The 72,089-nt window shown below is 40.3% G+C and overlaps 3 long non-coding RNA genes across 3 annotated transcripts; 2 read left to right on the top strand and 1 right to left on the bottom strand.

Annotated features, from left to right (window-relative positions):
* Window positions 1-12,801: 12,801 nt before the first annotated feature.
* LOC309488567 lies at window positions 12,802-16,051 on the bottom strand. The gene is made up of 2 exons (XR_014202191.1): window positions 15,923-16,051; window positions 12,802-14,359 (listed from the first exon to the last, which is right to left on the bottom strand). It is a non-coding gene; the product is annotated as an uncharacterized lncRNA (long non-coding RNA).
* A 27,475-nt stretch (window positions 16,052-43,526) lies between these two features.
* LOC309487484 lies at window positions 43,527-43,723 on the top strand. Its single transcript, XR_014201865.1, has 2 exons — window positions 43,527-43,627; window positions 43,665-43,723. It is a non-coding gene; the product is annotated as an uncharacterized lncRNA (long non-coding RNA).
* Window positions 43,724-46,463: 2,740 nt separating this feature from the next.
* Window positions 46,464-49,243, top strand: LOC309487453. The gene is made up of 3 exons (XR_014201857.1): window positions 46,464-46,963; window positions 47,635-47,669; window positions 47,973-49,243. It is a non-coding gene; the product is annotated as an uncharacterized lncRNA (long non-coding RNA).
* The last annotated feature ends 22,846 nt before the right edge of the window (window positions 49,244-72,089 follow it).

The raw sequence follows: 72,089 nt of genomic DNA, 5'->3' as shown, positions 1-72,089 counted from the left end.
TGTCCGAAGCCAGGATAGAGCAGTTGTCCTCCTCGAAAACTGCCGCTTCTTCCTTGTCATCTCCGGCGGAAGCGGCGGCCAGCGGCGGCCACTGTCCGGGAGTGAGAGACTCGAGAGAAGCAGACGGCGAAGCTGGCAGGCGCACCGGCGAGCTTTTCTCGGTGGGAGGCTCAGGGATCCGCTGAGCACGGCGCTTTTTACGGCGCGGCGTCGAAGCGGGAGGTGCAGGCTCGTGGAAAGTTGCCATGCGAGTCCTCAGAGTCGCCATAGGCATAAGCTCGCAGTGAGGGCATCCGCCGTCAGCGAGCGCTAGAGCCGCATGTCCTTCACCCAGGCAGGAAACGCAGATGACATGGCGGTCCCCGTCGCACAGGATGGACGAGACATCTTGAAAAAGACGCTCTGCTCTTTTAGAGAAGGAGTGTGAGTCGCGGCGGCGAACACACACAATGCAATGAAAGGATATAACGCCGGATAGCGTAGCAGGAACGGTGGTTGAAGGCGGCGCGGCCAGCGACTCCAGGTACCGAACTCGTCCCGCTGAAAATGCTGTTTCCACGGCGCGGCTTCTTCTCTCTGGATCCAGCGATGCGTGAGCTCCGCTGAAGAGATGAAAAATCGGTAAGCTAGCCTTTCGATGCTATATTTATAGCCCCAGGCCACGCCCGTTTCGGCGGGACGTGACGTATGGGGCGCGAAGCGCCCCCATTGGTGATGACGTCACGATAGGGCCTTATCGATAGGCTGCTGCAGTTGCCGCAGGGCAGCCAATAGGCGCGCGAGCTGTCTCGCCTATGTCTGCATGCTGCCGCAACGCGTTTTACATTATTTCAAAATTAAGGATAATTTTTGGGCTTCAGTATCTTGCGGAAAAGAGATTTCCCCTAGCGTAAGATTTACGCAGTACGAGAGTACCTCTCGTAAGAGAACCAGCCGCTATCAAAATAATCTGGCTGCGGGCACGGGTCAGATATTATTGCTGGCGGGCTAGTTTTGGCCCGCGGGCCGCCTGTTGCCGACCACTGTTGTACAGTATTTGCCACACCACTTTATTTATGAGATCAAAACAATGGCAAGAATAATATTTTTTTCCCATAACAGAGTTGACTATTGGCCATTATTACAAAAATATATAAAAATATAATATATCACAATATAAACTACTGTTACAAGCACACAGCAACTCCAACATGTGCTCTTAACAGGAAAGCACTGATAGTGCTCTTAAGGCTTAAATCTATGCCATAATAAATTGCTACCCTTTTAAATTAGTGTTAGATGTTCATCTAAATCTTAAAATGGGTGAAAATAAATAAATATCCAATCTATCAAATAATGTTCAGTATAAGTGTAGATTATTATGACAGCAACAGTTTCTCCAGATTATCGCAGAAAAGTTAGTTCATGCATTCATGACCTCGAGACTGGATTACTGTAATGCCTTATTAGCTGGTTGTCCTGCATCCTCAATAAACAAGCTACAGTTAGTCCAAAATGCCGCCGCTAGAGTTCTTACGAGATCAAGAAAATATGATCATATAACACCGATTTTATCATCACTGCATTGGTTACCTATAAAGTTCCTTATTAATTACAAGGTATTGCTACTGACTTATAAAGCCCTAAACGGCTTAGCTCCAGTCTATTTAACGGATCTTCTATCGCCCTATAATCCATCGCGCTCTTTAAGATCACTAAATTCAAGGCTTTTGGTCATACCTAGGATATTCAGAACCACCAAAGGAGGGAGAGCGTTTTCACATTTGGCTCCAAAACTCTGGAATAGTCTTCCTGATACTGTTCGTTGCTCAGACTCGCTCTCCCAGTTTAAAACTAGATTAAAGTCGCATCTCTTCAGCCAGGCATTCATATAATCCCACAGTTCAAACTACAATCCGGCCTCTAGCTCATAAATGCCAGAGGAGAACTGGCCCCCGACTGAGCCTTGGTTCTCCCAAGGTTTTTTTTTCTCCATTAGGTCACCTGATGGAGTTTTAGGACACCATTAGGTCACTTGATGGAGTTTTTCGGTTCCTTGCCACTGTTGCCTTTGGCTTGCTCAGTTGGGGATATTTTGGGGATATTTAATTTAATTTTATCAATCAATAAATTCCTCTTGAAATAAACTTTGTTGTATTATTTACATTTAATACTGTGAAGCTGCTTTGATACAATCTGTATTGTGAAAAGCGCTATACAAATAAACTTGACTTGACTTGACTTGACTTAAGTGTGAATTAAATGCCATCTTTTCGGCGCACTTAATGCACATTAAGTGTAATTAATTTCAAATATATCATATATTAAGTTGAAATAAAATGTAATAAGTTGCCATTAAGAGTGATTTTTTGGAACAACTTAATTGGTACTTTATTACAACTTTACATATACTTTCATAATTGCTTCTAGTGTTTTTAAAATATACTTAAAGTGCACTACAAAATGTAATGACACGCAATTAATGTGATTTAAAATATACTTTAATGTCAGTTAACAATACACTTAAGTGTGAATTAAATGCAATGTTTTCGACACACTGAATGCACATTAAGTGCAATTAATTAAAAAAATATATCACATATTAAAGCTGCCGTCGGCAAGTCTGGCAGATTGGGTCGATTAGCCAAAATTTTGAATGTTTACAACTCTCATGCCCCTCCCCACTACCAGCGAGCACCCTCCCATCGAGGTCGTGCTCGTCAGTGCGTCACTGTGCGTGTGTACCTGATTTTCTGTGAACGCGTCCGTCTCTTCAGCATCTATCAACACCATGGACTCGGAGGTAGGCTGCCCTGGCTAATCTATCCATAGATAGCAATAACCGAGGAATTGGAAACTTGTTAGTAGATTTTCTCTCCGCCATCACGCTTCATGCAATCTCCAGGCGAACTTCAGGCGTGGCGTGTGCATGTGATATTAACGTGCGCGAGTGAGGGGGGATCTGTGGCGTGTGCATGACCTGTGATTGACAGTCAGATCTCACACCCCCCTGCGCTGATTGGACCTGATGAAGCGGGAGCGCTGGATTTTTGCAAAACAAATAACACGCTCCAGGTGGAGTTAGAAGCTCGGGTTTTTTTCTAAAACCACCTTATTTATGTTGTTCTGTCGGATTATAGTGTCGATTACACTGAATATGATCAAAAAAATGTTGCCGACGGCAGCTTTAAGTTGAAATAAAATGCAATAAGTTGCTATTAAGAGTGATTTTTTGGAACAACTTATTGGTACTTTAATACAACTTTATATCTACTTTCATAATTCCTTCTAATATCTTCAAAATATAGTTAAAGTGCACTACACAACATGCAATTAATGTGATTTAAAATATACTTTAATGTCAGTTAACAATACACTTAAGTGTGAATTAAATGCAATGTTTTCGACACACTGAATGCACATTAAGTGCAATTAATTTAAAATATATCACATATTAAAGGGATACTTCACCTCTGGGAAGATGAATGTGTATTTAAAATAGGTAATTTAAGTAGAAGAAATGTGAAGAAATTTTTGAATTTGGTGCTTTCTAGACTGAGAAAAGCCAGAAAATGTATTTTTGGCTTATGTGGATGAAAGACAACAACTCCCAGAATGCACTTGCTTCGCTGCCTTAGGAGGCCACGCCTACCGGTAAGAGTGCGCAGTTTAAAACAACAAGGCTAGCCTAAGTGATGAGTTTGCCAGGGATTTAGAGACCCAAAATGTCCGGGATTCAGCTTTTGCGTTCTACAGTCGCCTTTCATTCATTATGTTTACTGTGGCGAGCAGGACGAGCCTGACGGCCGCGGGAGAACGGCGCGAAGCCGGTGGCGTCATTACTGAGACGCGCCGGGTCTTGCGTCTCTCACGGAGGAGCAGGAATTTTCTTAGCAATGGTAAAACGCACATCAACCGATCACTTGTTTAGCGTTCATGTAAACACTACATTCAGATTCACCAGTCGGAATGAATTCAGTTAGATTGAAACAAAAGGTGTGCATGTAAACAATGAATGGCGACCGCAGAACGCAAAAGCTGAATCCCGGACATTTTGAACGATCTCGCCCGCCGGACAAGTCCGGGAAAAGGAGGATGGTAACCCCTACTTACTCAGCTTTCTCCTACTATTCAGCTTTCTCCACAGAACAAGAGCCTGCTAGCTTAGCTTCCAAAGAAAGACGGCTGAACTGTGTGTACATTCTGTGAGTGAGATCCCACCCTCTATGGGCGGGTTGAAAACATGCGGAACAACGCCATCTACTGGCTGTAGTCTTTAGCCTCTGGCCAGAAAATCCTCCGATGACGCAAAATGACGATTTTTGCGTCATCGGAGGATTTTTTCCAGTCAAAAAATACATAAATCTCTTGTCTCAGGGGGATATGAGGGTGGAAAGCATGGTAATTCGAAAATACTACAGGTTTTCTACTAATACAAAGCTTAATGCTAAATCCTGAAGTATCCCTTTAAGTTGAAATAAAATGCAATAAGTTGCCATTAAGAGTGATTTTTTGGAACAACTTAATTGGTACTTTAATACAACTTTATATCTACTTTCATAATTGCTTCTAATATCTTCAAAATATAGTTAAAGTGCACTACACAATATAATGACACGCAATTAATGTGATTTAAAATATACTTTAATGTCAGTTAACAATACACTTAAGTGTGAATTAAATGCAATGTTACAATCAACAAAACTAACTGTAAAACCCTCTAAATTTACTGACAAAATAATCTCTAAAAGAAGTACATACAAACCTTTCTGTTGATGCACAAGAAAACCCCAAGAAACACTATGCATAAACACAAACAGTTTTGGAAAGAGACCTTTGGGTAATGCTTTACAAAAATATATCAGTTACCTAATTCATGAACTAAGAATGAATAATACTTTAAGCATTTATTAGTCTAAGTAAGATAATATTAGTCTTGGTTAGATCATGTTGGCTAAAAAATAAACTAATATTAACAAATGAGACCTAATTAAAAGTTACTGAACCTTGTTATTTAGCTCTTAAAGGGATGTTCAGCAGAAGAAAGAAATTCATACAGGTTTGAAACAACATGAGGGTGAGTATATGATGACAGAATTTTCATTTTAAAGTGGAGTATCCCTTTAAACCTTTACCAGCACCAACATTAAACAGGACCAAATGCTTACTCCAGCATTACAGTGAATCTAAGTTTGTCAAAAAACAAAACAAAAAAAAACACAGAAGAACTCCAAAAGCACAAAAACCAAAATGATTTGTCACCCAAATTTTTAAGTTGTTGGAAAGTGCTGTTTATGTCAATGTCCCAGATGCTCTCCAGAGTATATGTGAATGGAAATGTTTCAAAGATGCAGGAAAGTCAGAAAAAATGCCTTAAAAAAAAAAAAAAAAAAAAAATAAATCTGTTTATAATACAGATCCAGTCCATTATTATATTTGGCTCAATTGAATGAAAGAGATAGATATACAGTTGCGCTTCAAAGTTGATATACACCTTGCAGTATCTGCAAAATGTTAAAGGGATAGTTCACTTTGAAACTAAATTTTGTTATGTTTTAGCTTACCTCAAGGGCATCCAAGATGTAGGTGTCTTTTTTTCCGCAGTAGTTTCAATTTTGATATTTTTAGGTCAAACCGTTCTTGTCTGTCAGTCATATAATGCAGGTCTATGGTCACCCCCTAAAGAGCAAGCACAGAGTCCAAATTAAAACAATTCCCCGCCGTCCAAATTGAACAATTCCCCATCGTAAGTACACATTGATGGCCTAAGACATGAAACGAGCGGTTTGTGTGAGAAAACGAACAGTATTTATGTCGTTGTTATCTCTTGAACACAGCCGCGTCCAGATGATCTGAGGGCGCGGGCGGGTATAGATATATACACTAGATGTCGCCTTGGCTACGGTTTCGTTCCAATGTACTGCAGTAGCCAAGGCGACATCTAGTGTATATATCTATACCCGCCAGCGCTCTCAGATCATTTGGACGCGGTTGTGTTCAAGAGATAACAACGACATAAATACTGTTCGTTTTCTCACACAAACCGCTCGTTTCATGTCTTAGGCCATCAATGTGTACTTACGATGGGGAATTGTTTAATTTGGACGACGGGGAATTGTTTTAATTTGGACTCTGTGCTTGCTCTTTAGGGGGTGACCATAGGCAATCTACTGCTTTTCCTGCAGCTCCGGGGTCGAGTACGCTGTGCGCGTTTGTGCTGCCGCTTCGTATCCTGGATTGTTTGTACTGTTTGTCTGGTTCGGATATTTTTTCTTTTTCATCGGAACTCTGTGTTGATTACTCCGTTTCTCACTATTGTTCCCTGACCTGGACTATTGTCACTGCACTGACCACCTCTGCTGTCTGCAAGACGTTGAGAATACTGTGCGTGTCTGTGCAGCTGTTTCGCGCCTGGTTGGATTACTCGTTTTTACACTGTTTAAACTCTGAACTGAACTGTTGATAAGTCTGCCATCGGGCTGCTGCGAGCTTTCTTCCCTGTTACATCTCTACCACACTCGGCTCCTCAGATGGGTGAGTTACCGCTCTCTCTGTCGGTTGCGCTGTTTGTTTACTGCTTACTATCTGGGTGCGTTGCCTCCTATTTAGTCAGCTGTTTTGGTGAAGTGACGTTCAGGTTTGGCTAACGTGGTTTTGCTTGTGATTGGGCTTTCACTTTCTCAGTATCAACATGCCTTGTGCAAAAACATTTTTTTCTTTTTTCCTCTGCCTTATTTTTTGTCTTACATCTGTGATGGATATTGAATATTCTCCATCACAACTGAGGGCCTTTAACTGCCGCCCGCATCTTGATTCGGTGACGTATGAATACTGTCAGAGACTAGGGATTCTCCGTCGCCCAAGATACATACACCGTTCGCGGCGCACACTCTTGAGTTCCTTTTGTTCAAAGCCTGACACTCCTCCATGCATCTGGACCAACAATAGACTATCTTCCATGCCTAGACAACTGCCTGCCGGTCCCTCCATTCAGCGTTCTCTGATCTATCTCACTGATAGCGATCAGCAACATACACCTAATTTGAATCCCTCGCATCATCACTTTGCACTTTTGAACTGTCGATCAATTTCGGACAAAGCCCCTTATCTTAATGAAATGATCACTGGCAATAACCTTGACATTTTTCTTCTCACTGAAACTTGGCAAGTTCCTGAAGATTTTCTACAGTTAAATCTACTTACGCCAGATGGATATAATTATCTGTCCAGACCGCGACCCTATGGTAAAGGGGGTGGTCTCGCTATCATCCATCGTGATAACTTCCGTATCAAGCAACTTGACTTTCATGACACCAATACATTTGAGTATATGGTTTTGAAGGCTGACTCTCTCATAATTATTTTGCTCTATCGACCTCCTAAGGTCCTGTCTAACTTCTTTTCTGAACTCAGTGAACTGTTGACCCTGGCCTGCTCATTGTCATTTCCCATTCTACTGCTTGGTGACTTTAATATTCATGTTGATGCTGTTTGCTCTAACACCAACCAGTTACTTTCTATCTTTGAATGTTTTAATCTAATTCAGCATGTTAATTTTCCTACTCATACGCGTGGTCATACCCTTGATTTGATTTGTACATCAAGGGCCAATATCTCTTCCATCACTTCTACTGACACTGGTATTTCTGATCATAAATTTCTTGATTTTAGCTTCAGCCTGCCTATGCATAAGAATTGTTCTACAACTGTCATATCTTACCGCAATCTCAAAGCTGTTGATACTGCATTATTTTGTACCTCCGTCTCCTCTTCTAATCTCTCTGATGTCTTTGAAATCTCTTCACCCTCACTGATACTATCTAACTATAACTCCATAATCTCGGATATCTTAGATAAGCATGCTCCTGTCAAGACCAGAAGTGTCCCTTCCACACATTCGTCTCCTTGGTACAATCCTGAGCTCCGTATCTTAAAGGCAACTGGTAGACGGCTTGAGCGTTACTACAGGAAAACTGGCCTGACTGTTCACCATTTGGCATTTATTGAACATATAAAAAAAATACAAAACGGCCCTGAACCTGGCTCGTTCCAGTTTTGTATCTGCTACAATTAATAAATCAAGTAACAGGCCAAAAGCATTATTTAACACAATAAATAAACTTACCAAACCTCCATCTCATGTTGCTCTAGCTTGTGATGAACTTTGCACTTCATTCTTGGCTTACTTGCTAGAAAAGACAGATGCCGTAAACCAGTGCCTCTTTAATGATGCTACTAACATTAGTTATCTGCCGAATCAACCTGGTCAATCCCTGTCTCTCTTTTCTCTGTCTACTCCTTCTTCTGTCTCTGAGTTAATCTTGAAATCCAACCCTTCATCTTGTCATCTTGACCCTGCTCCTACTACTCTTCTGAAACTTTGCCATTCAGTTATTTCTGCACCTATCTCTCACTTCATCAATGCATCTCTTACCTCTGCTTCATTTCCTCTGTCACTCAAAACTGCAGCTGTTACCCCTGTTCTCAAGAAACCCAACCTTGATCCCTCAGTTTTATCTAATTATCGTCCCATTTCAAATCTCCCCTTCATAGCTAAATTACTGGAAAGTACTGTTGCCTCCCAGCTTCAGTCTTTTCTAGTTGAAAATAATCTTTTTGATCCTTTTCAATCTGGTTTTCGCCCTTTGCATAGAACTGAAACTGCACTAGTTAAGGTACTGAACCGATCTGCTTCTCTCTGGTGATTCTGGTTCTCTGTCTATGCTCCTGCTGCTCGACCTCAGCTCTGCCTTCGATACCGTCTCCCATCAACTACTCATTTCGCGCCTTTCGGATGTGGGTATTTCTGGTGCTGCTCTTTCCTGGTTTTCCTCCTATCTCTCTGACAGACTGTTCTACATTTCACTTCAGAATTTTCGCTCACCAACTGTCCCCCTGAAGCAAGGTGTCCCTCAGGGATCCGTTCTTGGGCCATTATTATTTATAATCTATATAATACCTCTTGGTCAGATCCTCCGCCGTCATGGTTTTAATTATCATTTTTACGCTGATGACATTCAATTATATACTACCTGTACATCAACTTTATCTCTCACAACTGACAAAATCTCTGCTTGTGTACATGAAATAAAAGATTGGCTTCATTCAAATTTTCTAAAACTTAACATGGACAAAACTGAGATTATTTTCACTGGACCCTCATCACTCAATAATAAAATTCCTACCAACTTCACCTGTGAGATCGCTGGCTCTCTTATCAAACCATCTAGAACTATTAAAAATCTTGGTGTAATTTTTGACTCCTCTCTATCTTTCCACTCTCACATTAATTCTATCACTAAATTGGCATTCTTTCATCTACGTCGTATCGCTCAGCTCCGTCCCTTTATCAGTATCTCAGATGCTGAAACTGTCATCCATGCATTTGTCACCTCACGTCTTGATTACTGCAATGCACTCTTCATTGGCCTATCAGCTAGCTCCATTTCCAAATTACAATACATTCAAAACTCTGCTGCCAGACTACTCACCCACACCAAGCGTTCTGCACATAGCCTATTTCCCCAATTCTGCATGATCTTCACTGGCTTCCTGTGGCTTACCGTATCAAATTCAAAATTCTCCTTCTCACTTTTAAGTCTCTGCACGGCCTGGCTCCCCCCTATCTCTGTAACCTGCTTCTCCCCTACACCCCTACTCGCTCTTTAAGATCCGCTGATTCCAGCCTGCTCGTCGTCCCTCGGCATCGCCTTGCTTCAATGGGGGGCAGATCATTCAGTGTAGTTGCGCCCAAAATGTGGAGCTCTCTCCCCCGTTTAATCTGTTCTGTTAACACTATCTCTGAATTCAAATCCATGCTCAAAACTCACCTTTTTTCTGAATGTTATAATTCTTAATTTTTTTTTTAATTTTTTAATTTTATTTTTTTTAAAGTTATATTTGTTTGTTCTCTGCGGGTTGCCGCCCCATCTACCCATATCTAATTTACCGTACTTGCACTCTCAACTGCCTACTGTTGTTCTGTCTGCTGTCTTTGTCAACTGCATTTATTGTTGTTTGTTTATTGTAAAGTGTCCTTGAGCTCTGGAAAGGCGCTATATAAATAAAACGTATTACCATAGACCTGCATTATATGACTGGCAGACAAGAACGGTTTGACCTAAAAATATCAAAAATTAAATTAGACTTAATTAGATATTATTACAAAGTGCATTTGTAAAAAATTGTACTTAAGTGTGTTTATAAATATTGTGATGAAAGTGTACTTACTTTAAGTTAAACTTAATTAGATATTATTACAAAGTGCATTTGTAAAAAGTGTACTTAAGTTTGTTAATAAATATTGTCATTAAAGTGTATTCCCTTTAAGTACACTTAAGTGGTCTTTAATTTTAATTGTATTATATTATCTGCAAGTGCACTTTTCAAAAAGTATACTTTGATTATTTTAAGCACACAAAAAGTACGCTTTCAATACAATTAAGCACACTTCTTTTTCACAAGGGATTTAGTTTGTTAAAATGCTGATGCATGTTGGGACATGGGTAATTTTACTAAAATTGACCCGATGTCCAGGATTTAAAATGTATGTGTTAAGGTGTGTCCACGGACTGTGTGTGTGGAAACCAGACACGATATAAACGCTTGTTGTCGTTCCTCTGGTACATGTTGATATTTCATTCTGAAGTTCAAATTCTAAATGTGTTTTTTTTTTTTTTTTTTTTGCTTCAAAAACTGAATAATATTGAATGCTGAATAAAAGCACAAAGAATGCATATCAAAACTCCCTAGATGGTGTTTAATCACAACTTCAAAGTGTAATTGACCTTTTCATCTTCCCCTGTAGAGCTGGAATAATAATGAGGGAAGACAGGTCTGAAGACTAATTGGTTTTCTTTAAAGTCCAAGCTTGTCCTTGCTTAGAGCAGCTCTGTACAGCTGTGGGTCATTTTTGTAGTGTAGGGTTCGACTCTAGCTCTACTGGCAGAATGGGTACCCTTGTTTTATGAAGGTAAAAGAGTAGCAAAACTCGAGAGCATGTAGATGTGAATTTGAGAACTTGTACAATAAATATTCGTACTTGTACGATAAAATTTACACTCACAGCTGAGATGTGAAAACCTGTAAAATACAAATCTTAAGATGAATGTTGAGATTTGCACTCGCAGACAATAGTCACAAACCTGTATTCTGAATTTAAAGCTGCAGACAAGAAGACACAACTGTGTACAGTTAAATGTCATTCACAAAATGCAATGACAGAAACAAACTTGTAGTACATATTTGCACTTATTCTTACATTCACGTAAGAACATCACTTAGGAAACAACATCACTTAGGCATTTGCAACTTCTCAAATCTGTCACTGCAATTTAAAATCTTTGCGTCCTGGGACCTCTTTTGTACGTAATGATGTCACGAATCCCGCGTCCTCAGGGATGTTCTGAAACGCTAACCTGGCTAAATGCATTAGATAGTGATATTTAAAGTCACCTTTAGTTATATAGCGCTTTTTACAATACAGATTGTATCAAAGCAGCTTCACGTTGATAACATGAAAATAATACAACAAAGATTGTTTCTAGAAGAAAATTGTGTCATCATCCACCCTAAGTAATGCAGATCAATAATATTGTTGAATATTAAATGTCCCCAAACTAAGCAAGCCAAAAAACAAGAAAACAGTAGCAAGGAACCAAAACTCCATCAGGTGACAGAATGGAGAAAAAAACCTTGGGAGAACCCAAGGCCATTCTCCTCTGGCCAACGAGCGAACAGTGTATGATTATGATCCAGGCAGCATTACAGGTCAGAAGTCAGATTGGTCGTGTCGATGAGGCCTTCACAGGGCTGATGAGGCTGGCACTTCAGGGATGCGTCATGGATGGGTCCAGGTGTAGGTCCACCATCTTATCTGGATACGGCCGGGGTCCAGCTGACTTCAGTAAACAGGGAGAGACTGGTTGAGACTTCAGGACTGCGTTGTCATCATGTCCAGGCACAGGTCCTTCATCGGATCTGGATACGGCTTGGATCCGGCGGACTGCGGTAAACAGAGAGACTAATATTAGCGTAGACGCCATTCTTCTTATGATGTAACGAGTACATCAGGATCTATGGGAAGTGTTCCCGATTCCGGCTGACCTAATCTATGCAACCTAACATTGAATTAGAAGTCTATAATGTGTTATGTGTATGCTAGGTCAGAGAGATGTGTTTTTAGTCTAGCTTTGAACTGAAAGAGTGTGTCTGCTTCCCGGACAATGTTAGGAAGACTGTTCCAAAGTTTTGGTGCTAAATAGGAAAAGGATCTACCGCCAAGCAGTCGATTTTGATATTGTAAGTATTATCAACTGGCCGGAATTTTGAGATCGCAATAAACGTGAAGAATTATAATGCATTAAGAGCTCGCTCAAGTACCGCGGAGCTAAACCATTTAGTGCTTTGTAAGTAATCAGCAATATTTTAAAATGTATACGATGTTTAATAGGGAGCCAATGCAGTGTTGACAGAATGGGGCTAAAATGGTCATACTTCTTGGTTCTGGTAAGAACTCGAGCTGCTGCATTTGGACCAGCTGTAATTTGTTTATTAACCCTCTGAGGTCTGAGCTGTTTTCTGGCCCTGGAGGTGTTCTGACATGCTCTGACATTTGTGCTTATTTCTGTTACTTGTGACATTATCATGGCTAAAGTCTTATTACACTGTATTTAGCACAAACTCTGCTACAATAATATATCAGCAGCATGTATGTAAAAGTTTGTAGTTTTGAGATAATGACATTTATGCGTGGTTTGTGAAAATACCAAAAAAAATTGTCACTGAAATAAGGCCATGAAACCCATACTGATTATTTCTTCACAAGACTTTTGAAAATTGTATCACGTAGCCTAGAATATTTGCTCCAAAACTATGTGAAAATCACCCTGACTGCTCATTCAGATAAGACAATATATTGATTTAAAATTTCTAAGACGTGTTTTGTGTGAGAAAGCCATATGCGAAGAGGCGTGATCATCTCATGAATATGTAAGCCTTCAACACCTGAGAAAGACAAAGACACTCCCCTAACTGCCCTATTAGGAGCGATCAGGCCCTGTCATTCAGAGCAACCTTGCACAAAGAATGAGGAGATTTAAAAAAGAATGGCTTTTAGATTGTTTGGATTTATTTACAACACAACATAATCCAAAAATACACAACAAATGACAAAAGAGCACATGATCCAATGAAAACAATGATCCAAAGACAGAGACCTTTGTGCCATTCCTAAAAACATTGTACATACCTTTCATTTCCAAGGTGTTTGATTTTCACTTTACCATGTTCATGTACAGAGACTCAGAGCAGGACTCAGTGGCATCTGGTCCCTGAAAGAAAAGAAAAAAAGTGAACATACTGGTATCAAGAGATACTCGGCCTGCACGATTTTGGGAATACATTTTAGATTTTTCTGGTTAAAATTGCTTTTTAAAATTCACAGAATACACACACACACACACACACACACACACAAATGTTTCCAACAATATATAATATAATGAACACCAGGTTTGATGTGTCTTGTAGGCATAGGCTATGCGCAGTGCTGCATAAAATAATAATAACAATAACCTATAGCAGCCTATAAATCTTTCATAAATCTAAGAATTTCAGTAACAACTATGCTAGAGAAAAAATATATTGATTATCATATGTTACTTCAAATGTTTCCATTCGTTATGATGATATGAAATGAGATAATAGTAAAAATATAAAGCCTATTGTTTGGTGTATTTCGCTTTTCAAACGCGATCATGCTCCAAAATATGATACATTCAAACGCGATCATGCTCCAAAATATGATACATTCAAACGCGATCGCGCTCCAAAATATGAAACATTATGGTTACCATATTTTACATATCTACGTTTGAGCAGATATCCACAAACAGTATTTAACAGTAAACACGGGTCTAAATATTATAATATTCACGATATATCTAGCAACAGTTCAACTGCAATGTGAAGTTTATGCAACAATACCATAAACTAATAAGTAAGAATTTCTTACCTTACATCTTTCTTGTCTTCAAATCGCATTCTTCTTCTTCTGAGGTAAATCCGATGTAAGCTCACAGCGCGTCTTCCAAACTCTACGAAAAGCAGAGACTTGTGAAGTGTTTTGGTGTTTTGTGTTTGAGGTAATGAGGGCGTTTGCGTTCCATGTGGAGATTTGCATGTGAATCTCTTTTGCGCGAGTGGGCGTGGTCGAATTAAAAAAGAATTAGCAAGCGTTTTAGATACTGAACATCCTGTTGGTTTTATACAAATTACATAAACAGAGAATATTTGTTTTCAGTTTAAATCCGATCATTTAAAAGTACACACTTAAATGTTTATAAAGGTATATGGCTCATAAATGTGTGAGAAGTATTCGCTGAGTTTTGTTTCAGTTTATAGACGTGCTCAAGAAAAAAAAGTTCACCGCGACAGAGAGGCAGAACGCACACCCTGTTTATTTTCTTTATTTTACAAAAGCACAATGTTTTGATTTGATTGTAAGTGGACACATACAAAAGTAGAAATATCACAGATTCTTTTTTTATATTTCTTTTTTCTGTATGACCATAAATGACGGAGTAATTTAAGTTTATTGTGCTACAATGTGTGTGTGTGTGTGCGGGGCGCGTTTGCCGACCTCAGAGGGTTAAGCGTGCAGGGCAACAACCCATAAGAGCATTACAATAATCTAGCCTTGATCTCATAAACGCATTAACTTATTGTTCTGCATTTGTCAATGAGAGCATATAACGTAATTTGATATGTTTTTAAGATGGAAAAATGTGGTTTTACATATACTAGACATGTGACTTTCAAATGAAAGATTGGTATCAAAGAGCACACCCAGGTTCCTAACCGACGACGAAGACTTGACAGAGCAGCCATCAAGTTTTAGACAGTATTCTAGGTTATTAAGTGAGGAAGTGTTTTGTCCAATAATTAGAATCTCTGTTTTTTTCAGAATTAAGTAGTAGGAAATTACTAGTCATCCAATTTTTTATATCAGCTATGCATTCCGTTAATTTTGTGAATTGGTAAGTTTGGTCAGGGCGTGCAGAAATATTGAGCTGAGTATCTTCAGCATAACAGTGAAAACTAATTCCATGCTTCCTAATGATATCTCCCAAGGGTAGCATGTACAGAGTGAACAGTCACGGTCCTAGTACTGAGCTTTGTGGTACACCATACTGAACTTGTGATCGATGAGACATCTCTTCATTTACTGCTACAAACTGATAACGGTCAGATAAGTATGATTTAAACCATGCTAATGCAATTTCACTAATGCCAACATCATTTTCGAGTCTAATTAAAAGAATGTTGTGGTCAATAGTATCAAATGCAGCACTAAGATTGAGTAACACTAATAGCGAGATACAACCATGATCGGATGATAAGAGCAAATTGGTAACTCTAATGAGAGCAGTCTCTGTACTGTGGTACGGTCTAAATCCTGACTGAAAATCCTAGCAGATATCATTTCTTTCTAAAAAGGAACATAGTTGTGAGGATACTGCCTTTTCTAGTATCTTTAACAGAAAAGGTAGATTCGAGATCGGCCTGTAATTGACTAATTTTGTACGATCAAGTTGCGTTTTTTTAACAAGCGGTTTAATCATAGCCAGCTTAAAAGTTTTTGGTACGTATCCTAATGACAAAGATTAATTAATGATATTAACCCTCTAGGGTCTGAGGTGTGTTCTGACATGCTCTGACATTTGTTCTTATTTCTGTTACTTGCGACATTTTCATGGCTAAAATCTGATTACACTGTATTTAGCACAAACTCTGCTAAAATAATATATCAGCAGCATGTATGTAAAAGTTTATAGTTTTGAGATAATGACATTTATGCGTGGTTTGTGAAAAAAACAAAAAACAAAACAATTGTCACTGAAATAAGGTCATGAAACCCATACTGATTATTTCTTCACACGACTTTTGAAAATTGTATCACGTAGCCTAGAATATTTGCTTCAAAACTATGTGAAAATCATCCTGACAACTCATTCAGATAAAACAATATATCAATTTTAAATTTGTAAGACATGTTTTGTGTAAGAAAGCTTTATGCGAGGAGGCATAGCGGATTAATATGAGAATGAAACACAGGCTTAATCTTTGATACATGGAAGGCAGGATGAATTCTCCTGTACGCAGGAGGAAGGTTGAGGCGGACTGTCACCGGACTAATGATCTTGGTGACAGTGAACGGGCCAATGAATTTGGGAGCAAGCTTATTAGAAACGGAGCGGAGAGGAATGTTCTTGGGAGAAAGCCACACTTTTTGACCAACGACGTATACGGGAGGCCTAGACCGGTGGCGATCGGCTTTAGCCTTGGTGCGCACCCCGGAGTAGAGTCTCACGGGCTCTAGTCCATGTGCGGTGACACCTCTGGACGAAGGCGTGAACAGAGGGAACCGCGACTTCGGATTCCAGACTGGGAAAAATTGGTGGCTGGTACCCTACGCTACACTCAAACGGAGATAGGCCCGTCGATGACACTGGTAATGTATTGTGGGCGTACTCCACCATAGACAGTTGTTGACTCCAAGAGGAAGGATTCTTGGAGACCAAACATCGCAACATCCTTTCCAAATCTTGGTTGGCTCTCTCGGTTTGACCATTGCTCTGGGGATGAAACCCAGAGGACAGACTGACAGTCGCTCCCAACAATCTACAAAATTCTCGCCAAAATGTGGACACAAATTGGGGTCCCCTGTCGGAAACCACGTCTGTCGGGAGGCCATGTAAGCAAAATACGTGATCTACGACGGTCAACGCTGTCTCCTTGGCTGAGGGTAATTTGGGCAAGGGAATAAAGTGAGCCACCTTCGAGAACCGGTCCACCACGGTCAAAACTACCGTGTTACCCTGAGAGGACGGGAGGGCGGTAATAAAATCTAGCGTAATATGGGACCAGGGTCTCGAAGGGACAGGCAGCGGTTGAAGTAACCCATCCGGGGGTCGATTGCAAGTCTTACCAGTGGCACAAACCGAGCAAGCCAAAACAAAACTGTGAATGTCTCGGGCCATAAGTGGCCACCAGAATCGTTGCTTGATCAGAAACTTAATACGATTAACTCCTGGATGACAAGCCACATTGGAACAATGCCCCCACTGAATGACGTCGGACCGTAATCCCTCCGGCACAAATAACCGATTCGGTGAGCAACCGGGCGGAGGCATTACCCCTTCTAAGGCCGTCTTGACCTTCGATTCGACCTCCCATGTGAGTGTGGAGACAAATAGGGTCTCCGGTAAAATGCACTCGGGAGTAGACGGGTGTTCGGAACGGTCAAAAATGCGCGATAAAGAATCGGGTTTGATGTTCTTGGAACCCGGACGGTACGAGAGAGTAAAATCAAAACGACCGGAAAAAAGTGCCCACCGAGCCTGCCTGGAGTTCAATCTTTTGGCGGTTCTAATGTATTCCAGATTCTTGTGATCAGTCCAGACGATAAAAGGTACCCCCGAGCCTTCTAACCAGTGGCGCCATTCCTCCAATGCTAACTTGACTGCCAACAACTCTGTTACCAATGTCATAATTACGTTCAGCAGGAGATAACCGATGAGACAAAAACGCGCAAGGGTGCATCTTGTCGTCTGAGGGAGAACGTTGGGATAGAACTGCACCTACCCCCACCTCTGACGCATCGACCTCCACCACGAACTGACGTGATAAATCAGGGGCAATTAAGATGGGGGCTGAAACAAAGCAACCTTTCAGTTTGGCAAACACAGCCTCAGCTGTGTCTGACCACCTGAAAGTAGTTCTGGGGAGGTCAAGGTGGTCAGAGGTGCGGCTAGTTGGCTGAAGTTGCGAATAAAACCCCGGTAGAAGTTGGCGAACCCCAGAAACCTCTGTAGGGCCTTACGGGAATCTGGACTTGGCCAATCTACCACAGCCTTAACCTTCTCAGGATCCATACGCATTCCCTCAGTCGAAACGATGTACCCCAGAAAAGGAACAGACTGTGCATGAAAAGTGCATTTCTCCGCCTTGACAAAAAGCCCATTCTCTAGCAAACATCTGAAGCACTCGTCGGACGTGCTGCACGTGTTCCTGGAGAGAAGATGAAAAAAATCAATATGTCATCCAGGTAAACATATATGAATTGATCGACCATATCTCGCAGCACGTCATTGACGAGTGCCTGGAAGTCTGCTGGGGAGTTGGACAGCCCAAAGGGCATGACCAAATATTCAAAGTGCCCCCTGGGGGTGTTAAACGTGGTCTTCCATTCATCCCCCTCCCTAATGCGGACCAAATGATAAGCATTACGTAAATCCAATTTCGTGAAGACTGCAACCTCTCGAAGGCTGAAGACATCAACAGCAAAGGATAAGTATTCTTTACCGTGATGCTGTTCAGTCCCCGGTAATCAATACAAGGTCGCAGAGATCCATCCCTCTTCCCCATAAAAAAGAACCCCGCCCCCGCTGGAGAAGAGGAAGGGCGGATGAATCCCGTTGCTAGAGAATCAGAAATATATTTCTCCATAGCCTCCCTTTCTGGAGCAGAAAGCAAATATAACTTGTCCTTAGGCGGAGACTTACCTGGCAGTAAATCTATGGCACAGTCATAGGGACGATGCAGAGGAAGAGAAGCAGCACGAGACTTACTGAACACTTCCTTCAGGTTGAGGTACTCCGCAGGCACGTTAGACAAATCCACTGCTTCCTCCTGAAACACAGACACAGAAACAGACGGACAGGCAGACACAAGACAAGACTCATGACATTTATTGCTCCAGGCTAAAACAGATCTCAGTTGCCAGTCCACTTTAGGATTGTGACGGATGAGCCAGGGGTGTCCAAGAACTATGGGTGCAAGAGGAGAGTCCAGTATATAGAAGGAGATGATCTCGGAGTGGTTGCCTGACGTGATGAGGGTGATATCTTCAGTGGTGAGTGAAATGGTAGGAAGTTCTTGACCGTTGAGGGCGTGTACAGCAATCTTATGTGTGAGTGGTTTGAGGGAAATCTGAAGTTTGTGCGCTAGTGAATGGTCCATGAAATTACCCTCAGCCCCAGAGTCCAGAAGTGCCTGACAGTCGTGAGTGTGTACTGACCATCTCAGTCTTACCGGAAGGAGAGTAGATGTGAATGAGGTCTTCTCGGCGGAGATCCCACCCGATAGTAGCCTCATACTTACTATCGGGCTTGGCCTTTTACCTGGACAGTTGTAAGCATAGTGGCCTGCTCCACCGCAGTAGAGGCAAAGGCCCAGGGATCTCCGCCTTTCCTTCTCCTCCCGGGAAAGCCGAGCTCGCCCTACCTGCATGGGCTCGTGATCGTAGACGGGGCTGACCGCGTCCCCGCCGCTGGCTCGTGGACCCTCCGCTCCTCCAGGATTACGACTGGGCAGGGCCCATCGCTCCACTCGGGACAGTCGTGCATCAACTCTCAGCGCCAACTCGATAAGTCCATTAAGGGACGTCGGAAGATCCAGGGCGTAGATCTCTCACTGGACGCGGTCAGCCAACCCATACAGGAACATGTCCCACTGCGCCTCCTCGTTCCATTGACACTCAGCCGCCAAAGTTCTGAATTCGATAGAAAAGTCAGAAACCGATCTCTCTCCTTGCCTCAGATCCGCAAGTATTCTGGCCGCCTCTCTCCCGGCGACGGCCCGGTCAAAGACCTGCTTCATCTCAGCCGTCCCCCATAGTGCCGCCCTCCCAGTCAACAGCATCAAGACGAACGCGACCTTGGCTCATTCGCTGTTGAAGGTCCTAGGTTGGAGAGAAAAATGCATAGAGCATCGTGTTAGAAAAGCTCTGCAATAACTGGGTTCACCGGAATAGGACTCTGGAACTGGTAGGCAGGGCTCCGACTGGGAGGGGCTCTCTGGTGGTGTGGGGGGAACGGCCAGTGTGGGCGGCGCAGTGGGAACTCGCAGGAGTTGGAACTGCAGGGTGAGCTCGGACACCCGCGCCACTAAAGCCTGTACAGCGCGACCCGTGTCGTTGAGGTCTTTCTCCTGAGAATCCATACGACGAGCGCTGCTGTTGAGGAATTCCTCCAATGATGTAGATGGGTTACTCGCTGCTTCCATCGATGGGTCAGATCGTTCTGTCATGATGAAAGAGAGGAAGCAATTGCAAGTAAAACTCTTTATTGAGGTGTACACAGTCAAATATAAAGCTCCGGCTGATGGCTGGTGGCACAGGGACTTCGATGGTCAGTACAGGACAGAAGAGACGATGACTTGAGTGCGCTGGTGAGTGACGACAAGAAATCCACACGACGAAGTAATCCACAGGAAAACACTGAAAAGGAACAAGGAATCACGAGACTGGAAAACTCCGAACAGGGAACACACATGCAGCACAGAGGACCTCAACGATCTGACAAAGGAGATGAGAATGGAGTGAGTATTTAAAGATGAGAGGATTAACTGCAGCTGGCGCCGTGAGTGATATCAGCTGTGCTCTGATCAACGATGATTGCCGGTCACGCCCACACACACACACCCACACACATGTAACAACATAAACACAAGACAAGCAGGAAACAATGTATTCATAAACCGTGACAATCAGGCCCTATCATTCTGAGCAATCTTGCACAAAGAATGAGGAGATTTAAAAAATAATGGCTTTTTAATTGTTTGGATTTATTTACAACACAACATAATCCAAAGATGCACAACAAATGACAAAAAAGCACATTATTTAACACACTGATCTAAAGATAGAGACTTGAACAGTCACACATCTTTGTGCCATTCCTGAAACGTACAGATGGTGGACAACCAGAATAAGACTTTTACCGCCGCCGTTCCCGCTATAAAAATGACTTTTTTGTCTAAGTTTAGCATTTTTTGTACTGAATTATTTTTCCAATAATGTTACATTATGATTAGAATCAAACCTAAAAAAAGATAAAAGTTGAGTTTTTAGAGTTTATCATTTATTTCAATCTTCTTTTTTCATATAATTGTACAAATGTAATCTACACTTCAGTTACTAACTGTAACAGAACAGATATGTACAGTTATATTATATATTGAGTACAAATACATGACATGAACATCAAAATGCAATGAATTGAACAGCATAACAAATGAGCAAATAAAGCTGTAACTTTCTCTCCCTCTCTCTTTCTGTATGTGTGTGTGTGTGTGTGTGTGTGTGTGTGTGTGTGTGTGTATGTTGAGGGTTCACATTGTCGATGTGTCAGTGTCACCAAATTTATTTTTGTGGTGGTTCCGCATTTTGGACTATTTTATGTGACAAATTATAAGAGAGCAGTTTTTATAGTCTCACAAATTTATTTCTCTGTGTGTGTGTGTGTGTGCGCGCGCGCACGCACGCACGTACGTACGTACGTACGTACGTACGCGTGTGTGTGTGAGAGCATGATAATTTTACATTGTGAATGTCTTTAGCACTGTTTTTATGTCTATCTGTGTTCTGCGTTTTTTTCTGATTTTGATGATGAATTTTCTCTTTTTTTTTTTTTTTTTCAGTACAAATTTTTTAAACTTTGACAAAAAAGTCATTTTTATTGTTAGAATTGTGATTTCATAATATTCAGATATGAATCCAACTGGTAAAACTTGTGAAAATATATCTTTCAGTTAGTCAAATAGCAAATAGCATATAATGGGTCTCTATAGCCATCTAGTGGCTCAAATTATAATTTTTTACTTTTAAAACTACATTTTCAAAAATATGGGCAAAAATGTGACACTAAACCATGTCAAATGATCCATGTTATCCCCATGAATGAAATGTAGAAATTTATAAAGTGAATTTTACATAAAAAACTGTATAAACGGTTTTGTATAAAAACCTATAAAAAAAAAACATTTTTAATTTATTTATATAAATTTTAAATATATCATAAATCCTCCAAAAACTGCACAAATGTGGAGTAAAAACATTAATAAACAGAGTAAAATTACATTTGTTAAAAAAATATATTATTCTGTTACAAAATTACACGTTATCTACTGGGGTCTCTGGAGACCCCGAAGACCACGAGTGTCACTATTTTTCTCACGCTAACATAAAAACAGATATCATTACAATTTTTTTTTTTTTTTTTGTACATCTAGAAAGGGTTGAGAGCCGTACCAAGTTTCATACCATTTAGACAAAGAGAACATTTTTTTTTAATTCAGCAAAAGTCATTTGCGGGTCAAAAAGACCCCAAAGACCATCTGAGGGTTAATAATGCGTTTACTAGCAGCTAACTAAACCGCAGCAGGTCTGTCAACAGAATCCAATGTCCCTCTCTACTCACCCTGAAGCTAGCTGATGTTCATCGTGTCAGGAAACATTGTTGATGCAGGGAGTTCAACTCGCAGAACTAACGTTAGCTGCTAGGTCCATAGTAAGAGGTATCTGTGTGCAGTAACCGGCCGTGCAGTATTTTGATTTTAACATTTTGCGTGCAGCTAACTGAACAAGCGATCCCATTGGATGAATTCGTCCAATCACATTTGCAATTTATCTGCCTCGACTTTCTAAAATGCACAGTACCTCAACCATGTTTTAGTATTTTTCTCTAAATGCACACGACATATATAAGCAGTCTCTATTTAATAAAATGCATAATGTGCTTGTATACAATAAATGAGAGTGCATGACAGGCTGCTACAGCCCTCCAACTTCCCACCACATTTCCCTCTTATAACACCATGAACCACTATTGCTCCATTAATAATTGACTATGTACATTGCAAATACAATCTGGATCATACCTGCATTACTTTTATTTCGTGTAATTTACAACGTAACGGCGTTGCATGCTCGTAGTTTCTTTTGCACTTGATCAGTGAGGCGGATCGATACAGCGCGCGCCGCTCCTCCCAAACGATCCTGTACTCTAGGTGGAGCCTGAAACTGATCGTCCTCCTTGTGGTGGTAGTCAGTACTACTGGCCTGTCCCTCACAGGCTCAAACACGTAACCAAAATGACTCATTTTCGTGTGTATAGGACCTGCAGTTGCAGCTGCCATATACCTTCGCAGGTCCTACCATTCCAGTGACGTCATCAGAATTGCCAGCGTTCTTATACTAACAAACGCAATTTTTGTGTTGCTTTTAAAAAAAGCTATATTGATATTTTTAATTTTTTTTTTTAGTGTAATTTACTTTTAATTGTCATAAACAACACGTTATAATTTTTTTTTTTTTCAGTTCAGTTCAGTTCATCTTTAAGGGCATTGAAACCAGGATCTTAACTAAAACGCGTTCCGCGTAATCTCTCAAAAATTATGCCACACTACTCCATGTATTTTTTTTTTTTTAAGGACTGCTTTTGAAATCACTATAAATTACTATGCAATTGTATCGCTCACGAGAGCTCTTCATTTATCTAATTCCTCAATAGAATAGTAAAAATATTCAGCGTCATTGCTCCTAATATCGTCTCTATTTTTAACTTTTGATTCTATTTTTTCAGTTCTAAAATTGATTCTATCTTTGGTTCTATTCTGTTGTAGCCTAATAGGCCTATTTATATATATGAAAAATATGCCTATTAGGCTTAGGGTTTTATATTTAACCCACTTACATTTTAAAATACGGCAATTGCTGCTGTTTTGCACAATGTCCCTTTGCGCCACCTGGCGGTCATTTCGGGAACGACTTTGAAATGCGGCTGGTTTATTTTCGCCGCGGTGATTTCGCCGCGGCAATAGGCATTCTGGTTGTCCACCATCTGTACATACGTACATCTCCAAGGTGTTTGATTTTTCACTTTACCATGTTCATGTACAGAGACTCATGTGAATGTTGAAGTCAGCAGGACTCATCAGTGGGGCATCTGGTCCCTGTATAAAAAATTAAAAATAAACACGTGAACATGCTGATATCAAGAGAAACCATAGGGCTGCACAATTTTGGGAATACATTTTAGATTTTTATGGTTAAAATTGCTTTTTAAAAATCACAAAATACACACACACACACACACACACACACACACACATATATATATATATATATATATATATATAATGAATACCAGGTTTGCTGTGCCTTGTAGGCATAGGCTGCAGTGCTGCATACAATAATAATAACAATAACCTATAGCAGGCAGCCTATCAATCGTTAAAAAGGAACACTTCAGTAACACTACACTAGAGAAACATATATTGATTATCATATGTCACTTCAAATGTTTCCATTCGTTATGACGTTATGAAATGAGATTGGAGTAAAAACATGAAGTCTAATGTTTGGTGCGTTTTGCTTTTCAAACGCACAGCACGTTATTTACTGAAGCGATCGAGCCGCTCCAAACTATGAAACATTATTGTTACCATATACATATCTACGTTTGAGCAGATATCCACAAACACAGTATTTAACAGTCAACACGGGTCTAAACAATATAATATTCAGCATATATCTAGCAACAGTTCAACCACAATGTGAAGTTTATGCAACAATAACATTAACTAATATAATTCAGAATACATTTCTTACCTTACATCTTTCTTGTCTTCAAATCGTGTTCTTCTTCTTCTGAGGTAAATCCAATGTAAGCTGACTAAGCTCACAGCGTGTCTTCCAAACTCGACAAAAAGCAGAGACTGATGAAGTTTGGTGCTTTGTTTTTGAGGTAATGAGCGCGTTCACGTTCCTTAACGTGGAGATTTGCATGTCAATCTCTTTTGCGCACATGGGCGTGGTCACATTAAAAATAATGAGCAAGGGTTTGAGAAACTGTAAATTTATGTAATTTGTAAAACTGTAAAAACATCTTGTTGGTTTTATACAAATGACTTAACCCTCTGAGGTCGGCAAACGCGCCCGCGCGTTTTGCTGGATTTTCTTCACATTGTAGCACAATAAACTTAAATTACTCCGTCATTTATGGTCATACAGAAAAAAGAAATATAAAAAAAGAATCTGTGATATTTCTACTTTTGTATGTGTCCACTTACAATCAAATCAAAACATTGTGCTTTTGTAAAATAAAGAAAATAAACAGGGTGTGCGTTCTGCCTCTCCGTCACGGTGAACTTTTTTTTCTTGAGCACGTCTATAAACTGAAACAAAACTCAGCGAATACTATTCACACATTTATGAGCCATATACCTTTATAAACATTTAACCCTCTGGAGTCTGAGCGTTTTTTTGGGCCCTGGGGGTGTTCTGACATGCTCTGACATTTGTGCTTTTTTCAGTTGCTTATAAACATATTAATGGCAAAGGTGTAAATTCACTCTATATAGCACAAACAGGACTACAATAATATGTGAGCCACATGTATGTACATGTTTTCATTTTTGAGAGAATAATGTTTATGCGTGGTTATCGAAAAAACTAAAAATTAAAGTTTTTGAAATAAGGCCACAAAACACATACTAAATATGTGGCAATAAGACTTTTGACTAATGGATGTCGTCGCCTATAGTTTTTTCTTCAAAATTATGTGAAAATAGTCTTGCTTTATCGTTCACATAAAACCATACATTGATTTAAATTGATGTAAAACAGGTTTTGCTTGGAAAGCCAATATGCGAGGGGGCGTGAACGAGGAGTGGTTTACACCTTAGAATACACCCACTCTGCATAATTAGCCATTCACTCAGGTGTGACACTGACTGAGCCACAATGCAAGGACAAAAGATATATTTAGAAGAAGACTTATATTGACCATTTAAGATTTTGCTTACATCTATCTTGTAAATATGTTTTGCTATTTTATTAAAACGGTTACAATTACAACAATAATTACAATTTCAACAATATTTCAAGTGTACTCTTTCTTTGTAAAAAAAATGATTATAGGCCTACATTTTATCTATGTATTCATTAGTTTGAATATAACCAACATTGGCACAGCTAACATCTTAGTTGATGACTTTATTTTTGACAAAAATAGTATTTTATATATAGAAATTGCTAAACAAAAGCTTATTTGATGTGGCAGTATATTCTACAGTAAAAACTGTACCCAAATCTAGTCAACAAAATGTTGTCTTTCATATTTCGTCTGACTGTAACGTTGTTTTCATGAAATATTAGGGAATATTGTTAATTTGCAGTTTAATACGTTGCTTATACAAATAGCCTACATTTTATTTCAACATTCAGTCGATGTTTACTTATCTCAGTATAGCAATGCAGTTTGCTAAAACATCATCATTCATTCACACACGCGATTTAAATTTAAACTGTCTCTGCCAGCTGTGGTAAACAGCGCGCATCTCTACCGTTTATTCATTCATAAACAGAAACCCACGTGAAGAAATTCACGTGAGAAGGAAAAAACTTACAGTATTCCTCAGCTCGCTCCTCGATATACCCGCACTTCTGAGGGACATTTTCCATTAGTATTATTCCTCACAGCGCTGCAAGACGGTGTAAACAATGATCTAAATAAACTTGTGTGTTTTCTCGAGCTGATGGGGGCGTTCACAGGATTGCCTCAGCCATTTGCGTTTGAATAGCGCGCGCTCTCCGTGGGCGTGGCCGATTATAACGTAATGAGATGAGATGAGCTCGACTGGAATCGCTCTCTTTTAATACAGATTTCACAAGATGAGAATATTAGCTTTTTATATAAATTACTTAATTTAAAAGAAGAGAATTCAAGCTTCATGCCTGTGTGTCTGTATGTCTGTTTGACTGAGTATTCGCTGAGTTATTGTTAATTTTCGGACGCGTTTCAGAATGGACTTCACTGGCAGAGAGAAGGCAGAACTCGCTTCGTGTTTATTTTTCTTTATTTGGCAAAAAGCACAACACTTTGTTTTTATTGTGAGTATACACAAAAATAATACACATTTAACAGAATCGATTGATGTATGAAACTCCTATGGAAAATCAAAGTCAACAGAGTATTTATGAGTTTCTTTTACACTAATAAAAAAAAAGCGAGCTGGTATCGCCGGCGATACCGTAGACCTCAGGGGGTTAAGTGTGTACTTTTAAATGATCGGATTCAAACTGAAAACAAATATTCTCTGTTTAAGTAATTTGTATAAAACCAACAGGATGTCCAGTATCTCAAACGCTTGCTAATTATTTTTAATTCGACCACGCCCACTCGCGCAAAAGAGATTCACATGCAAATCTCCACATGGAACGCGAACGCCTCGTTACCTCAAACACAAAGCACCAAAACACTTCATCAGTCTCTGCTTTTCGTCGAGTTTGAAAGACGCGCCGTGAGCTTACATTGGATTTACCTCAGAAGAAGAAGAACGCGATTTGAAGACAAGAAAGATGTAAGGTAAGAAATTCTTACATATTAGTTTGTTATTGTTGCATAAACTTCACATTGCAGTTGAACTGTTGCTAGATATATGGTGAATATTATAATATATGTTATACCCGTGTTTACTGTTACCGTGTTTCTGGATATCTGCTCAAACGTAGATATGTATATGGTAATGTTTTATATTTGAGCGCGATCGCGTTTGAATGTGTCATATTTTGAAAAGCAAAACGCACCAAACGGCTTCAAGTTTTTACAATTATCTCATTTCATATCATCATAACGAATGGAAACATTTGAAGTAACATGATAAACAATATATTTTTCTGTAGCTTAGTTGTTACTGAAATCTTTTGGAAGATTTATAGGCTGCTATAGGTTATTGTTATTATTATTTTATCCAGCACTGCGCATAGCCTATGCTTACAAGGCACAACAAACCTGGTGTTCATTATATTATATATTGTTGGAAACATTTGTGTGTGTGTGTGTGTATTCTGTGAATTTTAAAAAGCAATTTTAACCAGAAAAATATAAAATTGATTCCCAAAATCGTGCAGGCCTAGTTTCTCTTGATACCAGTGTGTTCACTTTTTTATTTTCTTTCAGGGACCAGATACCACTGAGTCCTGCTGACTTCAACATTCACATGAGTCTCTGTACATGAACATGGTAAAGTGAAAATCAAACACCTTGGAAATGAAAGGTATGTACAATGTTTTTAGGAATGGCACAAAGGTCTCTGTCTTTGGATCATTGTTTTCAATAAGTGCTTTTTTTGTCATTTGTTGTGTATCTTTGGATTATGTTGTGTGTGTTGTAAATAAATCCAAACAATATAAAAGCCATTCTTTTTTAAATCTCCTCATTCTTTGTGCAAGGCTCAGAATGACAGGGCCTGATCGCTCCTAATAGGGCCGTTAGGGGAGGCTCTTTGTCAGGTGTGAAAAGCTTACATATTAATGAGCTCCCCCGCATAAAGCTTTCTCACACAAAACACGTCGTACATTTTTTTAATCAATATATTGTCTTATCTGAATGAGCAGTCAGGGTGATTTTCACATAGTTTTGGAGCAAATATTCTAGGCTACGTGATACAATTTTCAAAAGTCTTGTGAAGAAATAATCAGGATGGGTTTCATGGCCTTATTTCAGTGAGAATTTATTTTTTTGTATTTTCACAAACCACGCATAAATGTCATTATCTCAAAACTACAAACGTTTACATACATGCTGCTGATATGTTATTGTAGCAGAGTTTGTGCTGAATACAGTGTAATTAGACTTTAGCCATGAAAATGTCACAAGTAACAGAAATAACCACAAATGTCAGAGCATGTCAGAACACCTCCAGGGCCCAGAAAACAGCTCAGACCCCAGAGGGTTAAACAGAGAATATTTGTTTTCATTTTGAATCTGATCATTTAAAAGTACACACTTAAATGTTTCTAAAGATATATGGCTCATAAATGTGTGACAAGTATTCGCTGAGTTTTGTTTCAGTTTATAGACGTGCTCAAGAAAAAAAAGTTCACCGAGACGGAGAGGCAGAAAGCACACCCTGTTTATTTTCTTTATTTTACAAAAGCACAATGTTTTGTTTTGATTGTAAGTGGACACCATGCGGTTTCAGTCTGGTGGAGGGCGACAGCCTTCGCTCCAACCCATCTTGCAGGAAAGAAAGCATGACTCTGATCGGACATCTTTGGGGGTCTTCCCGGTGGGAAGAGCACCATACAACGAACAGGTTCCACTTCAGTGCATAGAGGCGCCTCATAGAGGGGGCTCTAGTGGAAGTTATGGTGTCTACCACTGCCTCGGGTAGGTCACCTAGAACCTCCACGCCCCGTCCAGGGACCAGACATGGAGTTTCCAGAGGTCTGGACGTGGGTGCCATAGAGTGCCACGTCTCTGAGAAAGCAGGTCCTTTCTCAGAGGAATGGGCCAAGGAGGGGCTGTCGTGAGGAGCATGAGTTCTGGGAACCAGGTCCAGTTGGGCCAGTACGGCGCAACTAGCAATACCTGCTCCTCGTCCTCCCAGTAAAACAACTGGCAATGGGTCGAGTCCGGAGAGGCAACAGATCTACCTCTGCGGCTATGAAGAAGTCCCATATCAGCTGGACTGCCTGGAGATGGAGACGCCACTCTCCCGGAAGTGTAGGCTGTCTTGAGAGCTCGTCAGCAGCACGATAGAGCACGCCCGGAGTGTCAATGGCACGAAGCGACCTCAGATGCTTCTGACTCCATAGGAAGAGATGGCGGGCGAGTTGCGACATGCTGCGGGAGCGTAGACCACCTTGTCGGTTGATGTACGCAATGGTCGCAATGCTGTCCGTACGGACCAGTCCATGCTTGCCATGTAGCGGCCTGTTAAGGCGGCCCAGCGCAAGGCGTACTGCAAACATCTCGAGGTAATTGATGTGCCAATGCAGTTGGGGCCCTCCACAGATCCGAGACTGCATGCCCGTTGTACGTGGCTGCCCAGCCGGTGGCAGAGACATCCGTGAATACCATAGCATGCCTGGGCACTTGTTCTAAGGGAACTCCTGCCCGTAGAATGAAGGGTCCGACCATGGGCTGAGGGTTTGACGGCAGTGCGGGGATGACGGGTACCCGGTACGGGCCGCTCTGCCATGCCCATCTCAGTCTCATATGAAGCAAGCCAAGCTGCGTTACTGCGGCTACTGCTGCCATTTGCCCCAGGAGCCTCTGAAAGAATTTTAGTGGAACTGCTGTCCTGCTCTTGAACAAATTCAGATAGTTCAACACCTACCAGACGCTCCTCTGTGAGTCGCACTGTCTGGTTGACCGAGTCTAACTCCATACCGAGAAAAGAGATCCTCTGCACCAAGGAGAGTTTCCCAGTTGACCCGAAGGCCCAACAGGCTAAGGTGACTGAGCACCATGTCCCTGTGTTCGCACATCTGATCTGGAGACTGAGCCAGAATCAGCCAGTCATCGAGATAGTTGAGAGCATTCTCAGAGTGGATAATTGGCTGCCTCTGCGACCTTCGTAAAGAGGCAAGGTGACAGGGACAGCCTGAAGGACCTGAAAAGTCGTGGATGAACTAAAACTAAACTAAAAGAAGACGAAGAAGGGGATGGATCATGGATCATGGAGACGCTGGAGAACACAAGGGAACACAGGAGGAGAACTGGAATCCACTTGAGACTTTGGCGTCAGGAAATCAGGTAAGTAGTGCGGGTTATGTGTTCTTTTCCACATTGGAGACTAGACGATGAAGGAGAGGAATGTGTTTGTATATATAGGGGAAATAATGAATGCAGTGATGAGGAAGAGGTGTGGCTGGTTAGAATTCTGGAGACTGTGGCTGCGTTTGAAACCGCATACTCAATGAGTAGGTACTTAATTTCAATAAGTACTTACTTAACGAGCGCTAAAAGAGTAGGTACTATAGCCAGATCTTGTTAAGTATGAATGCGATCCGACATCTGCCATGTTGACATTATCATGTGACCTATGATGCGTTATCACAAGCACAACAACTTAAAAGATACGAACAACATGTTTAATTCATCTATCTGTAAATAACTTGATATTGATGAAACTTGCTTATTTTGTGGTATTGTTGAAGAAACAGCTGCCCATTTATTTTGTGAATACATTTAGGGTTGATTTAAGTTGTTATATTTTAAACCCTACTAATGTGACCCCCAATTTTGTCCTTATAATGATATAATTTTTTATTAAGAAACCCCAAAATCGTCATCTCTTAAATATGTTGTTAATTTCTTTATTTTATATCCAAAAATGTTCTCCTTTAAGTTTTCCTTTTTTATTTTTTTTAAATTTTTTTTAATGTATTATGAAGAACTATTTAAAGATATTTAGCCTTGTATGTGTTCTTTTTTCCTGTGTATAAAATATCATATTATGATGTACACAAACCCATGATCTTTATGTTTTCTGTTTTTGTCATTATGATTGTTCATTGTTAAAGATACAACTATGGTATCTTTCCCTAATCTTGTATGTAACTATAAGTTATGCAATAAAAAATGCTATGAGCGACAGGTGCACTAACACCTTATAAACAACAGTAACTCGACAGCCCTACCTAGAATGGTTTTCCACAGCGTTTGTAATGTCTGCACAAAGGAGACGGGCAGCTGCTCGTTGATTTTATACTCGAAAAATGTATCACTCCTTAAAAATTGATATTACCTCAGAATGATTTGCATTGCTAGCCCACCCCAAAACTTAAACAAAATAATAATAATGAATGCTGACCAATACTTAATTATATTACTTTTTTATATACTGAAAATGATATAATTTAATAAAACAAGCTAAATGTAATTTGTTTTATTATATGATATAGCTATGCATGAATACACACTAGATAAATGCAGTGAAACATCTCAATTTTCAGTCAAGCATTGAATTTATGCATACATTTATTAAATAATTATATTTTATATACTGACAACAATAAGAAACATGAATAAATTAGTAAAAGAACATATAAAAGTAACCATCATAATAAACAAATGCATATTCAAGTCAACAATACATGAAACAAAGCTTTATTCAAACTACAAGCATGTATTTACAGGTGCTGAACCCCAAATCCTACTGCCATCTCAACACAGCGGTTCCCATTCTGTGGCTTTATTCTGATGAATCAGCTGACCACCAGAGGTGAGCCGTGCCTTTGTGCCGGAGGTTGTTGCGTGCTGCGTTGTGCTTCAAAATCTGAGGCATTAAGAGTAGGTGGAGTGATGGAGGGTCTCATCCATGGCACCATTTCCAGGATTCAGCTCTGGGCTCTCCATCCTCAGTGCTCACACCAGTCTGCAGATATTTCAGATCCTACAAAAATGCACAAACATTATACAAAAGCAGTCATTTTAACAGCACAATGTACGAAACGAGCAGTTTGTGTGAGAAAACGAACAGTATTTATATTGTTTTTACCTCTTGTACACAGCCACGTCCAAGTGATCTGAGAGCGCGGGCGGGTATAGATATATACAATAGAAGTCGCCTTGGCTACGGTTTCGTTCCAATGAACTGCCGTAGCCAAGGCGACTTCTATTGTATATATCTATACCCGCCCGCGCTCTCAGATCACTTGGACGTGGCTGTGTACAAGAGGTAAAAACGATATAAATACTGTTCGTTTTCTCACACAAACCGCTCGTTTCGTGTCTTATGCCATCAATGTGTACTTACGATGGGGAATTGTTTAATTTGGACGACGGGGAATTGTTTTAATTTGGACTCTGTGCATGCTCTTTGAGGTGGTGACCATCGACCTGCATTATATGACTGAAAGACAAGAACGGTTTGACCTAAAAATATCAAAATTGAAACTACTGCGGAAAAAAAGACACCTACATCTTGGATGCCCTTGAGGTAAGCTAAAACATACTAAAATTTTATTTCAAAGTGAACTATCCCTTTAATGGAGCTCCCCTGTTAGCTATACATAATAAAACATATTTTTACATCAAAATCACAACTATACTATACTGTCTAATTCCTTTACACCTTCAACAGTTAAAAAGTTTAGGTTACTCTATAGTAGTTTAGCACATGCGATTTTAACACAAGGAACCATGTTTACTCACATTTGAAAGCACCCGCGTCGCTGATCTCCACGATGTTCGATTATGACGTATCTTCTCCCGTGTCCTCCTGGGATAGAAAAGTATCCATCGGACGAGCACTCGAAAATCTTGCCGGAAGTAGTAGGCCATCCGGGAACTTCTCGCCTACTTTTTAATGAATACTGATGTTTCGAACATACTACTCCTTTTACGTACTGTTTTCTCCTACTATATAGTAGGAAAGTAAGCATATTCAAACACACTATTAGTATGCGTACGTCCGAATCTCGCGATAATTAGTATGCAACCAAGGTAATTCTCGCCTACTATTTTATGAGTACTAAGGATTCGTACATAATCATTCGCTCGCCTACTGCTTTTCCCCTACTATATAGTAGGGCAGTATGCGGTTTCGAACGCAGCCTGTGATCTTTGAGTGGACATGGTGGGGGAGCCTGGTGAAACCTTGACACAATTGACATATAATGATTTCTAAAAGGTCATGTGACAATGAAGACTGGAGTAATGACTGCTAAAAATTAATCTTTGCCATCAAAGCAATTAATTACATTTTTAAATATATTGAATTTGAAATAGAAAACAGTTATTTTTAAATGTAATAATATTTCACAAAAAAATTTTTTTTACTGTATTTTTATCAAATAAAGGCAGCCCTTGTGAGCATAATAATCTTACCAACCCCAAACTTTTGAACATGTATTTGTGTAATTTTAATTGTAGTCATTACTTTAACAGAATGATACTCCTATATGTAAAATAGTAAATAAAATAAAAACATTGAAATTACATGCAAAATGTGCCATTTATGCATTTTAATGCAAATAAAATTGCCTCTCACCATACTATTTACAATTCCAGCATAATGAATTTTATAGATCCACCAGTGTATATATAACCTGACCCATGAGTCAAATATAAATCCCAAACAAAATGATTGTTTTTAAGTGCCAGAAAGAAAAATGACACATTACACTCTAAGCACTATTTCTCGTACATAAAATACTGAACCCATTCCAGTAAAATCAAAGTGTATGATGAACTCATCATTGGTGACTCTTCTGTGATTGGTTCAGAGGGACACTGATAAGACTCAAGCCAATGTACTTCTGGACTGAGTTTTGCCCAAATCCTGAGTCATTTCTGCACCAGGTCCTCTTGTATTCCTTAATCATCGATCCTTAAATCTGTTTAAACCTTCTCTAAAAAGACACAGCACTTCACACACACAAATAGGTCTTTACAGAAATAGAGCAGTACAGAACACTTTTGTCCTCTACTCCATGAAAATGTAGCAGCCAAACTAGTTTCTATATCAGTGAGAGTGTCCTTCATTGAGGTTTCCTTTCACCTCAACTCTTGAATGTCTCTTTATATTCATTTCATCTCTACATTACCCTGAGGCAGCCACGGGCAGGAGGGAGTATTTATCTCCAGATCTTTGCATCCGTCTATGAAACATGATAGATGTAAATGACTACCACTGATGACCACCCGCCCCCCTATGTTTGTGGGATGGGGCTGCTGGGGATTTCAGTTCCGCTCACCTGAACACCTGCGCAGACCGCATGTGTGCCACAGATCGGAGTGTGTCATCCCTTTGCACTCTTTTAGAATTCACAATTCTTTTTTGCCCTCCTGAAGTGACAGAAGATCCAGTAAGTTTCTGAGGAGATGACTGAAAGTCATAAAAAAGGCAAATAGTTTTTCTTTCTGGCCAGGGCCTCCCTTTTCTCCCACTGGCTCTCATCTTCTCTCATCCTTCTGTTTTCAGTCTTCTCTCCATTGTGGCGTACTTCTCACCACTTCAACCAGTCAATCTGTGGGTATTTAGTTCAACTGTATCTTACATTGGACATCAAGCGACCCAACAGTATTGGAATTGTTTATAGTAGAAGAATAAATTAAATAAGATGTTAAACTGTTTACCCAAAAATGAAAATTATGTTTACCCAGCCTAATGTTTTTTTCTTAACCCGGGGGTGTGTCGGGGGCATGGCTACTGTAGCAGTCTGAGCCAGAGGGTAATTAGCTGGTGTGGGACCATGGGTGATGCGTTCCATGGGAAAATACATTCTGCTTCGGGTACAGTAGTGCAAGCCACATTTTTCTGCATTTAGACATTCAAAGAATAAACAGGTCATGAACGTGAATGGGGCATTGTTATGCAATGCGCTACAATGGACGATTCAATACAACATCATCATGTACACATTCAGGAAGGTAAATGTACCAGTTTATAATGTTTACTTTGTATAATGTCCAGTACAGACTCTTCAAAGTCGGGATGCGTCATGTGAAAAAATGTGCCTAGTGCAGATACGTTGGACAGGGTTATTATAAGAGAGATGCTCACGACAGTGTGTTAATCTACTACTCAATTGCTTACTCATGACCAGGGCCACACGGAATCTGCTGACTTTTTTTGTGATTTCTGTGCGGAATTTTTGGGAAAATCTGCGGAATTATGCGGAATGGTTTTAAATGTGTTAAAGGTGCAATGTGTCATATTTCTGAGGATCTATTGACAGAAATGCAATATAAGATCTATATGTTTTCAGTGGTGTATAAAGACCTTACTTAATGAAACGTTATGTTTGTATTACCTTAGAATGAGTAATTTATATCTACATAACCGCGGGAACCCCCTTCTATGAAGGTCGACATATTGTGACATCATGTTTCTACCGTAGTCGAAAGCGAACAAACAGCGCTAAATAAACCTCATTGCTTGACTTGCTACTCTCTGCTGCTGACTCAGACAACAACATATTTTGTCTTACGTCGGCCACCGTAGCTTCTCCTTCGAGTTTGAAAACGGAGGAATAGGCCGTCAGTGACTGGCTGTTTGCAATTCGCAAATCACACACACTGCACCTTTAAACAGATCTTAGAGTATTGGAACTGAAAATATTACAAAATAAAATATTAAATATTCACTTCTTAATTTTTATTTAAGGTTTACAATACAAATACAAATAGAAAAAGAACTATTCTTAATTAAAGATTTTAATTAAGGAGTGCCTCGGTTATCAGAGAATTCTTTCTCTACACTGCTTCTTAGATGTTCTACCTTGGACCGAAGAGCACCCAAATCAAACTCAAAAGGAATTGAGCACGCCATTCATCTTGAATCTAAACAGAAAAAGAACATTTGATCCATGTTATTGTCCATCCACTAAACAGCAGAGAAAATTGTATTGTGCACAGATAATTAAACAAGCAATTGCATATAATTTAAGAATAGGGCAAAATAAATATCAATATTAAAATAAATAAAGTATATAAAGTAATGAACTACTTTTAAGAGCTATAAATTAATTTTAAATAAATAAATAAATACTGGTGTGACAATCAGTTACAGAACAGTTCATTAAATACATAAATACATAAAAATGTAATTAAATGAATATATTAATAAATACATTCATATTAAAAAAACCCCACTAATTTACTATTTTACTACTAATTTAGCATCAGAAAAAGTCATTTGACATCAGAAAAGCTACTGAATGTGTGTGGAGTTTGGAGCTTATTTTGAGTCTCTGCTGTTGAATTTGGCAATCAGCATCATCTTAACATTGTCCTCGGTTAGGCTTCGTCTGTGCTGTGTCAGAAGAGAAGAATAGTGGGAAAAAAGTCTCTCCACATCCACTGAAGTAGTGGGGAGATGTAGGTACAGTGCAGCTAGTGGGGCAAGTGTTGGCATTCGATCTACCCTTGCAGCCCACCACTCCACTGCACTAACCTCGCCTGTATCACTCTTGTCCATACAGATGTAGCGATGCCACTCCTCTGCAGACACCTTGCTCAAAGCAGGGACAACTTGGACATAGCTCTTCATATCAGGTTTTAAGCCAGATACCTTGGCTGGAACAAAGATTGGGAGGGCTTTAAATAGTTCAGTGGAAGGATGTCTCTCCATCACAGCCTGAAGCTTGGTAGAACATTGTGCCATTGCTTCTTTAAACATCTCAGAACAAGTGTACCGCTCATCGTCATTTAAATCCTTAACCCTCTGGGGACCAAAAACGCGCCCGCGCGTTTTGCTCGTTTTTTTTTTTTAGCAATGAAAATAAACACTAAATGCTCTGTTAATTTTGATCTTTCATTTTCGTGTAATACATCAATCGATCCTGTTCAGTTTCTATTTTTTTTCTGTATATTCACAATAAAAATAAAGTGTTTTGCTTTTTGACAAATAAAGAAACTTTAACATGATGCGATTTCTGCCTTCTCTCTGTCAGTGAACTCCCGTTTGAAACGCGTTCGAAAATGATCTATAACTCTGCGAAAATTCAGTCAAACAGGCAAACAGACCCACGGGCATAAAGCTTGAGATCGCAGCTTTTAAATGAAGTAATTTATATAAAAAACAAATATTATCAGCTTCTGTAATCTGTATAAAAAGAGAGCGACTCCAGTCGAGCTCATTACGAGCCATTCAAAAGTAATTTGACCACGCCCCGGAGAGCGCGTGCTATTCAAACGCAAATTCTGAGAACCATTTCAGTCTGTGAAACGCCCCCACATCAGCTGTAAACAAAGAGGCATAATATAGCCTACCTTATGGAGAAAATTTTCCGTGCTGATATGAGGAGCAGATCCCGCTGAGGAGTGAGGTAGGCTAAGTTATCCTTTCTCAAGTGTTAATGTGGAATAACGTTGTAGGCTTATGTAAACAAAAAGATGAATCGCGTTTCTATAATATGAATCGCGTTTCTGTGAGATGAATGAAGGGTACATATTTGTAAAGACTGTTTAGCCTAAATATGAATCGCGTTTCTGTGAGATGAATGAAGGGTACATATTTGTAAAGACTGTTTAGCCTAAAATGAATCGCGTTTCTGTGAGATGAATGAAGGGTACATATTTGTAAAGACTGTTTAGCCTAAAATGAATCGCGTTTCTGTGAGATGAATGAAGGGTACATATTTGTAAAGAGTGTTTAGCCTAAATATGAATCGCGCGTCTGTGTGTGAAAGAATAAACTGCTTTTACAGTTACAGTTACTGCGTTACAGTCAGGCGAAGTATGAAAGACAACATTTTGTTGACTAGATTTGGGTACAGTTTTTACTGTAGAATATACTGTCACATCAAATAAGCTTTTCTGCTCATATATATAAAATACTATTTTGTCAAAAATAAAGTCATAGACTAAGATGTTCCAATGTTGGCTATATTCAAACTAATGAATACATATGATAAAATGTAGGCCTATAATCTTTTTTTTTTTTTTTTTTACAAAGAAAGAGTACTTTTTTGCAGAAATATTGCTGAAATTGTAATTATTGTTGTAATTGTAACCTTTTTAATAAAATAGCAAAACATATTTACAAGATAGATGTAAGCAAAATCTTAAATGGTCAATATAAGTCTTCTTCAAAATATATATTTTGTCCTTGCATTGTGGCTCAGTCAGTGTCACACCTGAATGAATGGCTAATTATGCAGAGTCATTATGCAGAGTGGGTGGGACTAAGGTGTAAACTACTCCTCCCCCTCGCATATTGGCTTTCCAAGCAAAACCTGTTTTACACCATTTAAATCAATGTATTTTTTTTTGTGAACGATAAAGCAAGACTATTTTCACATAATTTTGAAGCTAGAACTGAAAGGGACAACATCCATTAGTCAAAAGTCTTGTGGGCACATATTTTGTATGAGTTGTGTGGTCTTATTTCAGCAACTTTCATTTTTATTTTTTTAAATAACCACGCATAAACATTATTCTCTTAAAAATACAAACATCTACATACATGTTGCTCGCATATTATGGTAGGCCTGTTTGTGCTATATAGAGTGAATTTACACCTTTGCCATTAACATGTTTATAAATAACTGAAAAAAGCACAAATGTCAGAGCATGTCAGAACATCTCAAGGGCCCCAAAAACAGCTTGGTCCCCAGAGGGTTAATCTGTTCTCTGGTGCGGGGACGCCAGTCCTCAGCCTTTGCGGTGCGCCCATACTCAAACAGCATGCTGAGGTCCTCTAGCTGACTGAAGATGGTGGCAGCCATGGGTCTGGAGGTTTCTTCAAGCTTGACCAGGGTGGCAAGTATATCGGAGCTATGCTCAACAATGAAGGTGGCCTGGATTTTCATGAGTTTTCCGTTCTCCTCTAACAGAACTCTAAGATCCCGCACAGCTTTAGAGGACAGTGGCAGCGTTTGGATGAAGCCATGCAAAATATCAATGTTTTCTGCCAGATATTGCACAGCTTTTATCCAGGAACCCCATCTTGTCTGGACAGCAAACACTGGCATGAGAGGAGACAGACCCTGCTGCATCGTGAAGGCCCTCAATTCAAGACGACGCTGGGGTGACTGGCAGAAAACACGCTTTACCAAACCACACATCCGGTTCAGTTCTTCAAATGTCTCTGGAAACACTGCTAAAACTAACTGCAGAAGATGTGCAAGACAGGTGACATGTACGGCATTGGGAAAGAGGCCATAGAGAATCGTGTTATATGCTTTTTTTTCCAGAGGGATGTCAGCTTCAATGAAGGTCTTTATGAAATCATAAATGAACTCCTTTCTTTCAGCTGTAGATGGAGTCTTAGACATACAGGTGGCCAATGTCTGTGTTCTGAATGATGCTGGGGGTTAAACAAGTATTTTAGTATTTTAGGGGGCTATTTTAATTCCAAAGCCAAGGGAACTTTATCACGATGCATAGTATCCGGAGAACATTTATTTATTTACGATACATTATTCATTCACAAAGAGAATTGATGCCCTTGAAGGTTAGAGTTTTCCTTTATTGATTAAGGCATTAAGATTTCCAAAAGATGATTTTGTATTCCTCTTTTAAGTCAACTTTAGCATGGGTGTGTTCACTTATGCTAAGCACTGTATGTGTATGTGTATGTGTGTGATTGTGTGAGTGTATGTGTGTGATTGTGTGAGTGTGTGTGTGTGTGTGTGTGTGTGTGTGTGTGTGTGTGTGTGTGTGTGTGTGTGTGTGTGTACCGTTCAAAAGTTTGGGGTCGGTATGATTTGAAATGCTTTTAAAAGAAGTCTCTTCTGCTGTGTTGCACACATACTGGTTAAATAAAATAATGTGAAATGGTTTGATTTTACTTAAAACATTTATAATAAATAAATATAGTACTATTAGCCGATTTTACAACAGTAGTATATTTCTGTGATCACTAATATTCATCAAGTTAAACCGAACTTTTATTTTGACGGGTTTCTGAGTGTATCTGATGATGAAATGCTGAACGTCGTGTAATCAAATCTGCGGCACTCATTTACAGAGACTCGCAAAACTATCAGACTTTAATAGCAGTCTTTAATATTCACAGACATTAGATATAGCGATTTGCTATTATAATCGGCAGTGAGACATAGTAGTTATTTCCACTTTGCGCCGGTATTGCGGTAGCAAACATCATACACCACCCAGCACTGTTCTCATCATGATTACTTTTTATTGATTTTCAACACAAAGAAAATAAAACTTTAAATAAACTTGCCAAGAGCACTCCTCTTTCTATTCGTGTGGCGAGCGGATTTGAGATGTTCCAGTGCCGTCTGTCGCCTCAGGTAATCAACGGAGTGTTGATAGGCTTTACAAAACATAACTCCGCCATCTTGCGGATGGCATCTTGTCAATGACGGGTACTACAATCCGCAGAGGTGTCAAGTAACGAAGTACAAATACTTCGTTACATTACTTAAGTAGAAATTTTGGGTATCTATACTTTACTGGAGTAATTATTTTTCAGACGACTTTTTACTTCTACTCCTTACATTTTCACGCAATTATCTGTACTTTCTACTCCTTACATTTTAAAAATAGCCTCGTTACTCCTAGTTCATTTCGGCTTGTTTTCATTCCGTCTTGTCGTCGTTAAAAAAAAAAAAAATTGGCCAATTACACAAACGGTTAATAGATCTGAGTCCCGCCTCCTGAACACACATCGCTAAACTGATTGGCTTTGTGTTTTCTTTCTATCTTGTGAGAGGCTGTAGTCACATTTGGTTGTGCGAAGCGCCAAAACTTCTCCGAGACGAGTCCTTAGGAAACCTAGATGCGGTAAGCGAGGGAGAAATTAACAGTTCTGTGCTCAATACGGGGCAAATCGCGTCAAATATTGATTTGGGGACAGACGTTTTTACAATATAATGACAATCGTAACATAACACTAACATAATCGTTAGTGTGTGTGTGTGTGTGTGTGTGTGTGTGAGCGAGTGAGCGAGAGAGAGAGTGTGAGTGTTGTGTGTGTGTGTGTGTGTGTGTGAGAGAGAGAGAGAGAGAGAGAGAGAGAGAGAGAGAGAGAGAGAGAGAGAGAAACTCTACATTATAGGGTCAAAATATCCCCTCAAAGATGTCAATATTCGAAATCCTTGTCCTTTTTTTTTTCTTTCTTTTTTTTCAGAAAACAGCTTATAAATCAGACTTTTGTTTTTTGAAAATGTAAAAATGCAGACAGTTTTCTGTAATAGGTAAGGTTAGTCTATAGGGGGGTAGAATACACAGTTTGTTTGTACAGTATAAAAATCATTCTATGGAAAGTCCCCATAAAACATGAAAAAATAACATTGCTTGGTCTGTTGAAGGCTGGTCTTGTTGAAATGAGAGGCCTGTTGATCAAATCATCCCAGTCTCATCAGCTGGACTGAAAGAAGTTTCAGTGCTCTTAGGACACTGAAAACATGGCTCAGAGGTCACAAGTGACACGACAGTATTGCTGTGTGTCGTGTCCAACAGGACAAACTGGACAGTATTGATGTGAAACATATGCCAACAGTTCATTTCTGTTAAATGATTAGTTGACTTAGTTAAAAATGAAAATTCTGTCATCATTTACTCACTCTCGAGTTGTTTCAAACCAGTTTCTTTCTTCTGCTGAACACATAAGAAGATATTTTGAAGAATGTCGATAACCAGACAGTTGATGGTAGCCATTGACTTCCATAGTACTTTTTTTTTTCCTACTATGGAAGTCATTGGGGTCCATCCACTGTCTGGTTATCGACATTCTTCAAAATATATTCTTTTGTGTTCATCAGAAGAAAGAAATTCATACAGGATTGAAACAGTTTGAGGGTGAGTAAATGATTTTCATTTTGGGTGAACTATATCCCTTTAATGAAAGATGCAGACATGTGTTTGGCTTCTTCAAAAAGCAAGGAACAAGACAGTATTGCACTATTGCATTGCACTATGAGCGGAGTAAAGTTAAGTCTCTGTTAAACTGCCACCATGTCTTTATTAGTTATTTGTAACATTACAGAATTAATTAATTTACGTATTGTTAAGGTCAATATAGACTAAAAACCTTAATACATTATCCTATTAGTTTCCTGATTCCTCCACTTATTTAGCTTATTTATTTAGAAAATATATTTTCTATGGGCATATACGGCTGAAACAGGTAGCCTAGTGCATCATCCCAAATTTTTCAACATCAACATTTTAATATAATTATAGTCAAATATGGCCTTTAGAGAAATGTGTTTTTTTGAGGAGGGGGGTAGTGCACTATATAGGCCCCTGTGGCGCGGCCTAAGCTTTTGTCCTTAATGGCATTTTTTTCCTTACATTACTTTTACTTTTATACTTTAAGTAGTTTTGAAACCAGAACTTTTATACTTTTACTTGAGTAAAAAGCTTGAGTTGATACTTCAACTTCTACAGAAGTCTTTTTAAACCCTAGTATCTATACTTCTACTTGAGTAATGAATGTGAATACTTTTGACACCTCTGACAATCCGGGGAAAACTGCGGAAATCTGCAGAGTTTTCTGCGGGAGTCTGCGGGCGCGGATTCCGTGCGGGCCTGCTCATGACATATAGCAACACAGCTAAAAGTAAATCTAATATGCTGGACCTTTTATTTAAAGTAGCCTACTTTTACCTGTTGAAACATGCCTTCACAAGCTCATGTGAGCTGTATTGTGTGTTATTTTTTTAAATCAGAACAGACCTGCAACCCATTTTTGGGTCGCGACCAACCAGTACAGAGGAACTACATTAGAGACAAATGTCAAAACACTTTACATAAAAAAGTGAGTCCTACTTGAGAGCCTGTAATGCTTTATTATTAACTAAACTTCCTGCTCATGGGGGATTCTGTTGCAATGGGGTAAAGAGAAATGATGAGGATGAAGGTCACATGTGTCGGTTTGCATGTGTTGGCAAAAGACTTACCCCATTAACTTTGACCTCTTGGCCCTGTTTTTTAAAATAAGTACTGCAGTCTCGCTCTGTGAGATGACAATCTTCACTACGCAGAACAATTTCAGAAAAAAACACAGAGTGAGTGCAATTACATCCACAAATTGGATTCTAAAGGGGGGAAATATGGGGCTGGCTAATGGACCATTTCTAGCAGCTGGAGAATATGCAAAGAGAGAAAACATAAGAGAGGGAGAAAACCATCAGAGTTCCGCTGAACAAGAGAAAGAATTCAGACATGAGGCACAACAAAAGCTCATGCATGTTTCATCGTTTCACATTAGCAATTAGTGAGATTACAGCGCTGCGGCTCAGGCCGCAGGCCCATTAGACTCAGTTTGTGGTGGACCAGGCCATAAAGTCGCACAGAAAGAATTCAGATATCTTTTAAAAGAGTGAGCAAATGCAGCTGTGATCATGAAGATTAGGCTTCCGTCTGCTTCTGGGTGTTAATGAGCCACTAAATGACTGAAGCATTTTCATATATAGAAATCAAGCACAACATATGCATTTTATGAACCACTTTATGAGCCTTTTGCAGTTCATGAGCCTGTCAACCAGTGTTGTTTTTGGCAGCCCTTTTAGTTTTAGTCTTAGTCTTAGTCTTTTGGACGAAAATGCTTTTTAGTTTTAGTCACATTTTAGTCACTTATAAACTTGATAGTTTTAGTCAAGTTTTAGTCGATGAAAACACAAAAAGGTTTTAGTCAAGTTTTAGTCGACGAAAACGCAAAAAGGTTTTAGTCAAGTTTTAGTCAATTTTAGTAAAAAAAAAAAATAGTCTTTAACAAATTAATTTTGGTTAAAAAGTATTGGAAATGGGCTTAGGTTTGACACGTTGTAGCAAGTGTTGCAATTCGTAAAACAACAGTTAACCTTAAAACCTTTGCATAATAAACTAGACTTTCTCATTGATGGAGATGCAGTGCTGCCAAGCTGTACTTCATTGTCGCATTGGGCAGAAACCTTTTATCCCCATATTTCAAGTTATATTTTTTCCATGAATTGATGCTCTTCTAAAATTTCAGCACATTGGCTATTTTCACCAGTAATCACAGTAATAAAGGAATGGTTTACAGTTTAAACAGCAAAAAACTTTGAGCTACTACAACATTACACACAGATAGAGTGGTAACAGTGGAATCAAAAGCCAGGAATAAAAACATTCTTACTTTGGCAATTGTGGCTTTATTATATAATTAGTTAAATAATAATTTATGTTATAATCTAAGTTATATAATAATTATATATTACTTTGTACCAATTAGCCCACTAAACTAATGCTCGGACACACTCGGTCTCTCTCGCGCGCAGACACACTCGGTCTCTCTCGCGCACACTCGGTCTCTCTCGCGCACTGTCGCTCGCTCGCGCAGTTCGTTTCGCTTTTGTCCAGTCCGGCGCCTCATATCGAAGATGTGTGGCGAGTGACTAGCCGCAGCCGCAGGTGTGTTGTTGTTGTGTGGAATCTGGTGCGCGGCATGGCGGCAGCCGGGTGGTGGGCGTACCCAAAACAAGGATAGGAAGCGGCAGCATTGCTGATATTTTTTTAGCTCAGAACAGACAGATTTCACGCAAATTAGGCAGAAATGACATGCATTGTGAACGTCAGACTTATAATCATTTTCGTTCCGTCTCGTCTCGTCAACGAAAACTCGCCATTTTTTAGCTAGTCATCGTCGCGTTATCGTCATAAAAAAAAGGTGCGTCAACGAAATCATTTCGTTATCGTCATCGTTGACGAAAACAACATTGCTGTCAACCATTTTTTAGGACTATAGGGGTAATTTCTTTCCTTCTTTCTTTGGTCACAATTGTACTGTCTTTTTGTAAAAAAAAAGAAGAAAAGATTTTGTTTAAATATAAAATATAAAACCATTTTAAAATATTAATATAATACACTATATGGACAAAAGTATTTTGGACACACCTCTTAATTATTGAATTCAGGTGTTTCAATCAAAGCCATTGCCACAGGTATATAAAATCAAACACCAAGCCATGCAGTCTTAATTTTTCACAAACATTTGTGAAAAAAAAGTGTCATTCTGAAGATCTCAGTGAATTCAAGCATGATACTGTGATAGGTTCCAGGAGCGACCATGCTACCATGAAGCAGAAGACCACGTAAAGTCACAGAATGGGGTAACCAAAGTCAGCTGATTCCGTAGCTGAAGAATTTCAAACTTCTGCTGGCATTACTATCAGTACATAGCACGCTTCCACTGGACTCTGGAGCAGTGGAAACATGTTCTGTGGAGTGACGAATTATGCTTCTCTGTTTGGTAGTCTGATGGGTGAGTCAGGGTTTGGTGGATGCTAGGAGAATGTTTCCTGCCTAACTGCATTGTGCCAACTGTAAAGTTTTGTTGAGGATGGATAATGGTAGCTGTTTTTTAGGGGTTCGACTAGACCCCTTACTTCCAGTGAAGGAAAATCTTAACCCTCTGGGGTATGATGTGTTTTTGGGGCCCTTGGGATGTTTTGACATGCCCTGACATTTGTGCTTTTTTCAGTTATTTATAAACATGTTAATGGCAAAGGTGTAAATTCACTCTATATAGCACAAACAGGGCTACCATCCCACATGGAAAGAATCTATATGAGGATATATGCGCATATATGAAACCTATATGCAGTTTATATGCACATATATGCTGCATATATACAGCATATATGCACATATATGATAATATATATGCTGCATATATGCGTATATATGTGCATATAGGCATAATTGAGGTGCATATATGTGCATATACAGGCCATATAGGTCTCCTGTATTGCTTCTTTATATATACATATAAGCCCTATATGTACATACAAGATATGTCTCCTATAGCTCATGGCAGGATGGTCATTTTGTAGCTCATATCTCACTTTGGAAACTGTCATACATGATGCCTAGCTCAGATAGGCACATCTATCAATTCGAAGCTCACGGAGCTGAGATCAAAAAGATAAAAATAAAAAAATTTAAAAAAATTCTGTTCAGTTTTTTGTCTTATTTTTGTTCTTGTACTATTTGATTGTTCTTAAGTAAATAAATAATGTAAATTTCTACATTTTGGGGTTTTATTTATGTTGCCTACACTGTAAAAAAAAGTGTACTTTTACAGGTAATGGTCTGTATTTTTTTAACAGAATTTTACCGTTTTGTCATTATAGTGAATGCCTGTTATTTTACAGATATTTGCTGTAATTTAAAGGTCCACTATTAAATTTACAGGTAATTGCTTGTATTTTGGTTTTACATCAATTTACGTTTTTTAAGGAACTTGTCTGTATTTTTACAAAGTAATATTTTACAGATTTTTTTCTGTGAAATTAGAAAACAAAGAAAAGAAGGTATAACTGCAGAAATCTGCATCTATTCAATATGTTGTCCTTACAGATTATTAAGCATGTGGGGGTTAAAGTGAGTTTTTTTTAAGGTTAAATAATAGTATTTGTACATACAGCCTACCCTACATAGGCTACAGTAGACCTGTATTGAATTGTTTTTAGGCTATAGTCTTTTAATCTTGTCTTGCAAATAGATGCTCATTTTGATCATTATTTCATTGTCTTATTCTCCCATAATTTCATGTATATTTTATTAATATTTTTCTAAATCTCCGTTGCTGCACATTCAGGGCTTTGTGTGTGTGTGTGTGTGTGTGTGTGTGCGCGCGCGCGCACGCGATGACGCAGATTCAAATTCGCCGCCATTACGTTTCCGCTGTTTAGTCCCGCCCACAACGGTCAGCTGATCAGTCGACTTTGGATCTGTATCAAGTGCAAGTGGGAGATTTGAATTCAGTCTACTCTCCTGAAGTGGATTGTGAGATTAACAGGGGTTCAATATGACACCTCATAATTCAAAGCAATCGTGTTCGTCGAGAGCAGCCGTGAGCAGGAGCCCTAGCTGTTGTCAGTTTGGATTCTTCGGAAATAGCACCCTTTTCAGTGAGCCTGGTTCGTCACAGCGGACATCATGCCAACCGATCACCGGCTGAGGTAAGAGTCTGCATGTGAACGATATTTTATATTACATTTGTGTTAAGTTTACGTTACAGTTTTCAAGCTAACATTAGCATTTTAAATGATGAGCTGGAGGCAAAACACTGAATATGTAGCATGCATCTTTACATTTTCCATCTGTTTTAAGAAAGATCAGTTGAACCCACACCTCAAAAAATACCTAAAACAAGCTTTCGTAGACTTGTTATACATAAAGTCCGTTTAATTGTGTATAAAATCTTTGTTAATACGCGATAGTATCTGTCAGTAAATCAATCTCTTAAATGGCGGGACATTTTTAAACACTGTCTGGAAGCTGAAAACTCTTCTCTTAAAAAATAGTAACCACGTTTTTGGCGGATTTTTATTACCATTTTTAATAACCACAGTTATACTTTTTGGTTAAACCATAGTTAATTTTCATAAGGGTTAATGTGGTTATCAAGACCGTTAAGAAAACGAATTCAGCAAATACTGTACTTGTTGTTGATACAGGAAAACACATGAGGCTAGTATATGAACACCACATGATAAATTCCATATTCTGGCTGCATGCTTGCCAACACGTCAGTTGAGGTTTTGCATTGTCCCAGTGGAACATATTCTGACATATGCAAATGTAATACTGAGTTGTAAAAAAAAATATATATATATATTTGTGATTTCAGGTCAAGTGGAAAGCAGAATGATCATGGCAAACAAGGTATGGGAAGAAGTAATTTAAAATATTGTAATGGCCGAGTCTTCTGATTCCATATGATTGCACTAAAAGTGGCAGAAAATTTAATTTGTTTTATACTATATTTTCCCATGTGAATATTCATTTGATCCTTGTGAGGCCACTAGAGCTGCACAAGGTTTGGTTTTGCTTCAGTAAGACCACGATTGTGTTAGATTCCACCCATCTATTATTATTATTTTTTTGTATTGTAACTAGGCTCTGTCATTTAGAAACATGGGTTTTCCTATCACTTATAATGACATATATCTCTACCTTTCATTCCAGCCAGAGGATCTGACGGTTGCTGCTCGCATCTCAGCCTACCTGATGGAAAATTCTTGCTGGATGAATGACCTTCACCTTCAATTCAACCTTGCCAAGACAAAACTGCTTATGGTTTCACTTTCAGCCAAACCATGCGATCCTGCTGATTTGCCTTATACAACACCAGAAAGATCCGGCCCTTCCTGTCGGAGTCACACAACTCCTTGTCTAAGCTCTTGTTCTATCCAGACTGGACTATTGTAATGCTCTCCTGGCAGGCCTTCCAGCATCAGTCAAACCTCTGCAACTGATCCAGATGCTGCAGCAAGACCTAAACTCACTGCTTCAGATCTATGTGTCTCCAGAAGCTTGTGTTCTGCAAGTGAACGGCGCCTTGTGGTGCCATCATCCCAAAGAGACACAAAACCACTTTCACTGACCTTTACCTGGACTGTTCCCTGCTGGTGGGATGACCTGCCCAACTTAACACATTTTCAAGAAACTTCTAAAGATCCATCTTTTCATAAACACTTGACCCAATAATACTAAATCTTTGTTTTAATAATAAATAAATAAACTTGTATACTGTGCTACACTAACTGGGACTTGTCACTGCACTTGTTGCTTCTATTGTTCTCTTAATTTTTAAGTCACTTTGGATAAAATGTAATTGTAAATGTGTAAAATTAGTTATATTAGAGTATAAAGGCATACAGCAATTGCCTTTTAATGTAGATATTTTTACATGTTCTAAATTATATACTAAGATTGTATTTCCTATCATTCACATATCTTGATGTTCAGTGTTTGTTTAATGAGTAATACTGTAAATGTGCAGGTATTTTGTACTTATACGTTTAATTAATTTAACAGAAATTGACTGTACATTTGCTATTATTAAGTACTTAATTAGAGATTGGTCAAAGTTGTGAAATTGGAAATGCCTTAACTGTAAATATACAAACTTTGAATTTGAATTTATGTATTTAATGCATTTTTATACATAACTTCATAGTTATTATACACAGGAAAAACTATATATTAAAAGATAATTACTGTAGATAGACAGCATTATTATAAAATAACTTTATAAAACCCTAAATTTACAGTTTAACTTGAAAGTTAAATGTTTTTTTTTAAATGTAATTTGACATCATTTATCCGTTTTTCCATGGTTTAATAAGCCATTATCAACAGTAATGTACTGTAATTTAATACATTTTGACACTAAAGTCAATTCTGTATTTTCACTGTTTTTGCCTGTAATTTTGTGAAATGGTTATTTGCTGTAATTTAACGGAATCCGTCTGGAAACTTTGCTGCCAGAGATTTACAGTTTGTATATGGGATTTTTTTTTTTTTACAGTGTAGGCCTAGTAGCTATGGATTTTAATAATTTTACTAATATATAGTAGGTAAACATATAGGTGCATATATAGGTGAACATATAGGTGCATATATGTGAACATATAGGTGCATATATATGTGAACATATAGGTGAGCATATATAGGTGAACATGTAGGTGCATATATGTGCATATATGTACATATAATATAGGAAAACGGCCAATTTTATATATGTCACATATATTAAAAACATATATCAAAACATATATTAAAACATATATGTTTATATAGGTTCTTTCCATGTGGGATAATATGTGAGCAACATGTATGTAGATGTTTGTATTTTTAAGAGAATAATGTTTATGCGTGGTTATTGAAAAAAACTAAAAATGAAAGTTGCTGAAATAAGACCACAAAACTCATACTAAATATTTGTCCACAAGACTTTTGACTAATGGATGTTGTCGCTTCGAGTTCTGGCTTCAAAATTATGTGAAAATAGTATTGCTTTATCGTTCACATAAAACAATACATTGATTTAAATTGTGTAAGACAGGTTTTGCTTGGAAAGCCAATATGCGAGGGGGGCGTGAAGGAGGAGTGGTTTACACCTGAGAATACAATGTCCCACCCATTATGCGTAATGACTTGCATAATGAGCCATTCATTCAGGTGTGACACTGACTGAGCCACAAGAATGAATGCAAGGACAAAAGATATATTTAGAAGAAGACTTATATTGACCATTTAAGATTTTGCTTACATCTATCTTGTAAATATGTTTTGCTATTTTATTAAAAAGGTTACAATTAAAACAATAATTACAATTTCAACAATATTTCAAGTGTACACTTTCTTTGTAAAAAAATTATTATAGGCCTACATTTTATCATATGTATTCATTAGTTTGAATATAGCCAACATTGGAACAGCTAACATCTTAGTTGATTACTTTATTTTTGACAACGTTCATTCATTCACACACAGACACGCGATTCATATTTAAACAGTCCTTTTGCAGTTTACCAACACTATTGCATATCACGATTAGAACAATGCACTTAAGAATAAAAAACTTACCACAGTCCTCTGAATAGCTGGATCCGTTGTTCCTCAATGTGAAACTAAATTATTCCTAAGTATTATTCCTCTCAGCGAAACAAGACGACATAAAGTGCATGAGTCGCGGTGTGTGTTATCCAGCTGATGTGGGCGTTCACAGATTTGCGTGTATTGCCTCAGTCATTTGCGTTTGAATAGCGCGCGCTCTCCGTGGGCGGGGTCGCATTAAAGTTAATGAGCTGAGATGAGAACGGCTGACATCTCTCTCTTTTCATACAGATTACATTAACTGAGAATATTTGTTTTTTATGTAATTTACTTCATTTAAAAGAAGAGAATTCAAGCTTTATGCCTGTGTGCCTGTATGCTTGTTTGACTGAGTATTCGCTGAGTTATAGTTCATTTTCGGACGCGTTTCAGAATGGACTACACTGACAGAGAGAAGGCAGAACTCGCATCATGTTTATTTTTCTGTATTTGGCAAAAAGCACAACACGTTTTTATTGTGAGTATACACAAAAAAAATACACACTTAACAGGATCGATTGATGTACAACACAAGCATGTAATATCAAAATCAACAGAGTATTTTGAATATCTTTCGCACTGATAAGGAAAAAAACGAGCAGATCACGCCGGCGTGATTGCCGACCCCAGGGGGTTAATGCTTCACCATCCCAAGACATTTTGGACAATGCAATGCTTCCAGCTTTGTGGGAACAGTTTGTGGAAGGCTCTTTTCTATTTCAGCATGACTGTGCCCAATTTATGGCCGGGCCCCTCTCTGTCCGTAACAGTGGACAAAGGTTGCTACAATTTGATTGGATCTTGATGGACTAACACAAATAAACTGTCCAATGGCATCAGATAAAGATGCTAGGACAACAGCCAGAAACTTCTTAGAGGGCAAGAAGACGACCTCTGGTACCAAGCCCGGAAAGGACAGGACATCTCTTTGGTCCGCATGCATTGGTCCACCTTCACCCATCTAGAGACTCATTCCTAAGATTTTGGCCTGACTGAAATCTTAGTCAGTCCAGCTTCTTTTAATCAGAGTCCAGCTTCCACTGGACTCTGGAGCAGTGGAAAGATGTTCTGTGGAGTGACAAATTATGCTTCTTTGTTTGGCAGTCTGATGGGTGAGTCAGGGTTTGGTGGATGCTAGGATAATGTTTCCTTCCTAACTGCATTGTACCAACTGTAAAGTTTTGTTGAGGATGGATAAGGGTAGCTGTTTTTAGGGGTTGGACTAGGCCCCTTACTTCCAGTGAAAGAAAATCTTAATGCGTCACCATCCCAAGACATTTTGGACAATGCTATGCTTCCAGCTTTGTGGGAACAGTTTGTGGAAGGCTCTTTTCTATTTCAGCATGACTGTGCCCAATTTATGGCCAAGCCCCTCTCTGTCTGTAACAGTGGACAAAGGTTGCTACAATTTAATTGGATCTTGATGGACTAACACAAACAAACTGTCCAATGGCATCAGATAAAGATGCTAGGACAACAGCCAGCAACTTCTTAGAGGGCAAGAAGACCTCTGGTACCAAGCCCGGAAAGGACAGGACATATATTTGGTCCGCATACATTGGTCCACCTTTACCCATCTAGAGACTCATTCCTAAGATTTTGGCCTGTGACTGCCATACAAATTCCACAGGACCTCTGGATGCCGCAGCAGTGGGTGAAACAAAGAGAGACCACAAGGATTCATCCAAATCCATTCACAACTATGTTTGGAAACCTTAAAAGTGATGTAAACTACAGACATCTATTTCATACTTATTCAGATAAATAATTATTCTTAGTGACGGCTATATCTAGTATAACATCTTACACAAATTCAGCTGTTACTATACAAAAGAATGAATGCACGACAGTTACATTTTTTCCCATCTTGTTTGGACTATTCGTTTAGATTATTGCTAGAGGTACTCTGGTAATACACCACACCACACTGTGTGTACCCCATCTGATGCCAGCAGCCAATCGCAACACTGGAATGGAGAAGTACCAAACTGCAATCTCCTCCTTATCAGAAAGAGATACAAGTATATTTTCAACAGACACTCCTTGTCCAGAGTCTCCCATCTGGTGAGACATAATATATACCGTTTTGATTCTGTCCTGTAAGGGGATAGTCAGAAACAGATCAACAAAGTTCTTAGTCGGTCCTGTAAGGGCAGAGACAGAAACAGATCAACAATGTTCCGAGTCTCCCAATGGGTGAGACTTAACAGATAATCCGTTTTGAGACTCCAGTTTGTCCAGAGAGACATAACCGATTTCATGATCTGCGTCTACAGCTTGTGAGGCAGCAACAGATATGACCACGTTCTGAGCATCCAGTGTGTGAGGAAATAGATATTAACAAACACTACATTCAGAGTCTTTGTCAGGGAGACAATAACAGATGCAGCATGTTCCAAGTCTCCATGCCAGAGAGACAAAAGCAGATTGACCAAGTTTTGAGTGTCTGGCCCACAGAGGCAGAGGACAGACAGACATTTGCAACAAGGTTACGCTCAGGAGTGTAAACCTTCACTTCAAGGTTCCTTTGTCTGCACGTTTCAGATTGTTAAGGACCTTCTGCACCTATTTCAGTGCCTCATCTGCATGTTCCAGATTTTAGGACCCTTTGGTGTTCCAGGAAATCAGCATCCCACAGAGCTTTGTGCTTAACCCCCTGAGGTCTACGGTATCGCCGGCGATACCAGCTCGCTTTTTTTTTATCAATGTAAAAGAAACTCATAAATACTCTGTTGACTTTGATTTTCCATAGGAGTTTCATACATCAATCGATTCTGTTAAATGTGTATTATTTTTGTGTATACTCACAATAAAAACAAAGTGTTGTGCTTTTTGCCAAATAAAGAAAAATAAACACGAAGCGAGTTCTGCCTTCTCTCTGCCAGTGAAGTCCATTCTGAAACGCGTCCGAAAATGAACAATAACTCAGCGAATACTCAGTCAAACAGGCATACAGACACACAGGCATGAAGCTTGAATTCTCTTCTTTTAAATGAAGTAATTTATATACAAAACAAATATTCTCACCTTGTGAAATCTGTATTAAAAGAGAGCGATTCCAGTCGAGCTCATCTCATCTCATTACGTTTTAATCGGCCCCGCCCACGGAGAGCGCGCGCTATTCAAACGCAAATGACTGAGACGATCCCATACAAACTGTGAACGCCCACATATCAGCTCGAGAAAACACATCAAGTTTATTCAGATAAGTGTACTTGTCTACACTGTCTCGCAGCGCTGTGAGGAATAATAATAATGGAAAACTTACCTCAGAAGTGCTGGTATTTCGAGGAGCAACGGATGGAATAATGTAGTAAGTTTTTTTTTTTCATTCTCAAGTAAATCGCATTTCTGTGTGAATGAATGAACGGCAGAGATGCGCTGTTTACCACAACTCGCAAAAAGACGGTTTAAATTTGAATTGCGTTTCTGTGTGTGAATGAATGATCTGCTTTTAGCAAACTATTTTGCTATACTGAGTAAAATCGATTGAAATATGTTGAAATAAAATGTATTTGTATAAGCAATGTATTAAACTGCAAATTAACATTTATATTCCTTATAATAAAAACGAAAGACCTATTTTACAGACAAATGAAAGACAACATTTCGTTGATTAGTTTTGGATAGATTACACATTTTTACAGTAAAATATCTGCCACCTCAAATAAGCTTTTGTTTGCCAATTTTTGCTAATATGTTAAATATAGTATGTTTTGTCAATGTAGGCTATATTCGAAGTAATGAATCCTTAACTTTGAAATATGTATGATAAAATGTATACTTTAGTTTTTACAAAGAAAGATTACACTTCAATTGTTGTTGTAATTGTAACCTTTTTAATAAAAAATATATATTTACAAGGTAGATGTAAACAAATTTTAAAAGGTAAATATAAGCATTTTCTTTAAATAATTTTTATTGTGTTTTATTATTGACAAATTTGGGGAGAGGATACATATTCCAAAACTGAAAATACAGTATGAGAATTAACTGCACAATTAATAGACATGTTTTCCTTGGATATTATACAATTTGCAAGCAAAATTTGTGAAAAAAAAAATTTGACATGCTTCCAACTGTGAACCAATTTGGTAGAATATATATATATATATATATATATATATATATATATATATATATATATATATATATATATATATATATACTGTATATATATATATATATATATATATATATATATATATATATACTGTATATATATTGCTCTTGCATTCTTTCTTGTGGCTATAGGTGACACACCTGAATGAATGGCTCATTAAGTATACGGGCCCATTGTCTCCTCAGGTGTGAATCACTACATATGCATGATGCTGTTGAATGGTTGACGCCCCTTGCGCATATTGCCTTTACAAACAAAAAGTGTTTAACAAGATTTAAATCAATGTATTGTGTTATGTGAATGATAAGGGCAGGATGATTTTCACATCATTTTGAAGAAAAAACTCTAGGCAAAGACATCAATTAGTCAAAAGTCTTATTGACACGTATTTAGTATGTGTTTTGTGGCCTTATTTCAGAAACTTTAGTTTTTAGTTTTTTCAATAACCATGCATAAACATTATTCTCTCAAAAATACAAACATGTACATGCATGTTGCTCACATATTATGGTAGCCCTGTTTGTGCTAAATAGAGTGTAATTACACCTTTGCCATTAATATGTTTATAAGCAACTGAAAAAAGCACAAATGTCAGGGCATGTCAGAACATCTCAAGGACACCAAAAACCCCTCAGAACTCAGAGGGTTAAAGCCCGGGACACACCAAACAAACGCCAAAGAACTAGCGCTGATGAAAGCAGACTGTGTTGTAGCCTCTCGTCACCTGCGTCGGGAGAAAAAAGCTGCACTTGAACACACCGAGAGAACTACAGCTGACTGTCAGCTAGAATGCGCGTTCTGCGCCTATGTGTAAATGAGACTACTCTCTATTTCTGAAGATATATTCATCTATCTAGAGGTGCGCGATATATCGTTTAGACGATAATATCCAAATTGTTGTCTGGACGATATGCAAAATTGGGATATCGAATATTTCATAATTTGTACAATCCGACCCCCCAAACATGAAAAAAGCTGAAGTAAGTTAAAGAGAAAACAAATAACGCACACTATAACCTTCTAAACAATTATATGTAGCGATTTTAATAATGGGGTTTGTTTGACTGTATTTCTTTTTTTTTTTACAAAATCACGATCGTTCCTCAATTGCACGAGAGTAAGCTGCTACTAATTTGCAATACAACTAACGTTACGGAGTTCTTACCTGTGTGTTATGACGTTTCTTAGGTTGAAGCAACAATCCAAAAACGTAAAGAGTAAAGCCGATGAACGATTAATAGCTGCTAGAAAAGGCAAAATATGTTGTTTGCGGAAAACTGAAGTCTGAAGTTAAAAAGGTTTTCTTAAATGTCTGTGGCGTCCTCAAGTGGCACGCTTCGTGATTGCATCATTAGAAAATTGCGTTGCATTGCAAATTGCATACATTTTTGTATTCTACAGGGCTTCTTTTCAGTTCAAGAAAAAACTTTTTTTTTAGTACAAACTAAAACATTTTTATTAATACGGGGAACTGCCCATAATGCCTCAGTGCCCCTGACGTCTTACGTCATTACAGTGTGCCGTGCGTATGTTACTCATCGTCATCTGTCACTTGTTAGCTTCGAGCGCAACAACACAAAAATGAGCGAAGAAAGCGAAAATTCAAACTCATCCTCAAAACCAGTACAAGAAGAGCTAATAGCGAGACGTGGGTCAGCTTCTTTATCCTGGAGATGGTTTGGGTTTGACAAAAAAGACGAGCAGCAAACGTCGCCCATCTGTAATTTGTCGCAAGCAGATCGCCGTTAAGCAGAGCGCCACAACCAACCTCTTCCATCATCTCCGTACCACGCACAAAACACAGTTTGAAGAGTATGAACGGCTTCGTGCTGAACAAAACAGCACTGCTGCTACAAGCACGGTACAGAAAAAAACACAGACACAACAGACCTTGGCAGAAACATTCACAAAGAAAACACCATATGACAAAACAAGCGAAAAGTGGAAAACAATGACAAACTCTGTAACAAGTTTTATTGCAAGGTCTATGTTGCCAATTCAATCAGTCGAGAAGGATGGGTTTCAAGAAATGTTACATACTTTAGATCCCAGATATAATCTGCCTTCAAGGAGATATTTCAGTGAAACCGCTCTACCAAAACTGTACGAGTCTTGTCGACAAACGCTGTCCCATAAATTGCAGAAGGTCACCTATTATGCCACAACCTCCGATTTGTGGTCCAGCAGAACCTCAGAGCCGTACCTATCTCTGACAATACATTTTGTCGATGAAGAATGGCATCTACAGAGCTTTTGCCTTCAGACATCTTACTTCCCAGAGGACCACACCGGTGAACTTATTGCACAAGGTCTAAAAGATGCCCTGTCCTCATGGTCTTTGGACGATAAACGTATGGTTTGCATGACCACTGACAGCGGGGCTAATGTGGTCAGTGCTCTGAGGATCAACAACTGGCAGCGACTTCCATGTTTTGGCCACAGACTTCACATTGCCATTGGTAAGTATTTAAATTTGAAATGATATTTGAGTTTAATTTTATTGTTGTTGAGATGTATAATTATATTATATTTATATATTTTATTTATAATCTAATGCTAATCGATATAAATGTTATCATTGTGCAGACAGTACAGTATACTATAAAATAATATATTCCGTCAAATGTTTTTATCCGAAGCCAAATCAGATCACAGTAGGTTATTTAAAACACTCGAATAGAAATATAAAGCAAGTTATAAAGCAAGTTTGGAGCAAAAACATGGTTTTAATCTCATAAATTGTCATGTATTGATGTGTGCTAACTAAGCTAACATGCTACCTAGCCCTCAGATGCACCTGCCACCTAAGTTAGCTGTTATTTTTATTTAAAAAAATCTCTCATGAAGATATTTCATAAAAATAAATTTCTAATAACTTTTCAAAACTTTGAAGATATTTATAACTATTTTTTTCATTATGGCAATAATTTAATCTACATTTACAACAAACAACAAAGTGTCAGCTTTCAAATGAGATCATACTTGTGCTTTTAGTACCAAGGGTTAATGTAACTGTATATGTTTTAATTTGGGTATGTCATTTCTGTAGATTTTTTAAAAGTGGGCTTGAAGCTTAACAGGTTAAAAATATAAAAGAGCAATGAAGACTTTATTGAATAATATTTTTTAATTATTTAAAAAAGTTAAGTGGTTTGTTTTTTTCCCCACAGAGCGAAGCATGCGAGATCCCCGCATTGGCAGAGCCTTAGGAGTCTGCAAAAAAGTTGTGGCAGCTTTTTCCAACAGCTGAAAAAAAAAAAAAGCTCTGGCAAAAGTACAACAACAGATGAATCTTCCCCAACATGCACTCATAACTGAGTGCCCCACAAGGTGGGGCTCAAGGCAGCGGATGGTCGAAAGGATTTTGGAGCAGCACAAGGCCATACAACAAGTACTGTCTGAAGACAAAAAACACAGGCACCTGATTCCTACATGGCAAGATGTTGAAGTTTTGGAATCAATCAACAAAGCACTTGGTCCTTTGTTGGAGTTCACAGATGCTCTGTCCGGTGAGCAACAGGTCACAGTTTCTTACGTTACACCTGTACTGTCCTTGTTCAACAACGATGTCCTGGCAGTTCAGTCGGATGATACAGACTTGACCAAAGACATCAAACGATCCATTCTGACATACCTGAACAGCAAATTTGCAGGAGACAATGTGGTGGAGCTGCTAGGGATGGCGTCTACTCTTGACCCTCGATTCAAACATCGCTACAATAAGGATGAGCAAATCCTGGCCATTGAGAGTGCGCTTAAAGCTGAGCTTATGGCCCTGGGAAATGAGGAGGACCAGCAGGCTGCAACAGAGGCAGCAGCATCTCATTCCACTACAGCAGTACCTGAGGAAGAAGGCACCACCAGTGACAGTGAGACACTGCCTGCAAAAAAGAAAAATAAATCTTTTGGAAGTTATTTAAAAAAAACACAGCAAGCCAACAGGGTAGAGGAGTCTCTCCAAACTGCAGTTGAAAAGGAAATGCAGAGCTACCTCATGATACCGGAAATAGACAGTGACACAGATCCATTAAGCTGGTGGAAAGCTCAAGAGGTAAATTTCCCTAGAATTGGGAAATTAGCAAGGAAATATCTGTGCATCCCTGCTTCAAGCAGCCCTTCAGAGAGGGCATTTAGCACAGGTGGGAATGTAGTTACATGTCAGAGAGCTTCTCTGAAGCCAGAGGCTGTGGACAGGCTGGTGTTTTTGTCCCACAATATGAAGAAAAAATAAGTCAAAGAAACAGTTGGCCTCTTTAGTTTCTCAAGTAAATTTACTTTACTGTTACTGACCGTAAATGTTACAGTACTGCATGTTTACACTTACAGTTTACACTGGTGTTTACCAAAGAAGTGTTTTGTAATTTCAAAAGCATGTTTGCTTTATTGCACATTTGACCTGCAGAGCAGTGTATTTATTTTGTTCCTTTTGTCTTTGTTTTATCCTCATCTTTTATATTAATATATGTGCAAAAATGTTATATTGTGTTGTGTTCTAATGTTTACATTTTGCAAAACAACTTTTTTTTTTAAAGAGGTAGTCACATTGTTGTTAGTCTATTACTAATAGTGTAGGCCTACTGTTTGCAAAGACCAAAGTTAATTTATTACGTACATATATTGTACTGAAGAAAAAGCACTGTTCTTGTATTAAAATAAATATTTAGTACAGTAACTTGGTTCATGTTTAAATCAATAATGTCTCATATCTTTATGTACTAGTAATTCTATACAATAATAGGTCAAATGCAGCAAGTCAAAAGGCCAACTGGACCTTCTTTGCCAGTTTGCACACATTTCTTTGAAGGATTGCAAAAATATCGTCTGAATATCGATATCGAGATATTGAAAAAAAATATTGAGATATTCATTTTTGTCAATATCTCCCACCCCTAATAGCCTATAGGTCATTCAAAAAGGGAAACCGACACTGCAGGCTACAGATCATAAACAAAGCAGTGCGTGCTTGCCGTATTTGAATATCAGTCCTGCTAAACACTTTCTTTATTCCACTCCGCTCATGTTAATATTGAAATATTCACCAAGGAACACTCAGGTAAGATGATGTAACATTAGAACAGCCTTCTATCTGTACCGTTTTGACTTCTTTGCTTGCTGTTTTGCTATTATTCTCATGCCCTGACTCGTTCACTAAGCTGAACAGCCAATCAGAGTTCTCTCTCTCACCGATGGCCCGACGCCAATTAAACATGTCGAATCGGCCGAAAAAAAGCAGATGAGGACCAATTTCAGCCGACTGTGTGGGACCGTGTGGAACACACTGAGAAAACTTAGTCGGCCGACGCACAAAAACTGCCAGACGGCCGACCGTCAGCTTGGTGTGTCCCGGGCTTAAGGCTGTTGAAACAGATTCCGGCTCCTTTCCCCACTGCATTGTCACCCAGCACAACTAGTGGAAGATGTCAACCCCTTCCGACTGCTGCACTCGACCACGTGGAACGTAAATATCACTTAACCAAACCTTTTTTCTGAAACATTGGCATTGTTGTATATTATAAGTATATGACTTTCTAATTTACATTTAAAGTAAATATAGCTGATGATAGTTAATTACAAATAATCTTTCATTTATTTGTTTGATGCATAATAAGGTTCCCTTTCGTGGTCACTCCGAGTTACGTCGGATGACGACGATTGGGGTTTCGCTTAGAAGCCTATCACCTTCGAGTATATAAAACGAGCCAATGGCAATGAAATGCCATGGGTCTGCGGAATTTGCATAGCGTAACTCCGCCCGCCGCAGGGGGTATATAAGGAAGTACGCTGGCACAATGCAGATATGTTTTCGCTTCGGAGCCGAGAACTTCTCCACTCCTGCAAGCCAAATATTCTGAGTTAGTCTTCTCTTACCTTCGAGACGAGCGAACTCTCCGGTGTTGGTGTGACGGCGATTTCAGCGAGTGCTCACTACCCTGCTGATCTTGTCAGTGATCTGACAGATAGTGTGTTTCTCCCTGTTCGCTTCAGCATCCGCGGAGTTTTTCCTCTCACAAAAAGAGCATTGCACGTGGCACGTCTTTTTAAAGATGCCTCGCCCGTGCACTTCTGGTTGCGGTGGCGAGATATTTTTCTCTGATGGGCACGATCGCTGCTTAGCGTGTTTGGGTGTTGATCACGCTAAAGCAGCGTTCGTGGATGACTCATGTTCCCACTGCGGGAACATGACCATCTCTATGCTGCGGTCGAGACTCAATGAGCTCACTAGAGCGAGAGTCCCCCTACCCACACCCCGATCTACTGGTCCCGAGAGGGCTAGTACTTCGGCTGGTGGCCGGGGTGACCTGAGGGTGACTGTGTGGGACATACCGCCGACACGTCCACGGTCCACACACCCCTCTCCAGCATCAGCACCCGCGAGTGTTCAAACTGAGACCGCTGGTCCCTCTTCGGAGCCCCAGCGCGTCTCGTTTGGAGCTCCAGAGGAAGATTCTATGTCTATCGCTGCATCACAAGGTGGGCGCGAGTCCTCGGGAAGTGAGGATTCGGCTGTGTTGCCGCCCTCGGGCGTGCCAGCATTGCCCGAGTCTGATCCCGAGCTGACCGCCATGCTTTCCCGGGCAGCCGCGGCCATTGGTATTGAGTGGTCCCCGCCACCTGATCCAGTGCGCTCGCGGCTGGATGATTGGTTTTTGGGAGCGGCCGCTGACACCCGTCGCCGCCCAACCCCAATACCATTCTTCCCGGAAGTGCATGAGGAAGTCACGCGGTCCTGGAAGGCTCCCATGTCTTCCCGTGATCGTTCGTCGGCTTTCTCCGCCTTTCCTCCCCTCGATAGAGCTGATGCTTGTGGGTACACTGGGATTCCCACGGTTGAACGTTCTGTCGCGATGCAGCTGTGTCCGACAAGCGCTTCATCACGTGGTGATCCTAAGCACCCGTCCAAAGCCTGTAGATTCTCGTCTACCATGGTGGCGAAATCTTACAGAGCGGCGGGACAGGCAGCTGCCTCTTTGCATGCCATGGCCATCTTACAGGTCTACCAGGCCAAGATGCTTCGTGACATGCACGAGGGTAGGACAGATCCAGGGCTCTCTGATGAGCTGCGCGCCGCCACCGACCTCGCTCTCCGGGCGACGAAGGTGACCGCGCGCTCCCTGGGTTTGGTGATGTCCACAGCTGTGGTCCAGGAGAGACATCTCTGGCTGAACCTGGCTGATATGCGTGAGCCCGAGCGGACTCGTCTGCTTGACGCTCCCATATCCCAGGCCGGCCTTTTCGGCGGTGCAGTCGAGGACTTTGCCCAACAGTTCTCGACTGCTCAGAAGCAGACTGAGGCGATTAAGCACATTCTGCCCCGACGCTCTGCTGCTCAGCCGTCGGTACAGAATCCTCAGCCTGCTCGCCGCCGAGGGCGCCCTCCCGCGGCTCCCGCCCCTCCCGCACGGCCCCAGCAGCAGCCTTCATCTGGGCCGCGTCGTGGAGGAAGCCGTAGGAAGGCGCCACAGCCCTCTCCAGCCCCGCAGCCCGCTAAACGCCAGGCTAAGCGGCGCTCCTGAGACGGGCAGCTCAGGATTGGCTTTCTTTTCTCTACAGGAGGTGGTAGCAGGGCCACTCCTTCCCCCGGTGGAGGGCCGGGGGAGAATCTTTTGTTCTCCACTCCCCGCTGCTCGTCTCACGACGGGCAGCACCCTAATGTGGTTAAAGAAAGAATCGAAATCCCCAATCCTGAGCCTACAGAGCCAGAGGGCCGCAGTGCGCGCCACCCTCGGGTCCCGCCACTGCCGCCCTCCTCTGTCCCAGAGGTCTGGGATGACAGCACGCGCCGCCCACGGGCCACGCTCCTCTCATCCCCCTCTGTCGCCAGACCCCTGCCAGAGCACGCCCCCGTGGGACGCGCGCCCTCCCCTGGCCTCCTCTGGCAGGACGCGGTTAATGACCGTGCCCCCGCACAGGGCCGCAATGCCACCCTCGCCGGGGCCGGTCATTCCGCCTCGCTGCCCCACCGACGGTACGTCTGTGGTTCGTATGACCCCGCTGGTGCACTTTCTGGAGGCCTGGCTAGAGCTTCCCAGACTGTCCCGCTGGGTCGCGAGAACCATCAGGCTCGGCTACGCGATTCAGTTCGCGCGATCTCCTCCCCGCTTCAGCGGAGTCCGCTTCACTATGGTCGGTGGCAATGCCCCTGTCATGAGAGCGGAGGTCGTCACCCTGCTGGCGAAGGGTGCGATCGAGATTGTCCCTCCAGCCGAAATGAGGTCCGGCTTCTACAGCCCTTACTTCATTGTACCCAAGAAGTCCGGTGGGTTACGGCCAATCCTCGACCTGCGCGTCTTGAACCGCTCCCTTCACAGGCTGCCGTTCAAGATGCTAACGGCCAAACACATCCTCCAGTGTGTGCGGCCGCAGGATTGGTTTGCAGCGATCGACCTGAAGGACGCCTACTTCCATGTCTCCATTTTACCTCGACACAGACCGTTTCTACGGTTTGCTTTCGAGGGGCAGGCATACCAGTACGCGGTTCTCCCTTTCGGGCTAGCCCTGTCTCCTCGCGTCTTTACGAAGGTCGTCGAGGCAGCCCTTGTTCCCCTTCGGGAACACGGGGTTCGCATCCTGAACTATCTCGACGACTGGCTAATCCTAGCTCACTCTCGAGACCAGGTTTGCGAACACAGGGACCTTGTGCTCCGGCACCTAGTCCGTCTGGGCCTTCGGGTCAACTGGGAGAAGAGCAAACTCTGCCCCGTGCAGAGGATCTCTTTTCTCGGTATGGAGATCGACTCGGTCGCCATGTGCGCGAAGCTTACGAGCGAGCGCGCGCAGTCACTGCTGACTTGTCTTCGTCAGTTCGAGGACAAGAGTGCGGTTCCACTGAAACTTTTTCAGAGGCTCCTGGGGCATATGGCATCCGCAGCCGCAGTAACGCCGCTGGGATTGCTTCATATGAGACCGCTTCAGCTTTGGCTTCGCGATCGAGTCCCGAGGTGGGCATGGCAACACGGCACGCTCCGAGTCCCAGTGACTCCAGCCTGCCGTCAGACCTTCACCCCGTGGGCGAACCTCAATTTTCTACGGGCCGGAGTGCCCTTAGAACGAGTTTCCCGGCATGTTGTTGTGTCAACAGATGCCTCCAACACGGGCTGGGGCGCCATGTGCAATGGTCATGCTGCCGCGGGCTCCTGGACAGGACCCCAGCGCCTTTGGCATGTCAATTGCCTCGAGTTGCTGGCTGTACGTCTCGCCCTGCACCGCTTCCAGGCGCTGCTCAGGGGCCAGCACGTACTAGTCCGATCAGACAATACCGCAACAGTAGCGTACATCAACCACCAGGGTGGTCTACGCTCCCGCCGTATGTCGCAACTCGCTCGCCACCTCCTCATATGGAGTCAGAAGCATCTGAGGTCGCTTCGAGCCATTTATATCCCGGGACACCTGAACCAGGCGGCCGACGAGCTGTCTCGAGTTCGGCCTCTCGCTGGAGAATGGCGACTCCATCCCCAGACGGCCCAGCTGATTTGGGATCAGTTCGGCGACGCACAGGTAGACCTGTTTGCCTCCCACGACTCGTCCCATTGCGACCTGTTTTACTCCCTGACCGAGGGCACGCTCGGCACGGATGCACTGGCGCACAGCTGGCCGCGGGGCCTACGCAAGTATGCGTTTCCCCCAGTGAGCCTTCTTGCGCAGACCTTGCGCAAGATCAGGGAGGACGAGGAGCAGGTCATTTTGGTTGCCCCGTATTGGCCCAACCGGACCTGGTTCTCCGAACTAGTACTCCTCGCGACAGCACCTCCCTGGCCAATTCCTCTGAGGAAGGACCTCCTTTCTCAGGGACGGGGCACCTTATGGCACTCTCGTCCCGATCTTTGGAACCTCCATGTGTGGCTCCTGGACGGGACGAGGCAGGTTTGAGTACCCTACCACCTGCGGTGGTGGCTACCATCACTTCCGCTAGAGCATCGTCCACGAGACATGCCTATGCGTTGAAGTGGAACCTCTTCGTCAACTGGTGTTCTTCTAAACATCAAGAACCCACGAAATGCCCGATCAGTGTCGTGCTTTCCTTCCTGCAAGAAGGGTTGGAGCGAAGGCTGTCTCCCTCCACCCTGAAAGTGTATGTTGCCGCCATTGCCGCACATCACGACGCAGTCGAAGGTAAGTCTGTAGGAAAGCACGACCTGATCATCAGGTTCCTGAGAGGAGCAAGGAGACTGAATCCTCCTCGCCCTCCTCTCGTTCCCTCTTGGGACCTCTCAGTGGTTTTAACTGCCCTGCAGAGTGCTCCCTTTGAGCCTCTGCAATCAGTGGAGCTTAAGTTCCTGTCTATGAAGACAGCGCTCCTGGTTGCATTGGCCTCCATCAAGAGGGTAGGGGACCTGCAGGCATTTTCGGTTGACGAAGCGTGCCTGGAATTCGGGCCGGCTAACTCTCACGTGATCCTGAGACCCCGGCTTGGATACGTGCCCAAGGTTCCTACCACACCCTTTCGAGACCAGGTAGTGAACCTGCAAGCGCTGCCCTTGGAGGAGGCAGACCCAGCCTTGGCACTGCTCTGTCCAGTACGCGCCCTCCGTGCTTACATAGACAGAACGCGGTGTTTCAGGACCTCAGACCAGCTCTTTGTCTGTCATGGTGGGAAGCTGAAGGGAAAGGCTCTCTCAAAGCAAAGGTTATCCCACTGGATAGTGGATACCATTGCTTTGGCATACCAGCAGCAAGGTCGTCCGTGCCCCCTTGGTGTGAAAGCCCACTCCACACGTAGTGTGGCTTCCTCTTGGGCTCTAGCGCATGGCGCCTCGCTAACAGACATTTGTAGAGCTGCAGGCTGGGCGACACCCAACACATTCGCGAGATTCTATAATCTCCGAGTAGAGCCAGTTTCTTCTCATGTACTCGCTTCAACCAGCCGGTGCTAGATTCTGCTCAGGTGTCTTCGCTTGCTCGCCATTTCTCTCCACGGACGGGATACGTGCGATATTTCTCTCAGGTGAGTCTGATAAGCTCTGAGTTTCCTCCAGCACTGGTTACGTCAACGCCTGAGTTATGCCAATCTGCCATAACGCAGCTTTTGCGCTTGACTAGGTGCCTCCATGTGCATGGTTCCCCCTCTGGGCGACCCCCACATGTGTATTCCACTGTAAGTCTCCTTGTGAGCGTGTGTCTTTCCCTTGGCAAGCCACCTTGCCACCCCTGGGGTTTAAAATTCCACCTGCGGCTGGACACCCCAGTGATTTTCCATATGCAGCCCTCTGGGTCATATGTGTATTCTAAGTCCCCCCCATCAATGGCTGGGCATAATTGCATATTTCTCTCTGGAGATATGCTTCCCAGTGTACCTTGGTATCCCTGTGTTAAGTAGGATTCCTTCGTTCGTGCTAGTCTCACAACAGGGAGCTCAGACTTACGCAGGGCACTGGAAGACAGCCGAGGTGGCGTGATTAGACTGGAACCCCAATCGTCGTCATCCGACGTAACTCGGAGTGACCACGAAAGGGAACGTCTCGGTTACGGATGTAACCCTCGTTCCCTGAGTGGGAACGGAGACGTTACGTCTTCCTGCCACTTCCGCTGTACCGCTGAAAAACGCCTGGGGCTAGTCTCGGCTCCTCAGCGAAGACATATCTGCATTGTGCCAGCGTACTTCCTTATATACCCCCTGCGGCGGGCGGAGTTACGCTATGCAAATTCCGCAGACCCATGGCATTTCATTGCCATTGGCTCGTTTTATATACTCGAAGGTGATAGGCTTCTAAGCGAAACCCCAATCGTCGTCATCCGACGTAACGTCTCCGTTCCCACTCAGGGAACGAGGGTTACATCCGTAACCGAGACGTTCTTCACCTTATTAGTTTCAGAGAAACGTCTTGGGTTAAATGACTGAAAAAAAGAGGTGGGTAGAGTATCCAAAAACTGTACTCAAGTAAAAGTACAAGTAATTATAGAAATATTTACTCAAAGTAAAAGTTAAAGTAATAATCTTAATAGTTACTTGAGTAAGAGTAAAAAGTATCCAATGAAAAAACTACTCAAGTAGCTAGTTACTAGTTACTTCGGATCATATATAGGCCTATGTATGTGTATGTATATATTTTATAATAAAAAATAAACAATTATATAATATATATATATATATATATATATATATATGATATAATTGTTTATTTTTTATTTAAATGACTATTATTATCATAATAGGCTATCTTTGCAACAAAAACAGAAGAGACAAGCAATATTTCTGCCATCTGTAGCTGAAAATCATTGCCTGTCCTTTGGTTTGTATAATAGTAACTTATACAATGTAGCGTCTGGACCAATCAGACACACACAAATTATTCATTTATTTAATGAATAATCCAGCAAACTCACTCTCCCAACAAAGGCCTGTGAAACTACCCCCAAAAACTAACATCCCAAATGAAGCTAACACACACTGAGGCTGATAAGAGTTTTACGACCCAAAGGAATTTCCAGAGAGCTGCGACTCTCACTTAAACTCTTGCAGAGGAGGAGAAATAAACCCTGTAATTCTATATATTCTATATATAACCACTTGAGAAATGTTTAAACATGTATCTAATTTTCCCATCTCATGATTTTCCTTTTACGTGGTGTGGCGTTTGTATTCTTGTAAACTCTATTGGGTTAATGTTTCAGACTTTGCATATTATGGTTAACCAAAATCATATGGGTGGCATGTTTGGTCCAATCTTTGCTTCCGATTTGTTCATTTACATGACATTTTGCTAACTTTGTGACACATTAGTGTTATAAGAATCTTAAAGATTTGTTTCTTAAACACCCAATGAAAGTACATATGCAAATGCCCTGCTAGAACACAATGGGTCGTAAAATTTCCCTCCAAATGGAAATCTTCTCATTGGCTCACACACATCCAGAGGTTGTGCCATCTTCACGCTTTAAAGTCACTGATCAGCTCTTAGCTCTCGCTTAGTCCCTTTCTGAAATGCTGACGTGAAGATGATGCTGAACTATAAGCTTCTAAGGATCCACCAAGCTTGTGCCAGGCTGCGGCCTTGTCTTTCCATTCACCAAAGATACTCTGAAAACCACCGGTTCGCTCTCATCAAGACCACATCAGCAAAGATCAACTGGAGCCTCAACAGATTGCATCAGGACAGTTTAATTCAAATGGGCGAGACATGCAAGTATCAAACTTAGTCTCATTATTTGATACATTAAGTATCCTTACCCCTTTAAAGAGGGGCGTGTTAGAACTAAACTGATGGTTTGCTCAAGGCTGTTGATCTGCTGAATTTCAAACAATGCTATAATTTCTTGCTTTCCTGTATTCTGCTTCAGCTCTCTTTCCCTTGGTAAACTGTATGCATGTATGTGTATGTTAGAGTAGTTTAAGTGTTTAGACTAGTTAATAAAATCTTGTTCATGTCACACGTAAAGTTGTCCGTGTCCCAAGCTCATAACTGGAGTTACTAATCATTTAGATTTTTGCTACTGCTCTTAGTAGTACAGTAAATTAAGAAAGACATTTCCCATGCCCCGGAAATGGACATTTCTTAGAGTTAATAAACAATTAATCCTGAGTGTTCATGGGACAAACAGGTTAATTGATTGTAATACTAATTTACGACAGTAAGTTAATTATATTAGCTGATCCAAATATTCATAATCAATTATAACCCGTTGTTATTGATTATTGATATTTCATAGAGCTAATTTGTTACAATAACTACATTTGGATTATTAGACAATGTCGAAATAAAGTGAATCTGCAGAGTTTTGCATTTAACCCTCTGGGGTCTAAGGTGTTTTTGGGGTCCTTGAGATGTTCTGACATGCCCTGACATTTGTGCTTTTTTCAGTTGCTTATAAACATATTAATGGCAAAGGTGTAATTACACTCTATTTAGCACAAAAAAGGCATAATATGTGAGCAACATGTATGTACATGTTTGTATTTTTGAGAGAATAATGTTTATGCATGGTTATTGAAAAAACTAAAAACTAAAGTTTCTGAAATAAGGCCACAAAACACATACTAAATATGTGTCAATAAGACTTTTGACTAATGGCTGTCGTAGCCTAGAGTTTTTTCTTCAAAATGATGTGAAAATCATCCTACCTGATCATTCACATAAAACAATACATTGATTTAAATTTTGCAAAACACTTTATGTTTGGAAAGGCCATATGCGAGTGGGCGTCAACGATCATGCATATTTAGTGGTTCACACCTGAGAAGACAATGGGGCCCGCATACTTAATGAGCCATTCATTCAGGTGTGTCACTGCCACAAGAAAGAATGCAAGAGCTATATATATATATATATATATATATATATATATATATATATATATATATATATATATATATTATTTATTTTTTTTGGTTCTACCAAATTGGTTCACGGTTGGAAGCATCTCATTTTATTTTTCCATGTCTAGTAATTGTGCAGTTAATTCTCATACTGTATTTTCAGTTTTGGAATATGTAGCTCTCCCCAAATTTGTCACTAATAAAACACAATAAAAATGATTTAAAGAAAAGTTTACATCTACCTTGTAAATATATTTTTTATTAAAAAGGTTACAATTACAACAACAATTCAAGTGTAATCTTTCTTTGTAAAAACTAAAGTATACATTTTATATCATACATATTTCAAAGTTAAGGATTCATTACTTTGAATATAGCCTAGGCTACATTGGGAAAAACACTAATAACATATTATTTGATTACTTTATTTTTGACAAAACATACTATATTTAACATATGAGCAAAAATTGGCAAACAAAAGCTTATTTGAGGTGGCAAATATTTTACAGTAAAAATGTATAATCTATCCAAAACTAGTCAACGAAATGTTGTCTTTCATATGTCTGTAAAATAGGTCTTTCGTTTATATAAGAAATATAAATGTTAATTTGCAGTTTAATACGTTGCTTATACAAATACATTTTATTTCAACATATTTCAGTCGATTTTTACTCATCTCAGTATAGTTTGCTAAAAGCAGATCATTCATTCACACACAGAAACCGATTCAAATTTAAACAGTCTTTTTGCGAGCGCGCATCTCTGCCATTCATTCATTCACACACAGAAACGCAATTCACTTGAGAATGAAAAAAACTTACTAGAGTATTCTCATGATCCGTTGCTCCTCGAAATACCAGCACTTCTGAGGTACATTTTCCATTATTCCTCACAGCGCCGCAAGACAGTGTAAACAAGTACAATGATCTGAATAAACTTGATGTGTTTTCTCGAGCTGATATGTGAGCGTTCATAGTTTGTATGGGATCGCCTCAGTCATTTGCGTTTGAATAGCGCGCGCTCTCCGTGGGCGGAGTCACATTAAAAATAATTAGCTGAGAAGAGAACGACTGACATCTCTCTCTTTTCATACAGATTACATAAACTGAGAATATTTGTTTTTTATAAAGATTACTTCATTTAAAAGAAGAGAATTCAAGCTTCATGCCTGTGTGTCTGTATGCCTGTTTGACTGAGTATTCGCTGAGTTACAGTTCATTTTCGGACGCGTTTCAGAATTGACTTCACTGACAGAGAGGAGGCAGAACTCGCATCATGTTTATTTTTCTTTATTTGGCGAAAAGCATAACACTTTGTTTTTATTATGAGTATACACAAAAAAAATACACACTTAACCCTCTAGGCGCCACGGTCGAGTTTATTCGACAAGATGCGGCACTGAATAAAACGGCCGATTTTGTCAAATAGGGTGTCAAATTTCGTTCGACCTCCCCTCCACTAGATGGCAGACATGTTATACTTCATCCCCGACTCAAAAAAACTTCATGCTTCTATACAAAATCTACGAGCTAGAACGCATTGAATCAGTGCGAACAAAAGCGGAGCTAGTGCAAGAGTGAGCCATTTTATCAGAGCAATATTGTCAACGTCAGCGAGTATTTGCATTAGATTATTATTATTATTATTATTATTATTATATAATGACATCAATAAAGCTTACCCACAATGAAGTGTTGGGTGTTTTATTCGCGGACCCTGATTCTGAAGGTGAATATCTGCCTTCAGAAGATGACAGTGATTCTGAAAGTGAAAGTGTAGCCCTACACCAAGCACAAACGGTGAATCCTTTGCCCAATGTAACTTTAGATGGTTCTTTTCCCGATGTCAGTGGTGGGAACAATGTTTCCCGGGGTCGGAGTGTTCATCGCGAAGTTAGAAGGCGTGTTAGTGTTGTGGGGAATGAGGGGGGAGATTTTTACCGCGCTAGCCATGTAACTTCCCACGATCGCGGCGGCGACAGTATTGTTGTGGAGACTTTGTCTAATGCCACTGGGTATGTTAGACGAGGTCGAAGTATTCATAGGACAGTTAGTGGGCAACGTGGAGGCAGGGTGCAGAGTCGCAATGACAATGACAGTAGTCCGAGCTGTGCACACTCGGCGCGCGCGCGAGGCAGATCTGGCCGCGCCCGCGCTGCTCGTAGCAGGAGCAGAGGCTGTGTGACACGGGGCAGAGGGGCTATTATGCATAGTCTATCGCAAGCTGATGGGAATGCCGGCTTTGAGTACTTGGCCAATGAGGATGAGTACCAAAGTTGGATCACACACTTTGATCAGCCAGTGGGATATCTGGGGGAAAGAGAACTCTCCAATGCCAATTCGCCCCTAGATTTTCTATCACTCTTTCTCCTTTGTGTTGTGCCTTGCAATGAGAGGTACCACACCATGAAACACTACAAGAAATGTCACCTGGATGGATAGGGAGTCATTATCTCTACAGCAAAAGGCCTGCTACATAAATTCTTCTTTTTTTTTTTTTTTTTTTCTGCCATTTATTAGTAATGATTTACACTGTTGATTTACTATCTATTTCCCTGACCATTTAGTAGTGAACAATGTGTTCTTTTTTGTGTGTTCATGTCCTTGTGATGTGTGCGTCTTTGTCAGCTAAAAAAAAACAACAACAAAAAAAACATCAACAAAAACCTCTACATGCATTCGGTTTGTTTCTACCATTTATTAGTAATGATTTACACAGTTTGTTTACTACTTACTATTTACCTGAACATTCAGTATTGTGCAATATAGCATACAGAAGGTGAGGGACATTTTGGGGGGAAAGAAGTGCTGCATTTGATCATTTAAAAGTGATTTTTCATGAAAATTCTATAATCCAAGATGGCCACCACCATATGATGTCATAATATGCAAATTAGATGGGAAAATGTAATCCCTACATAAACTTTGGGTCATCCTTAATATTTCTCTAATTTACAGAAAGTCTCTATCTTTTATCACTTTTAAGATATAGCCTTTTGAAATTAAGATGTCAAAATCGAACGTTTTATGAAAAAACCTCTGGCGCCTAAAGGGTTAAGAGGATCGATTGATGTATAACACAAGCATATAAGCAAAAAAATTATATATATATATATATATATATATATGTGATAAGGAAAAAATATGATAAGGAAAAAAACGAGCCTATCGCGCCGGCGCGATAGCCGACCTCAGGGGGTTAAAGGCAGGGAACCATTGACCCAGAGAAGAAAGAGTTAAACTCTTCACATGTGCTCACGCTCATGACCGCTACTGAACATCTGAACAAAAACAACGATCAAATGCACATCGACGGATCTTCTTCCATC

The sequence above is a fragment of the Leuciscus leuciscus genome (genome assembly GCF_965113295.1).
Source record: "Leuciscus leuciscus genome assembly, chromosome: 23".
Classification (NCBI taxonomy): Eukaryota; Metazoa; Chordata; class Actinopteri; order Cypriniformes; family Leuciscidae; genus Leuciscus; species Leuciscus leuciscus.
Note: the sequence above shows the minus strand (reverse complement) of the source record. Positions and strands in the feature narration are given on the sequence as shown.